Source organism: Phragmites australis, chromosome 2 (assembly GCF_958298935.1).
Source record: "Phragmites australis chromosome 2, lpPhrAust1.1, whole genome shotgun sequence".
NCBI classification, from domain to species: Eukaryota; Viridiplantae; Streptophyta; class Magnoliopsida; order Poales; family Poaceae; genus Phragmites; species Phragmites australis.
Window position 1 is genome coordinate 23,114,450 of NC_084922.1, and position 72,089 is coordinate 23,186,538.

The 72,089-nt window shown below is 45.2% G+C and overlaps 2 protein-coding genes and 1 pseudogene across 3 annotated transcripts; 1 reads left to right on the forward strand and 2 right to left on the reverse strand.

Moving 5' to 3' along the window:
• Positions 1-8,557: 8,557 nt before the first annotated feature.
• On the forward strand, positions 8,558-11,561 carry LOC133903658 (uncharacterized). Its single transcript, XM_062345096.1, has 3 exons — positions 8,558-9,029; positions 9,639-10,934; positions 11,041-11,561. The coding sequence occupies exons 1-3, from the start codon at positions 8,847-8,849 to the stop codon at positions 11,266-11,268; spliced, it is 1,707 nt and encodes a 568-aa protein (XP_062201080.1). The 5' UTR covers positions 8,558-8,846; the 3' UTR covers positions 11,269-11,561.
• A 1,130-nt stretch (positions 11,562-12,691) lies between these two features.
• Positions 12,692-26,562, reverse strand: LOC133903643 (calcium permeable stress-gated cation channel 1-like). 2 transcript variants are annotated; one of them, XM_062345078.1, is made up of 12 exons: positions 25,787-26,562; positions 23,429-23,774; positions 22,080-22,229; positions 21,285-21,420; positions 18,505-18,606; positions 18,054-18,173; positions 17,850-17,930; positions 16,983-17,323; positions 15,536-15,781; positions 14,780-15,104; positions 14,259-14,492; positions 12,692-13,144 (listed from the first exon to the last, which is right to left on the reverse strand). In XM_062345078.1, exons 2-12 carry the CDS (start codon positions 23,740-23,742, stop codon positions 12,887-12,889), a joined length of 2,307 nt encoding a protein of 768 aa, XP_062201062.1. In that variant the 5' UTR covers positions 23,743-23,774; positions 25,787-26,562; the 3' UTR covers positions 12,692-12,886. The 2 variants fall into 2 exon arrangements, with proteins under 2 accessions (XP_062201062.1, XP_062201071.1); XM_062345087.1 differs by lacking the exon at positions 23,429-23,774.
• Positions 26,563-32,855: 6,293 nt separating this feature from the next.
• On the reverse strand, positions 32,856-43,960 carry LOC133903895 (cysteine-rich receptor-like protein kinase 10; annotated as a pseudogene).
• Positions 43,961-72,089: the final 28,129 nt, after the last annotated feature.

A 72,089-nucleotide genomic window follows, 5' to 3' on the forward strand; every position in this document is an offset into this window, starting at 1 on the left:
ATGTCAGTCCTAGCTGCTCGGTCAATAATCTTTTTCTTTTTAATTGTTTTATTCTCTATGCTGAAGTCATAGATACTATATATTGCACAATAATTCAGTTTTCAGATAAAATAATTCTAAAAATAGGATAAAATTTAGAAATAGTATTAATAATGCTTAATATTGTTTATTAATTATATTTAATGTTTTTATATAGTTTAATAATCTAAATAAATTCCAAGAAAATTCTCCAAAAAATTCTAGAAAAATTGCTAATCACATAGTTTCAACTGTAGTTAATCTCTTTATCCAGCTTTAATCTTCCGGAAACGGTAACTTGTCAACCGTAGCTCCAATTTGATCTGTTCCTTTACCAAAATTTTTAAAAAATATTTTTTTTGTGTGATGATGTTTGTTGTGTGTTGTTTGATTTTTTTTGGATCTTGATGTTTATTTGCTGTATTTTTGCTTATGTTAGCAAGTAGACGCCAACGTTCCGAATGAGCTAGAAGATTTCAGGACCAAGACTTCGAAGACTCAGCTCAGTATTATGAAGGTAAGTTATGTCCTTGACCATATTAATCCTAGTTTTTCAAATATTTTGTTTTACAAATACGCATGCCGATCGGTGATCTAGATTTAAATAAATATAGATCCAGCCAGCATGAACGAGTCAACGCGCCATGTCATCCAGTTTGCACATGTGTCAGTGCCACCTCAGCATCTTTCGGTTGCATGGCAGTCTAGTCACCAGACCAGTCAGCGTGCCATGTGTCCACTAGATCAGCAACCACATCAACCATAGTATTGATGCGTCGGCCATGTGTCAAGCCCAATCAACTTTTCTTTTTCTTTTTGATTTGTTTTCTATTGACGTCATAAATAGGGTAATTGAGTAATAAATATATTTTCTACTATACAAATAATTCCAATAATTAGGATTAATTTGATACTAGTTCTAATAATGCTTATTAACTCTATTTAATGTTTTCTATTGTTAAATAATTCAAATGAATTCTAGAAAAATCCTAGAAACTCAAAGATTGTTCCAGATAATTTTAGAAAATTTCCTAATCACATAGTTTCACCTGTAGTTAATCGTTTTAAGCTTACAGAAGCCATAACTTGTTAACTGTAGCTCTAATTTAATGCTTTCGCCAAAATTTCTAGAAAATTTTTATCTATTGAGTCATGTCATTTGTTGCATGCTATTTGGTTTTTCTTGGATCTTGGTGTTTATTTGTTGTCTTTCTGCTTATGTTCGCGAGTAGATGGCAACGTTCTAGAAGAGCAAGAAGGACTTTAGGACCAGACTTTGAACATCCAACTGAGTTTAGTGAAGGTAAGTTGTGTCCTTGACCGTATTGATCCCAGTTTTTCAAATGTTTTGTATTACAAACATGCATGTGTCAGAGTTTTGACTAAGGGGCATCCTGGCTAACGGGTCCCACGAGGGATATGATGACTAGCGGTGGATATTTTTTGAACCTTGGTCCATCGCGCGACCGGATCTTGGCTCGCACGACCAGCGTGAGGCTTATGCGACCAGCCTCCTTGCCATATAATGTGATCCCACGACCAGTCCTTGCTGGTCGTGAGACGCCCATACCTAACATGTCTAATCGCATTTATTGATGTCTACTCAAGTGTTTTCCTTCCTGAAACAACTCCTCCAGCGAACAAAGTCGTGGCCAGCATAGATGGGCAGTGCCCCATCCCGTAGCATTCATTGCTACAGAGTGGGGTGTTGCGGACCGACTTAGTGCCACGCAACAGATGGGACATGGTCGAGCTAACTCTCAGGTCGCAGTCAGAGAATGCTACACCTAGTGGTCGCCTAGTGAAGGTTCACGTCACTGCCTGCCAGGACGAGCGACTCAAGGCGGTATGCCTTGACAACTCTAACCCGACTAGGACGGTCTAGATAGGAGTTAGTCTGGACTCCATATAGGAACTCGCGCTCATCACTTTCCTCCGGGCAAATATGGATGTCTTTTCATGGAGTTCATCTGATATGCCCAAAGTCCCCAGGGACGTGATCGAGCACAAGTTATCAATGCGACCGGATGCACGACCAGTCAAACAAAAAGCGTGTCGGTTCGTAGCCAACTGAAAAGAAGCACTTCGTAAGGAGATCGATAAGCTCCTAGAAGCAGACTTCATCCGAGAAATACAGTACCCAGAGTGGCTGGCTAACCCAGTCATAGTCCGAAAATACAATGGTAAGTGGAGGATGTGCATCAACTTCACCGACCTCAACAAGGCATGCCTGAAAGATCTATTCTCTCTACCCCGGATCGACCAGCTTGTTGACTCAACCGCTGTCAGCTATCTTCTAAGCTTCTTACCTGCCCCTTCGGGGTACCACCAGATTAGTATATATATATAGGGAAGATGAGGAAAGACTGCTTTTGTGACACCCTTTGGGGTCTTTTGCTATGTAAAAAATGTCTTTTAGTTTAAAAAGTGTCGGTGCCATTTACTAGCGTTGTATTCAGCTCAATCTTCGATCACAGCTCGGTAGAAACATCGAGGCGTATGTTGATGATGTGGTCGTAAAGAGTAGAACCAAGGACGACCTGGTCACGGACCTCTAGGAAACGTTCGACAACCTTCGGAAGTACCACATGAAGCTGAACTCTGAGAAGTGCACATTTAGAGTCCCATCAGGGAAGTTGCTCGGGTTCCTCGTTTCTAGTCAAGGAATAGAAGCAAACTATGACATGATCAGAGCCATCAACAGGATGAAATCCCCGACCAGACTAAAAGAAGTCCAGAAACTAATAGGATGTGTATCAGCTTTGAGCAGGTTCTTCTTAAGGTTGGGAAAGAAGGGGATGCCGCTCTTCAAGCTCTTGAAGAAGAGCGACCACTTCTGGTGGACCCCAAAAGCGGAAACGGCCCTCCAAGATCTAAAAATGTACCTCTCCTCCTCTCCTGTATTGATCGCACCTCGACCAGATGAGGAGCTCTTGCTCTAGGTTGCAGCCACCCCACGGGTCACGAGCGCGGTACTAGTCATCGAGCAAGAAAGTCTTCAGAGACCAGTGTATTACGCCAGTGAGGTCCTACATGACGTGAAAGCTCGGTACCCACAGGCTCAGAAGCTGATATACACCATTCTAATGGCCTCTCGTAAGCTCATACACTACTTCCAGACTCACAAAATAAAGGTAATCTTCTCACTCTCGATTAGAGAAATTCTCCACAATAGGGATGCAGTAGGAAGAACAGCAAAGTGGGCAGTAAAGCTCCGGAAGTTTGATCTCCAGTTCGTCCCCCAAACGACTATCAAGTCCCAGGCGTTGGTCAATTTTGTGGCCAAATGGTTGTCCTGTAAACTCGAGCAGGTACAGTGACCAGAGGCAGACGAGCACTACAACATACACTTCGATGGATCGTTCACGCTGAAGGGAGCGGAGGCTGGAATGGTCCTGACCTCACCAACCGGTGACCTCCTCAAGCACGTAGTTCAATTATATTTTTCAACCACTAACAATATTGTGGAATACGATGGCCTCTTGTCTGAAATGTGAGCAGCCTCTGCACTTGGAATTAAACGCCTGTTAGTGATAGGGGACTCACTATTGGTTGTTAACCAAGTGTGAAAGGAGTTTCAGTGCTCTGATCCGATAATGGCGGCATACCTCGCCGAAGTGAGAAGACAGGAGCGATGTTTTTTCGGTTTCGAAGTCAAGCACGTCCCTCGCAAGGACAACCTCCTAGCCGATGAGCTGGCATGTCTAACTTTTTCTCGTGAACCTAACCTGGTCGGAGTCTTTAAAGAAAGACTCACACGACCATCCACCACGGTCTCAGGCCAAGGTGAAGGGGATGCTCCGCTTGGAAATGGAGCACCAGAGGCAACACCTTTGGAGGCAACACCTCCTTCGGTACCGTCGACCTCGGGTGGTCATCATGTGATCACCCTGCTCGATTCGGGTACGACTTGGATAGATCAGATCTCAGACTATCTTCAGAATCGAGCAACCCTTGATGATGGTGCATCAGCAGAAAAGGTCTCACAGCAAGCCCACAGATACTCTCTGGTAGAGGGACGCCTTTACCGTCGGGAGACTAACAACCTATTACTAAAATGCATCACTCGGGAAGAGGGGAGCACAATGCTCTCTGATATCCACGGAGGCATATGTGGTAGCCACGCTTCGTACCACGCTTTGATCAACAAAGCGTTCTGGTAAGGATTTTATTGGCCCACTGCCCTCCAGGATGCTTATGAGCTGGTAAAATGGTGCGAGTCATGTCAGTATCATGGCCGACATACCAACCTACTAGCCCAAGCACCGCAAACTATACCATTCTCTTTGTCTTTTGCTGTTTGAGAGCTCGATATCGTGGGACTATTTCCTAAAGCCCCAGGCGGTTTTGAATTCTTGTTCGTGGCAATCGACAAATTCACCAAGTGGATAGAGGTCGAGCCCGTCATGAAGATCACCGCCGCAGCAGCAATTAAGTTCATACGGGGGCTAATAGTGTAGTTTGGCAGTCCAAATCACATAATTACAGACAACAGAACTCAGTTCGTAGTAATGTTTTCCAGGATTATTGCGAAGAGATTGGGACCAAAGTTTGCTATGCGTCGGTGGCACACTCACATAGCAACAGACAAGTTGAAAGGGCAAATGGGATGATACTACAAGGGATCAAAATCTGGGTCTTTGATCGGCTTAAAAGCTATTCAAGACGCTGGGTGGATGAATTACCCACAGTACTCTGGTCACTGCGAATGACTCCCAGTAGGGCTACGGTCAAAACTCCTTTCTTCCTTTTTTTTTTGGTGCAGAGGCAATGCTTCCCTTCGAGATCGTTTTTCAATCGCCCCAAGTGGCCAACTACTTGAACGACGACCACATAGCGTAATGAGAGGATGATGTAAACTTGATCGAAGAGTTCCACGAGCATGCACTAATTCGAGCTGCTCGATATGAGTAAAGCCTCATACGCTATCACAACCGCAAGATGCGGGAGTGGAGACTGGTCGTAGGCGACCTCGTCTTTAGGCAAATTCAGAATAAGACTGGTCGGAATAAACTCTCCCTCAAGTGGGAAGGGCCCTATAGAGTGGTCGATGTCACCCGACCCAGCGCGGTCAAGCTAGCCATAGAGGACGATCGTGAATTACATAACTCCTGGAACATCGCCCTGCTACACAAGTTCTATGTTTAGGGTTGCTTGGAGACGGACATGTTTCTCTATTTTGCAGAACCTTCTAGACGAGCATGGAATATAACTTGTAAGTTTTTAAAGTTTAAAAGACCAGACTCTCTGTTTTGTAGGATTTCACGACCAACAACGGACCCCCGCCAGATTGTCTCTCCGACCACAGCATGCGATAGCACTCGACACCACTACGGGACCTGGAGACTAGGAAGTTAAAACGACTAGATGGCCAAGGGCTCTTGAATAGTGTGGGATCGCTGCTGGCGAAATGTCAAAGATACGAACGACTTGAGATAACGACCACAAGACCACAAGTCCCTACTCGAGTCGAGTGCTAGTCGTCGCTAAGGAACTTGTCGCACTAAGGACTGTCCCGCACTTTGAAGGCCTAACTAATGAGCAGGGTGGAACAGTCAAAGCCTACTCGCTGCGACAGCACAAGGAAAACTCTCTAAACACTCCAAATAGTGGTTTGGACCAGACAGTCTGAAACCTGCAGGGCTCCTGTATTGTTTTCCAGCCATCGACGAGGCCATCAGAAAGGGCTGAAATATTTTCATTCATGGAAAAGATAGGTTACACGCATATCGATTACATTCAACTCGGCTAACTATCCTATTACATGTTTGTTCTTTCCCTCCCGACTCGAGTGGCTAGAGCCAGGTTGATAGAAAGGTTCCGACTAACTCTTGCAAATCATAAAGATCCACCACGCCCAAGAATTCAGAAGTATATGGATCCCTACTTGCTCTTGAACGAGTCGAGGAACCTCTTATACTCTTCCTTGGGGCGGCAGCTGGTTGCCCCGGGAATCGGATGACAGCCTGTGTAGGGGCTAGGGAGGGTGGACATCACGAAGACCCTGCTGGAGCTACTGATCGGCGCCGGTGAACCCGGTTGACCCTCCTTCTGCTCATCTTCCACCTTCTCCTCTTCGTCGGTATCCTCCTCCAGAAGGTCCCAGTGGATCTCCTCCTCATCGTCGAAGATGTTGATAACCTCGATCGGGGCAACCACTCGGGCCGGTGGTCAAGCAGGAGCGGCAGGGGGAGACCCTCTCTACAGCGAGGGAAGCACGATGGCGGCTGGCCCCAACCTTGTGAGCAGGACCTTAAGATTGTCTGCCCTTGGGGGCACCACGGTAAGTGAAGCCAGTGTCAGAGGCGACTCGGCTCTTGCCAAATCCTCCAAAATCATCGACCTTCTCGATAAAGAATGGGAGGATGATGTCATGATCCACAAGAAGAATTGGGTTCTTGCCTTGCAAAAAGCATCGATGGGTGGTCGGCTAGGTAAACTCTTGCTTTTATAGCCTGGCTGGCCATTGATTCATGTCTAGGCAACTGTGAAAAATGTCCTTGATCCCATCATTTACTACCCAGGGGGCTCATGACCACTTCCTGGTCAAAATCGTGCATGTGTGACTGCGTCTGGACACCAACACTTTAGTTTTTTATACACATCTCATCTTGACACCTCACTCTTGGAAGTACTGAGGAACCTCAACCGGCATGGCATCCGAACTGCTCGAAATCTAAGGGGGTGCGCATGGGGAACCAAAAGTTCCTTGGGCCCGGCGGCAATCAATGTTTCTCTCTCTCTCTCTCTCTTTCTCTTTTCAGGACGCTTAACCTCCCCACGTGACGTGAAGTACAGAGTAAAACTCTGAAAGCTAACAGCGTCGACGACTACTCTCTAGGTGGATTATGTTCCCTCGGGGCCTAAGTAGTGCAACCAGACCTGATCATGACCACGAGGAAACTTAGGGGCTACTGTCAAAGTATTAAGTAAGGGGGTATCCTAGCTAACGGGTCCCACGAGGGATATGGCGACCGGCAGGGGATATTTCCTGAACCCTGGCCCATCGCGTGACCAGTCCTTGGCTCGCACGACCAACACGAGGCTTGCGCAACCAGCCTTCTTGCGATATAATGTGATCCTGCGACCAGCCCTTGCTGGTCGCGGGACACCCATACCTAACGTACCTAATTGCATTTATTGATGCATACTCAAGTATTTTCCTTCCCGAAGCACCTTCTCTAGTGAACAAAGTCATGGTCGGCGTAGATAGGCAGTGCCCCGTCCTATAGCATTCATTACTATAGAGTAGGGTGTTGTAGACCGACTTAGCGCCACATAACAGATAATACAGGGCCTGCAGAACGATCAGGTAAGTGGACGAGTTTGCAGGTAGACTCACGGAAGGCTGGGATGAAACGACTTGGCGGATGAGCTTGCGACGCACGACGAGGGGACAGACAGGGCTAACGAGGTAAGGTAAGAATGGAGGCATCCAAGAGAATGAGACGGACTCCGCAGTACCACAACGGAAGGTGCGGCTCGCATGCTCCATGCGATAATGGCCTAAGAAAAGTATATCTAGCTAGGTATGAGTCAACGAAAAAGGAGTTCACATGTAAGTTCTCATTCTCTTGTATATAAAAAGGAGAACGGGTTTAGCATTGGGGGACTCATCTGTAACCAGTTTACAAACACTGATAATAAAATAGACATGATGTAGGGCTATTATCCTTTGAGAGGCCTAAACCTTGATAACCCCATTTTGTTCTTGAGTTCATCATAAACACACGCACACTGCTAGTGTTGTTCACGCGTCCATCGACCGGTACACCCCGGAATCATTGTCAGAGACTAACTCTCGATAGTTGGCGCACCAGGTAGAGGATACGTTTCTGCGTTTCGGTAAGTGTTGGAGATTAGATTGGGTTACCCAAGGCCGAATCTATGACAACCGCTGAGTCCCGTTCCGATGACCCCGATCACCACGACGTGTTCGTCATATGGTATGACCCAGATGAGCCAGGTATGCTCCAGATATAGAACACTGAACCGAAGTTTGAATGCTCCGAGACTCAACAGAAAATTTGTATAACAGTTCATACAACGAGAGGCACAATTTCCAAGTTTGGTTTCTAGCGACTCTCCAACTTTTATTCCATTATTCACCTGAGTTGCACCCCAATCAGATAGCATCAAATTTGGCCAAAGTTAATGGTCACCGACCACTACTAAGTCTGATCATAACCAGTGAGTAAGCAGCCATAGGGGACAAAACCCCTGTAGATTTGGATTGTATCATGTCTGTCAAACCAAACCGGAGCCGGACCCGGACCGGCCACCAAACGCCGGAGAACCGAAACACGATCGGAATCGGAGACCTTATTCACGCCCGCCCATAAATAAAGCCAAACGTGGCAGAGCCCCGTCGCGCCGCGTCGCATCATCCAGCATCTACTGTCCTAGGAGGCAACGTACGGGCACCAAATCAGGTGGCGTTCCAAATCAGATGGCGTTTTAAAATGATACTAAATTACGTGACGTCTTATAATGATACTACGGCACTAAAAATTCGTGCTAATGGTCGGACAACGTTTTTTAAGAATCCAATTGTGAAATCAGTTTTCAAAGAGGAAAAAAAATTACAAAGCTCACCTCTGCCGTGACCTTGCGTCCGCAGTTACGTACGCACGCGGCCCCCCTCTACCGAAGCTTCCTCCGGTTCCCGCCGACGACCCGGCCCCGACGCGGCGCCTCCCTCCTCCCGCCGTCGCTGCTCGCCGTGAGGAGGAGAGGAGACGAGGAGTAAGAAGCGGAGCAGCGCGCGTTCAGATCGGATCGGAGAGGAGGCTGGGAGAAGGGAGATTGACGGAGGGAGCCAGCCGGCGATGGATTTCGAGCTGCGGCAGGCGCGGGAGAAGCTGGAGCGTGAGCAGCGGGAGCGGGTGCAGCGCGCCAAGGCCAAAGCCGACCGCGAGCGCCGGGCCAAGGCCGAGGCCGCGCGCCGCCGCGACGCGCTCGAGGCGTCCCACCGCGAGCGGCGGCTCGACGCCGCGCGCGCGCAGGAAGAGGTAACCATCTCCACGCCCTAGTACCCGAGCGGAGGGCTTTACGCGCTCCTTTGCGCACATACATGTGTTAGAAATCTAGGGGTAGAGCATAATCCGGTGAGGGTTGTGGAGGGGGTAGTGGGGGGGGGAATCGGTCCACCTTTTGCGCCGCGAACCCTTGATTCAGTTTGCATGCTTTCATTTTTCTCTCCTGTTTAATCGTCAAATCAATTGATAGGTTGCTCCCCGATTCGATCCCAAAAACCTCGCAATTTAAAAGAAAAAAGATCATCTTGATCCCCAAACCTGACTGGGGCTCAGGGCAAACACATCGAAATCATGCATATTCACAAAGTCGCATCTGTCCCGTTTGTAGGATTAACTTCAGTTTCTAGCCACTAAAAGAGGAATAGACCACCAAACCCTTATACTAGTTTTTTAGGATTCTCGTTTATGCTCTGACTGTTGCAATTAGGCTACCTGCATTGTCCAATTTCACTACTTGCTGCAGATGATTGAGTTCCTGAATACTGATATTTTTGTACTTCTCTTCTTTAGTGTCTATAGTATCTTTCGGTTTCTGTTTCGCTACTGGGTGCTGATAATAATCCTCTTTTGTACTCCTGATAGGCTGACCAGAAAATGGAAGAGGTGATGCAGCTGGGGAAGGGAGTTTCATTCTCACGCATGTTGGAGGCACTGCAATATGATGGTCCTGGGGATAAGATCAAGCTACCGCCGTCTTCATTCAAGGAGTTGTCTGATGAAGGAGCTCTGGATAAAGGTCCCATGTACTTCAAGTTGTCAAAGGTTACGGACAATGTTCCAGGTACCTCTCAGGAACAAGGTGCCCAGGAGGCAACATGTTGCGGTGTTCTTGAGTTCACTGCACGAGAAGGCTCTGCAGAACTCCCGCCACATGTTTGGAACAATCTGTTCAAGAGTGACAGCCCAGATGTCCCTCTGATTGAGATGAGGTATATCAGTTTGCCCAAAGGAACCTATGCAAAACTGAAACCGGAAGGTGTTGGGTTTTCAGATCTCCCGAATCATAGAGCTGTCCTTGAAACAGCTCTCCGCAATCATGCAACACTATCTGAAAACGATGTTGTGGTGGTGAACTATGGGCAACTGCAGTACAAGTTAAGAGTTCTTGAACTGAAGCCTGCATCAAGTGTTTCTGTCCTAGAGACAGATGTTGAAGTTGACATTGAGGGATCAGATTCAGTTTTGGACAACGAAGAGAATCAACATGTGCTTGTGCCGCTTGCGATTGGAAAGGTCGAATCCAGTATTGTGGAAGAAGGAAAGTTCAGGTACTACAAATTTTCAGTTGACGATAGTGTCAGTGAGAAAGTATCTTCTGGGCGTGCCAATATCGAGGTTAAGATTGATACTGATGCGAGTGCTGGTGACACTGATATATATGTGTCAAGACATCCTTTAGTATTCCCAACTCAGCACCAACATGAGTGGTCTTCTCATGAAATGGGATCGAAGGTTCTTATACTCAAGCCACGGGATGCTAATTTGATCAGTGGTGCTTACAGTATTGGAGTTTATGGTTTCGAAGGGACTTCTCAGTACCAACTCTCTGTAGCTATTAAGGATGTTAATAGCCAAAGGATTGGTGAGCATGCTAGTGCCTCGTCAAGTATGGACGTTGATTCAGTGCTGTGTAAGAACTGTAAGCACCATATATCTAGCCGAAGTGCTCCACTTCATGAGGCATACTGCATGAGACACAATGTTGCCTGCATGCATGACGGGTGTGGAGTTGTTCTTCGAAAGGAAGAAGCAGCAAATCATATGCACTGCAACAGGTGTGGGCGAGCCTTCCAGCAGAGAGAAATGGACAAGCATATGAAAGTTTTCCATGAACCACTGCAGTGCCCCTGTGGAGTGGTCCTAGAAAAGGAAGATATGGTATGTCTAGCCTTCTCTCATTCTTAATTTTAGCTGCACGCTAACAACGTTCTTTTGAGAGCATATTTTTGAGTCATGACTAAATTGCCTTGTCGTTTGATTTCAGATCCAACACCAATCCTCGACCTGCCCTCTGCGCCTGATTGTGTGCCGGTTTTGCGGTGACACAGTTCACGCTGGTGGAGAACCAGTTGATGTTCGAGATCGGCTTCGAAATATGTGTGAGCATGAGAGCATGTGCGGATCCAGGACTGCGCCGTGTGACTCTTGTGGACGGTCTGTCATGCTGAAGGAGATGGACATTCACGTAATTGCTGTGCATCAGAAGAGCTGATTGTCCAATGCCACTGGTCAATCTGAGCCGAGTCTGCTGGGCCTTGACCACCAAAGGTACGAAGTTTGAGTCAAATTTCAGCGCTATTGGACTCTGGACATCACCACTTGGAACTGCAAATGTGTTCTGTTATTGTTTAGTTTGTCATTTGTGGTAATTCATTGAAAAGAAAAACGCTGGTGTTGTTGATGATATGTTTGTATCTTCTTTCTGTATACGCTTATTTATAGTCTACATTGACTTCAACATATCAGTACTATCCTTAGAGCAATAGAAAGATTCTTTCTAGTAAATCGTGCAACATGATGTGTTCTGTCATTGAAGATTCTATGGCAAGTAGGGCCCTCCTTGTAGCAAATGTTCATTCAGTTCAGAGGGGTTCTTCAACTAACAGTCGCGCGCTTGTTGCTCATCACTCCAGACTCCAGAGTGCCGTTTCTCTTCTTTAACTCTCTCCTTACCACAAGCGTATAACGCTGGTGCTCTTTAGCAGCCTCCTTTTCTCAACGGTTTTTACTGAAGCCAATGTTGTGCCGCCTCCGCTGCCTCGCCTGGCCGGTCTGCTCCACGAAACCTCTGCCATCGCCAAGCTCAAGTCCGCTGCGGAGGACGAAGCCAAGGCAAGAGTTGGAGCTGACGTTGCCGCCACTTGTTTCGGAGCTTTTGACACGGCACTCTTGAGTCTGGACTCTGGACTCGTCCCAGAGCCTGCAATCCTTTTGCATCCGTACACAACTCCTGCTCCCGTTGCTACCCACCAATCATTCATCTCCAATCCTTCCAAGTGGGGCTATCAGGGCGGCGTTAGAGACCAACAAATATGACCAATAGTACAAATATATGTCTGCTATTCATCAAACAAGTAAATTGGAGTATTGAAAAATGTAGTCCTCGACTACATATTTTTAATCCCTCTAATCTCAAATATAAGTCTATTTAGATTTATCTAAGTCAAACCTTTTTAAGTTTGACCCAAAAAATTGTATAGATTTATAACATAAAATTAATGTTACTAGATTCATCGTGACAAATACATTCATAATATATAACTCTATTTAAAATAATATATTTTTATAGATATTATTAATCAAAGTATCATACTAGGACCGCGTCAATATTCTAATAGACTTATATTTGGAATTATAGGGAGTAAAAAAAACACTTTTCCATGAGTATTTGCGAACGCCACCATAGGTGAACTCTACTGGTCGGCTGCTGGCTGCCAGCCCTAGCTCCACAAATTTTCAAATCCTATCCTAGAACGTGACTGCTATCAATACTTGTTTCTAAGCTTAAATAAATAAATACTTTGAAAACAAAGTAAAATCCATGGCCATGGAAGATGGGACTCAATTCATTGTCAGGAGCGAGCTTGCTAAACCGTTGTTAACTTCCCAGAAACCAGAGTGAACCGAGTGCTCGGTTAGATCAGGCAATCCCAACCACAACTTCATAACAGAAGCAATAATTCAAGAGAACAGGGTAAAAAAAGGCAAAAGAAGTGTGTATGCATACTATATTGGCCATTACTCCTTATTGTAAACTAGGAGGTATTCAAAATCACTATGGTGCCCTTTACTTAATGTACATTGGGAAAGTGCATACTTGCGACACCAGCCTACAGCCGTTGATCATTTACAATTTCAGGCAGGGAAGGTGACTCTGAACCATTGTATTTACTGGGGACTGGGGTATTCCGCCTGGATTGCCGTTTGGTTGCGACGAGAACTTGCTCAGCCTCTGGTTCATCAGCCACGGAGAATTTCTCATGGTCATCATCTTTGAACACTGGGTGGATGTAGGCATTCATCAGATATCCTTTGAGATCAAATCCAGGATCTCTTGCACGTTCTAGGGTATCCTTCCTCATTGCCTCCTGTAAAAAGAAAGAAAATGACAATTTGTTTGTAGTTATTTCGATGGTGTGGCTGGTACACATGTTTTTATGTAAAGCAATAGCATACATTTTTATTTACAATCCACTACTTATCCTATAAGCAAGAGCTGAGAGGTGGAAAAATGTAACGAACAAATTGATGCCTGACATTTCTTATCTAGACTTGTAACTTCATCTGACATGTCAGACATTTGTTATACACTATACAGGTTGAATAAACAGCCTGTAGGGGTCATGGAATCAACAGAGTGAGAACAGCCGATTATTACAACATCAACTGCAGTGGCCTTCCAGAACACTAATGGTAATTTGAAAGCAATTTAGTGGGATAGCAGTTGTGTTATTATATTAATAAAAACATAAAAGAAAAGTAATTTGGCAGGTTCTTTACATACAGATCCAATCACACACGTGCACACCAAAAAGGTATCCTGAATGACAATCTTTTCACAAATAAGCTGCAGAATTGTGTTCAAGCTAAAGCATACAAATTTCTCATGCAAGAACAAGACATAATCTGAATAGTTGCTTCGATTTCATTTTTCTTGGCGGTCAGTACCATAGTATTAGTTCCACTACTTATGGCTGTAACCAGTAATGTACCTCTGAAACTATCGCTAAAGCAGTAATAAGTCAGTTTGGCCTAAAATTGGCAGACAGCTAGTCCAAAATAAACCACTTTATACCAATTATGGTATTTATAAATGAAATCTACAATATTTGGTCATTTGCGTAAATTTAACTTAAAAGAACATCATGGGAAAATTTGGTCAGAACAAGGTAGTTCAAGTCATAGTCAGCATTTGATCTTCATCTCCTGAGCAATATTACGAGTAACTAGATATCAGACTACCATGCGAGAAATTGGGGCCCTTGGTTACAGTTTTTCAGTGCACACTGAATGGTGAACTTCCAAATTATGAGAAAAACCCGAGCAACAAACATAATAATGTACAAACTCAACATTATTCATATTTATATTCAAGAATCCACCAAGGACTTCTTAATGTTCACGACATCACGTCAAAAGAAGCATGATCAGCGTATAAGATATACAGTGATTTGAACACCAAAATTCGAAGAAAAACATTACCTGTAATGGATATTTCACAAAAGCAGGTTCATAACGACTCTTGCAGTATTTGTGGAAATAAAAGGTTACAACAGGAAGAACAAGGAGCACTGGTGTTGACTGGCCAGCGCCTTTTGTGCTTAGTAATCCAAGGAGAAGCAGCTGTGATATGATCAATGCTGTGATTATACGTCCATGAACACTTGGCCAAAATGCAGCCCCACTCTCATATTCTTGATTGTACACATTTATTACCTGAAACAGTGTAAAAATTGTATAACAGTGTTATACACCAAAGTTGAAAGTCGGAACATATCATAACTCAATCGAAGGTTTGAACTTATTTGCAGAAAACACATGACGGAGCAGAAATACTACAGATCGACAAAAGCTATAAACTCAAAAACAAATAGAAAGATAAGTTCTTGATAATGTAGTACAGCCTCCAAACACAAGGAGGACACTTGGACAGGTGCAATGGTAAGTGAAAACATACATTAAAAGTGCCAACTCACAAATATGATTGTTCCAGAGAATATTACCTGGTGGCGGTATACCATATATGCAAACCCAAAGAATATCAATATGAATGGGAGCAAGAATGGTGTCACCACAGCATAAACAAGACCAAGTAAAAAGTAGAGCTGTATTTGAGGTTCATTCGAGTCAAAACCGATACTTCCAGGGTTCATTGCCTCTTCTCTGTCTTTCTCAGTCTTGACCAAGAAAAAGTTTTTCAGGTGGAAGATTATCAATGGCTTCAATCTTAATATTTCACCAGCTACCCCAGCCCAACCATCAACCATTATATATGTTATAAAAAAGGTTGCCTTCATTGGAATTGCTACACCAATTGTAATTGGTATTCTGCAAAATAGGTAAATCGGATACAGCAAATAAATACAGAGTTTAAAAGGAGAATCAAAGGAGCTATTATTCTAACCTTTCAAATATGACGGTCAATATCAAGACCTTCAAGTTAATGTCAGATACTCAGATAGCAAACACAAAAAAACACCAAAAATAACGGCCAAATAAATAATTTTCAAGTAAATGATATAATGCATGTGTGCCTGCACATTTTCACATGTTATCTTCACCTTCTTAGTTGGCCACTATTTCACACATTCTCTATGATCACATTAGCTATAGCTTAAGTGCAATATTTTCATTGAGCCAAATGAGAGATATTGGATGATTTGTCAACTTGTAAGTATATAGCGAAATGTTTTAGCACATGATAAGAACGACAATGGATTGATGTGCAGCATAAAGGATAGCCAAAAAGTAGTACATACTGATTTGCTGACTGATGAAGATATCTTTTTAGCTGCTCTAAAGCAGATCCTGCGATAATGCTTCCCAAAAACACATTAAAGAATAAGAAGATAAAGTACTTAGATGCAGATCTTCTCTCCAGTGAAGACACTGATATCAATCCTTCAACCTTAGACATAAACATTAATATGCTTGGTAGCAATATAAGGAAGATCTTCAGAGCAATTCCAGGAAGAAACCCTTGGATGAAAGATTTAATAAAACGCCTGAGCAACAACATTTGAACTAAAAACTTTCAGTAATCAGGAATATGCCAACAGAGTACAAGAATAAAATATGGGGATGACAATTCCATGCCCAAAGTTAACTTTCTGGCATAATTTATTTCGTGCCTGTTGAATCAAATATTCAGTTAAGTGACAAAATGGCAGTGATATAAATGGCAAAAGCAAGTTTAGTGAATCCTTCATGATCTGTCATGTCATTTTCAGTTTTCAGTTAACTGACGGGTGGAGCCAAATGGCATAATTAGGCAAGTTCAGAACCTATCAAGCTTAAACTAAATTCTCAATACCAAACAGGCATATAACAAGCTTGAGTACCTATCAAGCTGTACTGTTACTAAAAAACTCAGTGAACCATACTAGAACTAACTCTGCTAACCTAAAAAGGAAATGTTAACTTGCTCTGCTGAGAAGTTTGAAAATGCCTGACAACTGACAAATTAATAAAAACATGCTTAGGTGAAAAGCAAAATAAGTTCAATATATTAGATATCTCAGCATCAGTTTTTATACAGTAAGTCTTGTATTAGGGACGGTAAAAGAATATCGGCTATCATGAATTTGCTTTGTGTTAGCACTGAACACAGCATGGTATGGCCCATCAATGATAAACATACACATGCAAAGGAAATAACAAATGACTAATGCAATAACGAATGACTAATACAAACAAAGTCACACCAGAACTGTGCCCCTCAATAAATCAATAACATCCAAACTATGCTTCGAAATGATCCGAGCATGTAGTTAAACTCTTCGTAACTCGAAGTTTAGTTGGATCTATCTGTCTATTTCTCGCCATGTATAGTTTGTCAGATGCTGTAAATTCAAAGTTTTGGTTTAATTTATAGGACACTGAACCCTGATAAACTCAAATAGGTTTGACCGTCAAGGGTTAACACTCCTATTTTGTAAATTTTACAATAAGTCTTATTCTCAAACACCAACACAGCCATATTCTATACGAGCTATTTTGAACTTCTCTAGACCAATTCAATATCATAGCACTGCATTTGTCTTCTTGACAAAAAGTTGGCTCTATGTTGGATAGTGAACATAGAGCTATAGGACATATTGACATATAAGTCTAACATAAGGGAAGTTAAATATCAAGAGCAAAATACAGTAGAACTGAAAATATACCATTTTCAGTATAAGAAATAGCAAGTTCAAGTAGGCATACATGTCAATCAGAGGCTTCAGAAATGGAGCTGCCTTCTCAATCCCTTCAATATTGGCAAGAGATTGAACGAATGTTATTGGGACCACATAAAAGAAGTTCAGGAAGAAGAATGACACTGCCACTATCAATCTCCTAACAGTAAGAGAAACAAATGGAATCGACAGATTATCCCAGTACACATCACGAGGTTCTGGAGCCCATTCAGTCAACCAAACAGTTGGGTTACTGGTTTGTTGTGTCTGAGCACAAACTGCTGCACCCCACCGTGATCGGAAGGAAACAAACGCTGCTGGCACAACTGATTTGGGATCCTTCACAATCTTTTCACGCTCTTCTGCTTCCTAAATATCATTTCAACCAGTAGCAAATCTGAGAGTTAGCGGGATTGGAGATATCCTTCTTAAAAAGGAGAAAAGTAACATTGTGAAAGGCAACACTTTATTTATTTAGTCCTATCTAAAGTTGACACTTAAATTATCATTATAGTGCCCGCAAAATACTTAAGTATGAAATGTCCAATGCTTTGGTAGCATATTTTGCTTCAGTAAAATAACCAAGAATCGCTTTAAAAAAGACAACCTACAGGGCCAACTATATTAATTCAAGAACTAGTGAAACTGCCCACGTAATTTCATGGCTAGAAATTACAAATAAATATATGTTTATAATCCAGCAGTACCAAACAAATGATGTAGATACTTTATTTTCTCCTTCATTAAGGTGAGAATTTCTAGGAATCTGGGATTAATATGAAAATTTCTAGCCCTCAAAGAGAAGGAGGCGCCTTTGATTCCACATATTATGGATTCTTGTATATACATAACTGAACCCACAAAGGATGCACAGTGAACAGACGCTGCGACTTACTTCCTTTTCTATCTCTTCAATTTCCGATGTGTAGTATTCAATGGCATCCACAGTGGAACCAAAACATCCAAGGAAACCAGTCTGCAGCAGAAGAAAATAACACAAAGAATTAGAATGAAAACATAAAAAATCCTATTTTCGTCAAAAGGTAAAGAACAATATAGCAGAGAAGTAGATGCATATGGTTTATTTTTGAAGAATAACCTTAGTAGTAGGCCTTTTAGATGTATTTCTTTCATACTTCAGCTGATAGTAGTCAAGCCAATTCTTCATCTTCTTCTTCTCTTTGACCAATTTAGCAAGCTCATTTGCATTGTAAACCACCTACAGAAGTTCATGCAACGAAGTAACAATAACACAGCTGGTACTGTTGTACAGCATAAGGCGGAAATCAAAATATCAGTTAAATCACATTTCACAAGGAATCAAATAGAAATCCATCCAAGTTGCCAAAAATGTATTTACGTTAAGAAATAACTTTACACGTAAGAGAATGGGACATGGTTTCACCTATTATATATATCATGCATTTGTATGTACTTGGAACTACCAAACCATAATAACCGGAGAAACGATATACTAACAAAAATGATACAGATAAGAATTCAATAGCAAAACAAAGATCATAATATGGATTAATGAAATATATAACTACCTGATGAGTTAGATAGTGATCAGGATGATTCACAAGGAAGAAATGTTCCGCAAGTTCACTCATTGATTCATCTGAGTCAGGTGGTATATTCCTCACAAGGACCTAGAAAATTATCATTGGTTAATTACATTTAAGAAGTCAAAATCAGAACAGAAAAATCCTCTTGAACAGAAGCATTTTAATTTTACAATACGGGTTCTCACGTCAACATCCAGGTAAAAAATAACTCACGATAAGAATATCATATTCAACACAGTAAAGTATCTCGACACCACCGTGTATTTGAGGCATGATTCAATCAATTGAGATAACATGTTGTTCGTGAAGCATATTAGAAATGACTCACGTGTCACATGTGGGTGAATGTTGTTAGAGATATATTGTGTGTCGGTTTTCTATATATTGCTCACATGTACATGTATATATATTGGCATATGGCCTCCAAAAAATACAAGTTGTTATTCCTAACATAGTATCAAAAGCTAGGTGTTCCTTTTGAGGACGCCACAACTTGCCCTAAACCCTAGATTTTTTCACCCCGTCGACTTCTCTTCCTGCCAATTCCTCCCTGGCTCCGGCTCTTCTCTGTCAGCCGCCTCCACCGGTCGTTGTGCTCAGGTCAGCACTGGTGCTCGGCTCAGGAAGGCATCTGACAATGTGCCTGTGGTGCAGACCGCGTCCTCCATCCGTTGCTCGTCCGCCTATCATGCCTGCTCATCGTGGGCGCTTTGCTCAATGAGATGGCAACAGGTTGTCCATCGCATCTCTGTCCGTGTCGTCGCGGTTTGGTTCAGTGTTGTCGGCCTCCATCAGATCGTCAAGCGTCGGCAACTCAACGCCAACCTCCTTCTACGGCCTCTCAAGTGGTGGTAGTTGGCAGGAGATGAAGAAGCCAGAGCAGGATATGGCGAATCTAGCACCCTTCTCAGTTAGTCGCAGCACTCGACGAATCTGTGGTGGCGGTGGGACCTCAGAGACCAAATCCGGTGACGGCAGAAAGTCTACATGCACCCACCGTCAGGGTATTCTATTCTTGAGGGTATGGTTTGTTGTCTTCGTCACTCTCTATGGCCGTAAGCAAGGCCCTAGTGCCTGGGTTGAGCATTTTTCTTTTGTGATCATTGCTGCTAGTTTTTCTGCTAGTGCTCATGATCCTGCACTCCTTGTTCACACTTCGTCTCGTGGTCGGACTCTTCTCCTCTTGTATGTTGATGACATGATCATTGCAGGAGATGATTTTGAGTATATTGCCTTTGTAAAGGCTCGTCTCAATGGGTAGTTTCTTATATTCAATCTGGGCCCTCTTCGTTACTGGGATTACTTCTACATCTGAGGGCTTCCTTTTGTCCCAAAAGAAGTATATTCAAGATCTTCTTGATTGTACTTCTCTCACTAATGAGCACACTGTTGAAACTGCCATGGAGTTTAACCTTCATCTTCGGTCCACTAGTGGTGAGCCTCTGGCGGATCCCACCTGCTATGACCATCTTGTTGGGAGTCTTGTTTACCTTGGTATCACTTGTCTTACAATTCTCATGCAGTGCACATCTTTAGTCAGTTCATTTCTGCTCACACTCAGCTCCACTATAGTCATCTTCTACGTGATTTATGATATCTTCGTAGGACTATCTCTCGTCGTCTATTCTTTCCACGTTCCAGCTCTTTATAGCTCCACGCTTATTCTAACACGACTTGGGCTAGTGATCATTTTGATCGCCGATCTCTTTCTGTTTTCTTTGTTTTCCTCGTACTCTCATTGCTTGGAAGACTAAAAAGCATACAACAGTTTCTCGTTTCAATGCAGAGGCTGAGTTGCGAGCCATGACGTTGTCGATAGTAGAGCTCAGTTGGTTACAGTGGTTACTTGAGGATTTTGGTGTTTCGTCTCCTGCATCTACTCCTCTTAACTCTGATAGTACAGGTGCTATAAGTATTGCTCGATATCTGGTGAAGCATGTTAAGCATATTGGTGTTGATGCTTCTTACACACGAATACAGGTACATGATGAGGTTACTCTTCAGTATGTTTCTTCAGAGCTTCAGTTGGCTGATTTCTTCACGAAGATATAGTACAACTTAGCACATGTTTTATCTCTCCAAACTCAGTGTGGTTGATCTCCTGTGAGTTTGAGGGGGGTGTTAAGAGATATATCGTGTGCTTCTGTAATATCCCCATCTTATAAGGGGGTTTTCTACATATTGCTCACCTATACATGTACATATACTAGCTTATTGCCTCCAGGGAATATAAGTTACTATTCCTAACAAATGTAAACATCTCATTTTCTCTGTAAACCTGCTTGATTTGAGCAGGTAATAATTTATACATAACCCAGCAGTACAGTTGTAAAAATAGTTTATACTCCTTCCAAGTTCAATTGGTTGAGGGTGTGGATGTACGCCTAGACCACCTATGTTTGAGTCATCTTCAACTCTAATTTAGGTGTCTATTTCTTCTTATTCACAATACCACCTAGTTCCTCCAAGATTGGTCGAGTTTTTTTACACCTTCCAGTCACAAAAGAGTGTTGTTTTGGCATATGTGAAGGCATTCGGTCTAACTTTTTGAACTTTATCTATTGATATATCTATGCATATTGAACATGTGAAGACAATATGTAAATTTGTCTTGGAAGTACTTCCACAATATTGTAATATTGATAGTTTTAACTAGTGATAAAAGTTGCATAAAAGACCATGGGATTTTTTTTACTAACTGGAAATTATTTATTTGATTCAAGTAAATAGAGTGGGAATATGCTGGCTTCAAACAGTCATACCGTGAACTGGTCCGGTCGGCGTTTCTCTGAGGCAAGAAAACGCAGTCTCATTTTTGACACTATCTCATACTCCCGTAACAGTACATAGCAGGTCCAAAATGTGACAACATAAGCCATAGCCAAGTGAGCTGCGAACCTACATAAAAAAAGTTAAGATTTCTGAGCATTAACACTGAAAAATTGAAACAAGAATTCTAAAGTTGAAGGACAGGGCAAACAGGGTCGTATACTGTTATGCCAATATTATCTTACTAACACCTCAAAAATAATATTATCTTACTAAAATCCCTTCTCACCAGAAAATATCCAGATCAGATTTTTGCAAATAGTTACTGATTGTCATATCTAATTGGCAGGAATCATCCTCGAAGTTTAGGATGCTGGACGTGTTAGTGTCAATAAACTAATGATCCTAAAAATGATGCACAATAGCATACAAACATATCTTATGGAGAAAATGCATAGACAACCACTAAGCATCTTAACCATAATCCATACTTTTGAAATTTGAATTTGAATAAACATATAATCTACCACCTCTTCTTCTCCCAAATCAGTTTTTGTCACAGAGGTGGCTTTGAGGATATGCATAAACCAGCCTATGGTAATTATTTATATATTGTACAGTCCCAACATCACCCCTTTCCCTTCGCACCTTCTAATCTCAGCCAACTCAGCCAACCACATACACATCATCTGGAAATTTCTTGTTCCAGTGACTAGGTTGTTTTAAATATTGTCCGACTCAGAAGCATGCATACATAAACTAGCCTACGGAAATCATCTAGTGCTAACCTTTTCGATCCAGAAGGTATGTTGGATATTGAAAGTTTATCAATATTGCTGTGCTCTACATCCTTCATGAGTTGTAGGGTATCATTGGTCCAATTAACGGGGACAAGAACAATAAATGCTAGCAACGCAATTGGAGCAAATATTTTAAGCCTGCAATAATCAAGAAAACGCAATTCAGTGTAAAAGCATTGCTAAAGTAAATCATGGAGATGGAAATTAATCAGCGGATAAAACAAATGCAACACGAGGGAAATAGCAAAAATTAGAATCAATAGAAATAGAAAAAGACGTATGTAATATGATCAACAAACACCAAAAAATAGCCATCAAGAACAGGTGCTGGACTGCGGATCGCCTTGCTCGTTGGGGTTTACCTCATCCACCTCGGTGCCCTTTTTGCGATCAGGAAGAGGAGACAATTCAACATTTGCTCACTTCATGTGTGTTCTCTCGGCAAGTTTGGTTCCATGTCTTGGCCAAAATTGGTTTGCAACAGCTCACTCCTCAACCGTCTGATCTTTGCTTCAGCATCTAGTGGCGAACAGCGACATCTCAAGCTCCAATAGAACGTCGCCGTGGGCTAAACTCATTGATCATCCTCTCAGCTTGGTGTATTTGGAAACATAGAAACGAATGCGTTTTTTATGGTCAACGGCTGGAGGGTGCGATTTGGGATGAGGCTATGCTTTGGACCGTGGCTGGCGCGAGGGGTTTGTCTGTGCTGCTAGCTTGATGTGTCTGCTTTTTTTTTAGGGGGTTTGGGTTTTGTTTTTTCCTTTTTTTTGTCTGTCCCCTTCTCCTCTTCTTTTCGTTGTGTTTTGGGGTTGTGGCATTTTTGGGTTTGTTTTTGGAGCTCTTGAGCTCCGGTTGTGGTCCGTTCTTTTCTCCTTAATATAATGACAAGCAGTTCTCTTGCCGGTTCGAAAAAAAAATCAATGCAAGTGAAGTTCTCAAGAAAGATTTCTGAACGATAGATATTCTATTTGTTACAAAGAAGTAGAACAGCTCTAAGAAATATATTTGAACAGAACTAAAAAAACTAGTATCGTATTAATGCAACAAAGCTACCAACAAAGTTAGCAGCACCAATTCATTTCTCTGACCTAGAATAGCATTTGTTAAGTAGTGTAGAGTAATCATTTAACTAACCTACACACTCAGATGTTAACTGAATATTTATAAACCAATAACAGGCCTATTTACAAATAAGCCTAGGCTAACTGAAACCAAGCTCTTGGCTGATGGAAACTAAAGATTAATGTTTAAGGTACAGCTGGGGAGGGAGAAACTGATACGACAGACAAAAGAGTTAAAAAATGGCCAGAGTACATGAAATACAATTCACATACCCAATTAAGTAAATCCGCAGATAGACAGCTGAATCTAGTCCTGCATGGCTTATCAACTCATCCTCTGGCATTTTGAGAGCAGCAGGCATCCAACTTAAGAACTTTAAGTACGATCGCATGTCCAAATTGACAAATTTCCGAACAAATGCACCCCCATGACTTGGGCTCTCTCTTGCACCTTTGAGGTACCATTTTGGGAAGTAGACCCTGTCATTGATAGGCTGCAGCCGTAGGAAAGCAAATGCTAGCAGGAACACAATGGCACTCAGTATGTTGATAGCTGCAGAGACAACTATGTCTTGAATAGTAGCCATAGTTGTTCTTTAAACAACTTGGGAGATGTTATCTGTAAGATGTAAGGAAGAACACAATTATTTCATGCCATGCTAGTATGATGACACGCAAACACACTTCTAAACAGAAACAAACATAAAATTTCCTGTGGCAAAGTGACAATTTTTGGATACCTAGTGGCAGCTTCACAACCAATCCTAAAAATAACGAGCAGCATGGTAGCAGAAAACATAACATATCAAGAGACAAACACTTTATTGGGGTGACTTAATTTAAATTTATAGACTGTAAAGAGAAAACACATAGTCACTATCGAAATAATATTGGAAGTTCTTTACATCCTAATCCAACTTCTTACTTGGTACCAGAGAACCATTATACATAACCACGAGTTGAATGAAGCTTTCTCCTCAAAAAAACAAGAAAAAAACCAAAACTTTGTTCACAAAAGGTCTTGAACTCTATGAGTGCCAAGAATGCTTGCATAAACCACAAGAGAGCCGGTGATTCCCAACATATGCTTCCTTAGAATTCCATTTAATTTTTCAGCAGCGTATATGTAATGATTTATTTGCAGATTTATGTAATGAGTACTGAACCAATACTGATTTCTCAGCACAAAGATCGGTCAAGAAGAAAAGAGATCAGAATTAACAGATGGTCAGATAGGCATGGCCAGTTAAGATTACTGATTCATAATTTAATATTGCGAAGAGGAACAAGAACAACTGTGAAGCAGCATTATAAGTTTTCACACCATATATGAATATATGATGTGTAACTCTGGGATAGGGGCTGCAATCCTATCTGACATCGACAAAAAACAAAAGTTCCATCATTCGTACTAAATAGCCATGCAAATGAAGCGATGACTGTGATACTAGTATAGGCAAACCCAGTTTCCTGTTCCTTTCCTAACAGCTATGAGATACTAAATGGATAGTTACAAACTATGGGCTGCCAAGTGTCGACATCAACCCAGAAAATACTAGCTGAGAAGCAACCGCAGTGGAACACTAAATAGTACATACTGATGATAGTATACAAGATTTCTTTTCTGTGTACAACTAGCAATTGGTCAGTTTTGGGAGCAGACATCTGGCTCCAACAATGCAAACCAAGTTCATGCTGACCTTCCTTGGATTGGACTCCTATTTGGATCATCGGCCCATGAGTAAGCAACAAAATTAATTAAAAAAAACTCCCTGATTTTAAGTGCGGAATTTAAGGCGTGAACCCGTAACAGCTCAAAAGCCCATAACCTTTGCATAAATTCGTTCCACTGGGAAACGTCCGTGTGAAGCGTAAACCCATCCTGGAAATCTTGAAACGGAACCAAGAAAAGTTATACCGGCAGAGCTTTAAAGGTGGCATTAGGCAGGCCAAGTTGTCAACTTTAATTATTTTCTTTTTTCAAATAACTTTGATTATTTTGTTAATTCAATAGAGGGAAAAGGCATAATAAAGAAAAGCAATGGAAGCCAAATCCATTTGTTCTACTACTTTTCTCAAAAGTTGATATGTGAGCGCACACAACAGAAAAACAAGGCGTGAGATATTGAACCAGTTGTACTTGGGACAGGAGTGTAGCAAATTTTCCAGTGCTCACTTCCAGTAGTATGGTAGAGAACTCACTAGAACACAATCCGCCGAGTTGCGAAATTGCGTCGGTGTCTATTGACGAAACAGGTTGTTTGAAGAGGACGGTCGCACACTTCCAGTAGTATGGAAGAACAGGTTGTTTGCAAAACCGTAGGCTACCAATCTTTCCATACTAAAACGAGTGTCTTTGTATGGCTCCTCCATTCTAGTCGGAAATAAGCAGAGCTCAAACACAACGGAGGCCAAATTATCTGCCCCCAATCGCCAGCAGAGATGAAGGAAAGCACCAAATCGACCAAATGTTGAAAACAAGCAGCGCAAAAGCAGGCAAAAATGAAGCGGGTGAAGCGTCTCGCGAGCCAGATCTGACCCAACTCGAAGCAGGAAAACAAAAACAAAAAAGGCCGGAGCAGTCCACGAGACACAGGGCGAGGAAACCGCGACGGAACAGACGGCGCATACCTCCACGAACAATCCGGTCGGGAGAAGCAAAGCGAAGCAGAGAAGAGAAGGAACGGCCGCCACCCCCAAGCACAGGGCCGCTCTCCGTAATCAGCGCTTCCCGTCCGCCTAACCGCCGCCGCGGCACCCCGTCATGCTCCAAATGCCGCCGACCTCCCTCTTTCTTCCCCTTCCCCTGCTTCTCTGACGAGGAGCGGCGAACAACAAGCGGACGCGCCGAATCGACAATCCCTGCCCTGCTACTCGCTCGCTGCTGGCACCCCTGCTTCTTCTCCGGCTGGCACTGGCACTGGCACTGGGGAGGAGAGAAGATGAGATGGACACGGGGCGGATTTTATCTCCCCACCGCTGTCCCTTTCCTTGCGCTCGCTCGGCCGGTTGCCCTGCTGCCAATGGATGGATGCAGTTATACGCTGTGGCGCGGCACGCGCACCAGAACGGGAACCCGACTGTGGCTTGGGGATGTGGATGCGCGCCTGCCTGCCTGCCTGCCTGCCTGTTGCCGGCCGGAGTAACGGACAGCTCTGCTGCAGTTGTTTCTGCACAGGAGAAGAGGGGAAGGGGGAACTGCGTCCAGGAGTGGGAGGGCCGGTCCTTTTGCAAGAGTAATCCACCTTAATTTGGGAGTATTTTATTCGTGAGCTACGTGTTCTGTACCAAGATAATGACGCCTCTCACGCTCGGGTGGCCTTGTCTCGTCGAACGCTCCCAACCAATGAACACCCTGCTGGAGCTTGACGATTAAAATTTTACAGCTAAAGAAGTCATCAAAGCTTAGCACGAATGGCGCAGCTACTTCAGCGGGATTTTATTACGATTTGTCGAGAGCTTGGCTGGAAGTTAGAACCCGATTGAAAATCCCGGCGCCACCCTCCGATATGTCGGCCGCGCTGCCTTCTCTCTCAGTCACCGTCGCGGCCGCCGCGGCTGCATCTCCAAAGGTCAACCCGGCTTACATATGGCCGGCCTCATGGGCCCCGTGCCGCAAAGATATTGCGGCGATAGGGGGTTCAATGAGCTCGAGCGAGTCGCCAACGCCGCGCATCGCCACAGCCACTCCAGCCGGCCGGCCGGTTCAATAAGTCTCGACATGGTCAGAATGGACTGTTCCACGGCTATGTCGCGTGTACATTGTACTCGGCGGTTGGCTCCATTGCGGTTAGGGAGGCAATATGGCTCGTACGTGTTCGATAGATATAGGTTAGATCCATAACTTACGAGAGTGACGCGCGTCGGCAGCGTGCCTAAGTCGGAATACTGAATTACTGTTTTTATTTTTATCCCTAATTGTTACGGTCTCATCCGTGAAAGATGAAACCAACCCCTAGATCTACAAGAATAATCCTGTACGAAGAAGCCAGCTTGGCGGCAACTAACAGTTGGAATCTGCATAGCTAGCGAACCAATAATGGGTCTGTCCTTCCTGTCTAGCTAAAAAGCGGCTTCTGATCCTTCCAAATTTTGTTCCGGAGCGGCCACGTGACGAGCTGGGACCTTTGCTTATCATAGTGGAGTAGTGCCAATGGTAGGTTGCCGTTAAAATCTCTGCAATGATACCGGCGAAAATTAAACGAAGTGTGCAATGCCTGATTGCTCGTACTGCATGTGCACACGGCGAACCCTCCCTGCTTCCCGGGGCACAGTACCACACCACGCGTCGGCTCATATTTGTTAGCATAAGATATTATCTTGTTTCAGCAAGTATAACGAGAGTTTTTTTTTTTTTAAGAAGACTAAATTTAGAGATGAAGTTTGAGTAGAAGAAACATCATAAATATATTGATAGTAGGAAAATAGATCAATCTGAGAAAAGTATCACAGCGTGACTTTATGTTGATGCAACTCTGTATCCTGTGTGTTACTATTTTCCTCTCCTAAGGATCATGATCTCTTATTTATAGGGTTATACGTAGCTTAACGTACAAGTTATCGCTATATGCAAAATATTCAAAACCCGATCGAGTTACATGGTTTGATCCTGAATAACTATTTTTTATCTTGTATAGAAGATAAATATTTATTATAGTAACTATTGTGATGCCTGCACCCTGAGGGGTGAGCCGGTCGTCAATTGCGGCCTGACGTCATGCTGCCACGGGTGTCAAGATAACCTCCATCGTACTGGGGTGTTAGGACGGTGTCCATTGGCCTAGTTACTTAATACCGATCACTTCCTTACAGGCAAAGGTTGACCGGTGTTCCTCTTCTAGCAGATATTTCTTAAGGCTTGACAACTTATCTCGTAGCTTTTGGGAAGTCTGCCTGAGCCCCGGAGACGGGGGCTTCAGAGAAGCATAGCTCCGGAAGGTGGAGGCTTCAGGAGGTATGGTTTTAGGAGATGGAGACTTCGAAATACATGACTCTAAAAGATGATTACTTCAAAATCTGAAAGTTTGAAAACGACATTCGGAAGACGTGAGTCCTGAACATGAGCTAATTGAGCCAAGAAGTTGTAAGGTCCTTAACAACGACCTCAACAACATTCACTCACACGGTCAATTACACTTGTATCAGTTGTATGTACTCCATGTGGTTTATGTTTCGTGAATTTCATGTTTCACTCGTGATGGTCTCGACAACTTGGTTACAGATCGGAAATATTTGTACTCAGATTGGATGGCTGCACGGGGAGGAAGTCTCTCTCGATTGGTGTGGAAATATCAGCGCAGCCGTGCCTTCACTTTGCAATGCAGCCTCTCTACCTTCACCCAACACTTATTTCTTTACACTTGATTAACCAGCTCATGCTGCCGATCGAGCGACAGCGAAGGGGCGCTGCTCTTGATCGTTCGTTGCGTCGTCGTGGCAAGAGAACGACAGGTTTGTAGCCCAGATGGGAACCAATCGAGTGATTTTGTCAGTTGACGAAAGGTGCCAAGGTGGAGAGTTCAAATGAGGAACGAGCGAGGAACCAAATCATCGATCGGACATATCAGCATTAAAAATCGTTTCCGCTCACTTGCTACTGCACATTGGTTTCTTGATGAACAGAATCAAGAAATGCCACGGCTAGATGCGTGCATTTCTTTCTTGATTCGGCTTGCCGACTTGGGACGTGTTCGGATGGGTGGCTCAGCTCGTGCATGCACCCGTCGATGCAGTTTGCTCACGCAGAAGTTTGTTTGGATGCCTGGGCCAGCGCTTGAGGTCTGCACCCGCTCATGCAGTTGTATGCACCCAGCCAGTCTCGGGGAAACGCTGGAATCGGCCGTTTCCGTCGGGCCTAGCCGGAAAGATGCAAATACACTGTGTATATGAATTTATTTATTTAACTTTCGATTTTATTTAGAGGTCCAAAAATTCTAAATATTTTCGTGAATAAATTAGAGGTCACTAACAACCCATTTTAATTAGTTTGATCTAAAAAGCTCAAGTCAATATTTAATTAAAATTCTCAAAAAATCGTAAAAATTCACTAATATTTGTATCCGGTGATATACTAATTTATAAAAATATTTTCAATCTAGGTTATTTGGTAAAAAAGTGAGTTCCTTTGTATTACAACATATACTCGTACAGACAACCAAACACAATCTCTCCTCAACCAGACTGAACACATGCAGCCAACTAAACAGACCCTACTGCATCTTCCCAGCCTGTCTCAACTCAGCCTGTATGACTCATACAGTTAGACTGAGAGCACGTGAACAACCAAACATGCCCTTGGTGGGTGACGACGCTACTCCCGCGTGCTATTCGTCAATCCCATCCGCACGTGCCGTAGGAGCGCCGATCGCCGATCGGACCCGGCACCATCAGTAATCTGTTGCGCTTTCCAGCAGGTTCCCAAGCATTTGGGCAATTGGGGACTCCCGGCTGTACCACTTTCCTTGCCGGCGCGGCAGGGGCTGCCAAGGTCACACAGCTTCCTGCGATCCAGGCTGGAGCAACCAGTGGCGAATCGACTATTAAGGTTGTGTTTGGTTAGGTTGATATTTTAAGTTTTTAGATTAAAAAGTTATTTTCTAGCTTCTGGCTGATGATTTTTTTATTAATTTTATAATAAATTTTTAATTTTTTAACACATTAAAAGATAGAAAAAGTTGCTTAGCTTTTAGTTCATTTTATAGGAGATAGTTTTTTAGCGTTTTAAAAACCACAACAACATGTTTGGATATGTTTATGATTTTTGAGAAACAAAAGTTAGAAAAAATCTAACCAAATGAAGCCTAAGTAAGGACTTCCTCTTCTTTCTCACCATCTATTTCTTTTCTTCCTCTTTTATAAACAAATTGAAGGTGCCTCAGATGCGCCCAGCGGTAGATCCGACCCTGGGGCAGCTTAAACTACACCAGTCAGAAACAGATGAACCTTTTAAATGAAGTACTGCACCCATCACCAGGCACTACGTACGAGCGCTCCACTCAGCTACGACTACGATTTAGTATCTGTTCTTACACTCGTATATGTATAGCTCCATCTTTTTGTCTACTTGACAAGTGGGCCAGGCCCTGCATCGCATCTTTGTCGGCACACAGTTGAGGATCGCTGCACCTCTGTCGATTAAGCGGATCGCGACGTTGCTGATGGCTGACGAGCATCCATCGACAGCGACGGGCACTGCTCTTGATGTACAAATATAGTAGTCGTCTTGGATGGTTGGGGAGAGAAAACGAAAGATTTGGTGCTTAATGAATGGAGAGCTGCGTTTTGTCAAACGCAGAAAGATTGCGGCATTAAAGAACGCGATAAACCCATCCCCAGGATCTTACAAGTTGCTACTAAAAATCCTGTGTGGGAACCGGTGATTACTACGTGCTAGTTTATGGAACAAGTTGGTAAACGGGAATAAGATACATCCTATGTGACATGTGCTTTTCTTTGTTCGCATTTGCCATTGTGCCCGAATCCTCGAAAAAAAAGCGATGCATTATCATGGTGACGTCTATTGTATTAGCACGTTTCTAGGTACTCTCTCGGGTTCAAAATAAAAACCATTTTAGATATCGATGTGATTTTTAAAATACAATTTTAATTACTATTTTATTATAATATATTAATAAAATATAATAAAAATATACTATTATAAAAATATTTTTTTTATCTTTTTTAAGTATCCAAACTCAACAGATAAAACAATAATTTATAACTAAAATTTTAAACAGTTAACTATACTTAACCTAACACGACACTTATTTTAAAACAGGAAAAAGTATATAATAAGCCCAACAGCTACCTCCATCCCTATGCAATTCGTAATTATTAAACAGCTCTGGAATCCTCTGCCTATCCTGTGTCGATCGGGTAGGGGTGGTCGATCGTGTCGCGCATCTCTCTCGGCAGGAGGCGAAGCGCGATCACCAGGTCGGTCGGACGCCGGTGGTTGCGAATGACAAACAGAGCAGCGTGCGGCGACCGTGTTGTGTTCTTCAACGTGCGCCGCAGAGAGAACGCTCACCGCCTCACCGGACGGCGTGGTCGCGCGATTACAGACAGCATCCGGCAGGCAAAATCAGCAGGAGAAAAGAAAGAAAAAAGGCTCGAGTGCCGAGCTGGTGGCGCGACGGCCGAGCACAACTTGCGTACTGGACTCGCGGCCCAACAAGGCTGAATTGTACTTTTGACCCATCCCGGAAATTAGTTAATTTCTCCTCTCAACACAAGTGGGCCTGATCACATCTATCCAACGAAGCCCAAAGTTTTAATGAAATGCATCGTTCCTTCTGCGATCTTGATCTGCCTCCAACTGATTCAACCGACTCCCGTACGACCAGAGTATGTGCCTGCAGTGTGCTCGTGGGACCAGGGCCGTGCTCTACATGTGGTCGTAACGAATCGAAGTCGGGCAACCCCGTCGTACGCATAGAAGCGTTCCAAAAACTAATAATCACCTAGCTCTCTACCTGGGTTACTAGAGGCTTGAGCCGTGCATCTCTGCCTCGTACGTTGACAACCTCCACCTTGATCACGAGTGGGGTAGAATAATCCCTCTCTACTTCACATCTTTTGGAAAAATAACTAAGTCGATCGATCTTGCTCTGTTTTCAAAATAAAGTTGTTGCGCACAACACAAAGATTACGACAGCGATTAGATGCTTATGATCTTGGCAAAATCAGCCGCTGGACGCAGCAACACCTTCTGATTCTGACGAATAAAAGGGCAGCAGTGAAGAAGGCACCAACGTGCAGCAGCTAGGCGAGCTAGTCATGGTACAACACGACAACGATTTGCCCTAGCTTGGTCTTGAAACCCAGCTGAACAGAAAGCAGAGAGATCAAAGAAGAGAGGGGACTACAGGAGAAAGCTAGATAGAAAAGATAGGAAAAATAGTAGATGCATTTGATATTGATCGATTGTTCATTGATCCCAATTAGCTATAACCCTCTTCTATTTTAAGGATGATATATCTTAGTCGTAAGAGATCATGACTCCTAACTCAAATCTAACAAAACTTACAATACGATTCGTCTATGACATCTGATCTTCAAACTTTCTATAACTAAAATATATTTCTTATTCAATCACGTAAGTTCCCACATATTAACTGATAGTCTCTATCACGTAATTCGGTATGTGTACTCAAATATAACTATGTGCTCGAAGACGACCGTCTGTTCGGATTTCAACCAGCTCCTCGAATTCAACCATTTGCTCGGATTGACCAACTACTTAGTTCAACCATCTAGTCGGAGACCACCTGCTCGCAGCTTGGTTTGACCATCTGGTAGGAAACCATTGTTTGTAAAGCACCTGGGTCGGAAACCACTGATCAGAGATCATTTCCTTGTATTTGATCAGGTCCAACAAGATCCCTGAATATTTTCGATCAGCTCCGAGCTTTATTATTGCACCTTGTCATCTTTAGCAGTTATCTCATGATCTCATACAATCTTTCCTAATCAGAGCCATCTGTCTTCCGATTCAAAACCTAATATTAGCTAAATCAGCATCAGCTTTAAGTTCCTATCGTTAGACCAATCAACACTACAATAACTATTATAAATACTAATTCTTACCATCAACAAAAGTAGAGTAAGAAGAAAGAAGCATTAATTCACAACATCCCACCGAACTCCTTGCACCACTAGGCCACCAATCCCCAAGATTCAAAATTGGAGCCAAGCAAATTTAATTAGTGACAACAAATTCAATCAAGAAGTGTCGAATGCATTCCTACTCATTACATAAAACGCAGGAATTTCCATTTCCTTTTCAACATTTTTTTTGCTAGCCACTTGACTTCTTGTGGATTGTAAATCCTGGTGTCTGCTACTACATTTTAGCATCAATCGCACACTCACAATCACCCTTCAATATAATACCGACAATCAATTTCTTTCACTTCTCAAAAGATACCGCGACAATCAAATGAAAGAGATGACTAGTGGGCATCTATCTGATCATGCTGTGATGGTTGCGCTTCGTTGATGCTATATCGCTCAAGATCAATCTCTAATGCCTCTCCATTCGCCATCCTCGCTTTGTAGTATGCTGGATTCTTCGGCTGAGGCAGGGTCGCACCCTCAGTAGTAAGCATGGCAGTAACATCCCACATGGTGGGTCGATCAGCTGCATTCTCTTGCACACACAATAGTGCAATATTAATGCATTTGGACAATTCTGATGTGCAATGATCAATGACCAACGTTGGGTCTACTAATTCATGCCATTTTCCCTCTTTCCACAGCTGCCAGGCCTGCAACAGTAGGATTTAGACCGCTATACACATGAACTGGATAGTGGGTACAACTTACAGATAAGGATATATTAATTTCATATATTTTCGTCACTAATAGTTTTATATGAATACGTATGCACTCACATATCCTAGGAGGTTGACGAAACCACCATTTTGATGAACAACAGAGTTCCTTTTTCCACACACAATCTCGAGAAGTAGAACACCAAAGCTGAACACGTCAGATTTGCTTGAGAAGAGACCCTCATAAGCATACTCGGGAGCCATGTAACCGCTGCAGCGATAAATGGATCATTGACAACTCAAAGCACTAGAATTTCTAAACTCGCAAAATTTAAGTAACTGTAATTAATAAAGTATACTTACTATGTTCCCACAACTGTGTTTGTGTTATCTTCGTTGTCTTTTTGAGATGAATATTTTTGCTATACCAAAATCTGAAATTTTGGGGTTCATGTTTTGATCCAATAGAATGTTACTTGCTTTCAGATCTCTATGTATGATACGCAACCGGGAGTGCTTATGCAGATACAAGAGTCCATGTGCTATTCCCTCTATGATCGTTAGGCGTCTTTTCCAATCTAGTAGAGTCCTTTTCTCAGGTTTATCTGCACAGTAGTTCCAAGGTAAATATAGTATAAAGAATGAATAATAGTTTCCGTTAAAATGCCTTATGTACTTATATATATATATATATATATATATATATATTCAAATCACTAACTATTTAGGAATTGTCAGTGATACATTATTACTATCAGTTTTATATGAAACAACAGTAATGTACCATCAAGGATTAGCATTTTTTTAGTAGTGAGGGAATAAGTGTGAAAGAATAAGAAATTAATATGGAAAGATGCTACACATGCCTTAACCAACATCATAACTATACATATATATCAATTATATAGTGGCCTGTTTGTAGTTGTACCTATGCTAGGACGGAAAAAAAAACCCCTCGCGTCATCTACTTAGAGGCGACTCGAGGGTGACTCGCTAGCACCCTGAACCACCTCCTCCACCAGCCTTGGCTAGGCTGCTGCCGCCACCGCTAGCCTGCGAGTGCAGCGACGGCGAGGGTGGCGCCAAGCAGTGGCCATCATGTTCTCCCTTACCCCCTCCCTTGTTTTCCTCCACCTCCCTCCTTCTCCTTCCTTGAGCATCATCTAGAGCTGGTGTATCCACCGTGTTTCTCGCCGGATATCCTTTTCTGAGGGGTGGATCTGGTCGTTGGCGGTTGGATTCCACACGGATTCGTTGCCAGCGTGGCCCACTTTGCTGTGGTCAGGCCATGGCGACGACGGGCCTTGGATCGGTTTGCTGGGACATAGGCACCGCTGGGTGGTCGTCTGGGGAGTTTGCTCCTTCGGGCGGGAGTGGTGGCGTGGTTCCCCCACCCCCTCCCCTTCGCGGAATTGTTTTTCTCCCGTTTGGTGGGGTTGCAAGTGTGCTGGCGACCACGTGGGCCTTAGGCCACCATCTGCGGCCAGCACATGGTGGGTGCCTCGTCGCGCTGGCCTCTTTGCTGCCAACAGCGACGCGGGCACCAGTGGTCAAGGCGCACGCTACCGCGTCATGCTTGGGCGATCACCGGTAGTGGCTGATGCGCAGCTGACGTGCTGTGTGTTGTGCGCTTCTTGGTGCTGCTGGCTTGGCTTCATCCAGCCTCGCCTTATGTTGCCCTCTGCCTCTCAGTGCCATATCGGCTCCTCCTCTTACTGAATTGCCTCTTCTTTTCGGTTTGACCCGCGGGGAGCCTAGTGACGTGTGGGGGGGGGGGAGGCTTGAGGGTGGCACATGCTCGTGGGGTCTAGGATGTTGGTTGGGGTGTGGATTCCCCAGGCGAAAGTCTTGCTCGACATTTGGCCTGGGCCGAAGACAGCAATGCTGGCATGTGCTGCTTTTCTCCATGGAGGCATTGTTGGAAGTGCCCCACCCCTCTTCCTCTTGTTGTGGGATCTCGTGGGTGAAAACCTTCTCCCTAGAGGTGTCGCATTCGAGGATCCCACATCGCATCTTGGTGACCGCTAGCATTGTTGTGGAGGGGATCTCCTTTAGCGTCGGTTGCGACCACACTAGGCCTTTACAGGGGCAAGTTGTTAATAAGGTCTCTGTTTCTGTTGGTGCTACGCCTATTCCTCACAGTTGTTATCTGACATGCTTTGTATCACGAGGGTTGCGGTGGAGTCAGAGCTACTGCGTCACGATGTCCAACAAGCTCGGCAATGATGACATGTTGCAGCTCTCTCCCTTGATGCTGTTCTGTAGTGATCGTGAGTGGGGATGAGGGGGCAATTAACTTTTTGCCATCGTTACCAATGGTGTGTTTTCAAAAGCCATCGTTTCCAGGAACTTTGACAAATTGCCACTGGGGCCCACTGTACACTTCATAATTTGCCACTCACATGACTGGGAGCAGACACGTGTCCCATGGGTCCCACTGCCGACGTGGCATCGCATGTGAAATGACCATTTTCCCTTCGCGTGAAGCTAAGGCTGGCTCCCCGGCTGGCTCGATTGGACCGGTCGCGCACACCCCCAACCCAGTCACCACCCCCTCCCCTCTCTTCCTCTCCGCCGGTGTTCGTCCTCTCTCCGCCGTGGATGAGCTAGGTCATGGCTTCGTCGAGTGAGCCGCCACCACCATGGTAAGTTGCAATCCTGCAGCCAAATTTTGTTGCTTTTCGCCTTGCTCCGTAGTTTAGTGGGTGCATTTGGAGTTGGTTTCAAACCCTAATTCCAAATTTCCCCTTTTTTGCTTGTACGTGGTATTAGGATGGATCCTGATACAACATTTAGTATAAACGTTAGAGTGGGACACTATGTTGTGATTCTTGATGATGGATCCGAAGTGGAAATATCAAATGGGCAGCATGAGTGGTGGGTCAATGGCGTAGCTTGTATGTAGAGTCTGATTGAGGATTTGAAGTCCAGAATCATCTGGGGAAGCTACCAGAGGCCTGTGTTTTATGGACATGACAGAAAATTGGATACCATGGTGGAGATTAGAGACAACATGGCTCTTATGCTGCATTTCTGTGATAGATTTGATACAAAGAAGCTCATGCTCAATGTGAAGGTAGTGCTGAAGGAAGTATATAATGCAGTCATTGAAGCTAGTCTAAGGAAAGGTAATGCTGGAACTGATGGGAAGGCACTTGATGGGAAGGCAATTGATGGGAATCCAAGTGATGTTAATTCAGTAGTTGAAGTTCCCACAGATGAAAATCCCACTGATGCTGGTGCAACAGAGGTTAATCCAACAACTGAACCAAGTGATTTTGTGGTTGACTGGACTAAACTAAAGCTGTAGCCTTTACCAGTTGAGGGTGGAAATTCTCGTGTCAACTTTGATGAGGATAACATATATGAGGTTCTTGGACTGAGAGCTGATGATGCTAGAGCAGAAGCAGCAAGAGAAGCAGAAACATGCACTCAACACTCTATTCCATCTATTCCTCGAGAAGTTGAGAGAGAAATGCAAGAAGCAGCAGTCGAGGTGAATGATCATGTGCCTGATGAACCAGTTAGGAATTGTGATAGGGATAACCTTGAAATGAGTGTTAGTATAGTGTACCCAAACATGCCAGAATTCAGAATGGCGATCAGAATGCATGCAATCAGAAGAGAGTTTGAGCTTAGCACAGAAAAGTCTGACCTTGATATATTTAGAGGCTACTATGATGCAAAAGGGTGTCCTTGGAGAATTGTAGCCAAGACACTACATGATAAGACTGTCAGGGTATAATCCCTGACTATTGTATGCTTCTAGTTCATTTTGTGTGCTTCTAGTTCATCTTGTATGTATAAATTGTTGCTTACTTGATTTTATGTATGCATTGGAGGTCCAAATAAACACTGATGATCACACATGTGCTTCTACTAGTAGAGTTGTGGGCAGAATGGCTTCTCAAGCTTGGGTGGCAAACAAGGTGGCTACAACACTTAGGCAGAAACCTAATTGTGGGGCAAAGGAGCTGCATACATGGCTACAAGACACATATAAGGTACAAATCCTTATGCCACTGTGTGGAAGGGTAGAGAAAGGGCAGTACAACATATATTTGGATCATGGAATGATAGTTTGGACTGGTTGTATAGGTTTAAGGTTGAGATAGAGCTTAGGTGCCTTGGTAGTATAGTGGTGACTGGAACTAGGGAAGAGGGTGGACAAGTGTACTTTGGGTAATTATTTTGTTGCTTTGAGCTCTGCATTAGTAGATTTCTAACTGGATGTAGGAAATTTATTAGCATTGATTCAACTGACCTTAATGGCAAATGGAATGGTCACATGGCAACTGCAAATGCATTGGATAGCCATAACTGGATGTATCCTTTGGCATTTGGATTCTTTGATTCAGAGACTAAAGAGAATTGGACTTGGTTCATGGAGTAGTTGGCTAAAGCCATAGGAACAGGTCTAAGCATTGCTATATGTACAGAAGCTTGTAAAGGTCTTGAAGTTACAGTGAAGAAGATATTGCCTAACTGTGAGCAAAGGGGTTGCTTTAGGTATTTGATGGACAACCTTGCCAAAAGGAAGACATGACCTATATATGGCAATTTGTGGCCTACAGCTAGAGCCTACAAGCTAGAGATATTTGAGCATCACTTGAATAAAGTCCTTGCAGGTGATCCTGAAGTTGGGCAGTGGCTGAACAAGCATCACAATCTTCTTTGGGCAAGGAGCAAGTTCTCACCTGAGATAAAAATGTGACTTCATCACCAATAACTTGGCTAAATCATAGAATGGATGGATAAAGGACTTCAAGGACCTCCCAGTTGATATCCTAGCAGATGAAATCAGGGAGAAGACAGCCATGATGTGGGCTAAGAGAAGGAAGATAGCCAACAGACTGAAAGGGAAGATACTGCCAGCTATTGTTCATCAACTAAATGCTGGCACTCATGGTTTAGGTAACATGAGGGTCATGATGGGTGCAAATGATACAGTTGAAGTCACTGAGCTCCTACTTGGGTTAGATGTGCTGAGACATGTTGTGAACCTAGGAGAGCACAAGTGCACTTGTAGGGAATGGCAAATTACAGGGAAGCCATGTCCTCCTGGACTAGCTACTATATCCAAACAAAGGAACCCAGTCATGGATGATTTTGTGCATCCAATTTTCTCTATGGATTGCTTCAGGGCTACCTATGCAGGTGTGATTCCCTGCATTACAGATAAGTCACAGTGGCCAGAGGTGAACAAGGGATTCAAGCTTCAACCACCAACATGCAATACAAGGGCAGTAGGGAGGCAGAGGAAGAATATAATTCCATCTGCTCTAGAGAAGGGCAAGAATAAGAGCAAGCTGAAAAGGCAGGTCAACTGTAACCTATGTGGTGGGACTGGCCATAGGTTAGGGAGTTCAAAGTGTCCCCTTACTGGTCCTAAAAAGAGGTAATCGCAACTAGTTAACTCTTGTTCTATGTTATCCTAATTGGTTCTCATATATCCCTTTTTGTTTATTTGTGCAGGAAGAGGAACCCAAAGAACAAGACCAAGCCTGGTAGGAAGAAGAGCAAGAAGGATGTGGTTGACCAGATTGTCACTCCACCCAGAACAAGGGCTGTCCTCAACACTCTTCTTGCAGACAGCCCTGGTCCTGTGACCAAGAGGTATGTTCCTTGAACTGATGGCATGAAACTTGAAATTTCCTGGGCATTACATTGATGGTATGTTCTTGCAGGAAACTTGCACTGATGGCTGATGAAGAAGCCTGTTCACAGGCCAGTTCACAAGCTCCTCAACCCAGTCCTTCAACCCAACCAACCCCAGCTCCTCAACCTAGGAAGAAGATTACTCCGAGGAAAAAGTAGTGATGGGTAGTAGTAGTTTTTTACCAGGCCTAGATACATTTATGTTGTTTTTTGTGAGATGTCATGTAACAATTGTGTTCTGGGACCTATGATGTTCTGATGGAACATGTGATGTAAGCTAGGTAGTAGTAACTTTTTATGTTCTAGCTGTGATGGAACCTATGATGCAAGCTGTGATGGAAATTGTTAAATATGCAAGGTGTGATGTCAAAGATTTGATATTTCTAGATGTAAATGTTATTGTGAGCTTTGATTAATCTCCAGGAAGAAGTGTATTGTACACCTTCTTCCTAAAAATTGAAACTCTTTCAATCCTTGTCAGAACATATTAAAACTTGGAAATCTGGATGAAACATAAGCATTCTTGTGATGATGAATGGACTACAATGCAATGTTAAATTCTGGGGATAATTTACAAACATTTTTTTGAACTTTTTGTCAACGCTTACATTACCATCCCAGTTCTGATTACATTGGCATTAGCAGCAACAAAAGGATTGCCTAAGTGACACAAAATAACAGACATCGACATCCAATTACCCCATCATCGCATAAGCTTGGCCAGATACACAACAATGGCCATCAACACAAAGAACATGTTTACACCTAGCAGCACTGCCATTGCCTTCACCTAACCAAGCAGCAACTCCACCTTTCCTGCTACCACCTTCTCGGTCTTCAATTCAGCAAATTGAGCCTTGAGTGCTTCAAGCTCCTACTCCATTTTGCCCGGAACCATTATTATCTGCGGAATGTATCAACAGGAGCCATTTCACCTTCTTCAGCATCGAGCAAACCCTAGCACTCCAAGTGCTTCTCGTAGTCATCACGCCACTTGTAAAAGGAGCATGAGTTCGCTTTTTGCATCCAACACGTTGCGCAAATCAGACGAACCCTAAATCCCCATTTTGGCAAACCCTAAATCCCCAAATCAGACGAATCCAACCACATAAAAATAGACAAAGGCACTTACTCCATGCTTGTTCCTAGGGCATTTGAAGAACCTCTTGCCGTAGTTCTTGGTGGTCCTGGCCACAAGCTCGATGATGTCTTCTTGGCCGCAGTCGGGGCACTGAATCAGCGGCAGCCTTGTTAGCGGCCCCTCCTTCGGGAGATGGGATGGATGCGACGATCCATTCAACCAGGCACTTTTGCTTAGGGGCTGAGACATGCCGCCAGAGTGGGGGAACGAAGGCAGCGTCGCCACGATAGCTGGAGGGAGAGGAGAGGGGTGGGTGACTGGGTCAGGGGGTGTGCGCGATTGGTTCGATCGAGCCAGGCGGGGAGCCAACCTTAGCTTCACGCGTAGGGCAAACAATCATTTCGCATGCGATGCCACATCGGCAATGGGACCCATGTGACACATGTTCACTCCCGGTCGCGCGAGTGGCAAATTATGAAGTGTACAGTGGGCCCCAGTGGCAATTTGTCAAAGTTCCTGGTAACGATGGCTTTTGAGAACACGCCACTGGTAATGATGGCAAAAAGTTAATTGCCCCAGGGATGAGAGGACATCGTGATAGAGATTAAGATATGTGTTGGGAAGTCAGAGCTGTATAACCTCATATGTGCGACGAGCTTGACAACGATGACCCAGTTGCGGACATCATTTGGTTGTTCCGATGTGTAGTAGTATTCGGCTTTTGTTGTCCGAGCGCTCACATCATTGGGTATAAACCGTGCAGTTGTTAAGGTTTTCAGGTCTGATTTTCCTCATAAATTAGGTTAATTTTTTTTAAATAATTTTGTTATCATTGGTGCCGTTCTTTTGGAAAAAAAATCAATTATATAGTGGTGAGCAGGTATAATTAGTTAATGAATGTAGAATAGGTCAATATTAACCAACTTGACAACTACCTTCAGTCATTACATACATATCTATGTTTTACATATTTTAACTATACATGTACACGGTATTTAAGTTGCCGTTAGAAACTACTTGACATCAAAGAATTATTAAGTCTTCAATGGGAGAATAGGTATATATATGATTAGTATGCCTCCATGAAAAAGTTTTGCATACGTACCGAAGATGAAGAAGTCCAAGCTTTTGTTCGGCAAATACTCGTAGACTAGCATTTTTTCTTCCCCTTGAATGCAACATCCCAACAATCTAACCAAATTTGTATGCTGTAGTTTGGCTATAAGTTGGACTTCATTTTTGAACTCTACAAAACCTTGTCCTGAATTCGAGCAAAGCCTCTTAACTGCAATCTCGAGCCCGTCAGGCAATGTTCCCTGAAAATTTGAATGTCAAAATGAGATAATTTTGTCACAATCAACACAGCGCATGTCCTCTAAAGTTACTTATTCACAAACTCTTAATATTAGCTTTAAAGTTTTAACTTTTCACAACCACATGGGATGGTTAATATTTTTCTGACAGTTATGTTTGTTTAACATTATCTAGGAAGAAATTACTATATATTATACACATGCTAATGTAATATGACGAAATATCGAAAACACCATTTTAACTTAAAGATGAAAAAAGTTTATTACAAAAATCCCACCGACAATTTACCTTGTAAACAGGGCCAAACCCACCTTGCCCAAGTTTGTTTCCTTCGCAAAAGTTGCTCGTTGCCTCCTGTATCCGTGCAAAGTCAAACAACAAGAACTCCGAACTGACATTTCCTTCAATCGCCCAGTCCAATCCTCCATCCTGATGCAAATCCACTGCTGGTTCGTCTTGCAAGTGCAGTTTTCCAAACTTGAGAGCTGCCGTAATTAGCATTTTAGTTGTGGCACGCAGTCTTGGGCATTGATCAGATTAGAAACAAATGAACAAAACAACTAGCCTTTTCGACGCGATCTGATCCATCCAAAGCCAATGAAGCAACAAACGAGAAGCACCAGCAACGGAACAACCGCTCCAATCATCGTTGTTGCGACCTTACTCCTGCTTTTGCCTGCTCGTCGTCCTGCATAGGTGTGGTAACACGGAAGCTCCTTGCACTTATCAAAAGGATTCATTATGCACCATGCAACTTGCGCAAACGTTTAGTAGTCATAGTTGACATACTACCTCAAATTGGGTTATTTGGTCAAACAAGATGGAGGGCTAAATTAAAATAAGTGCATCCTAGTAAATAATTCATATTAAGACATGCTAGCCACGGCTTATTTTTTGGGTTAAGAATGAAACATGTTTCTTTTTTCTTTTTAATTAATAACAGGAACACTACTTCGAATCATGTGGCTGCTTTGAGATTATGGCAGTCATTATAACGTAAGTACCCAATGGTTGTGGCAACACGAATGACGGGGTAAGTTTGAAGAGGGAGAAAAATCGATTGAAAAATTTCAAATGCTTAAGGACTAGAAATCAGATGAAGAGCTAATTAATAACATTATGGCATGGCATTTATAGATGACAAAGCTTCCGCTACATACCGTGCGGAAGTGTTGGCCCGAAGATCTGCATGGGCTTGCTGCCGTCGATGAAGTATCTCCCATACCTGAATGAACACCGAACTCCGAGAAACCGTCCGCCTTGCCGCTCCTGGAGGATCAAAGCCATCTTTTGAATGATAATTTCCTCAAGGCATGCAAAGCAGACATGGGTTGACAGATCCGGAGTACACTGCGCCGTCGAGAGGAGCGCCGGGAAGGCGCCGCCGAAGTCCAGGGCAGCGGTGCCGAAGCTCCGCGACGTGTTGTACGCTGCAAACTTGGCAGTTTCACGCAGAAACGCCGACACGATACCAGCGACGACGAAAGCGACGCTTTTCATTATCATGAGGATCCCACTCCAACCCAAGGAAAATAGGCTCGGTGATGTCGTCCACGTTCCATGCTTCGCTCGTCGGCCGGTTCGCGCCGAGGTCGAGGAAGTCCAGGTCGGAGACCCGGACATGGCACTGGTCCTGGTAGATGGTCACGTCCTTGCTGTAACCGCAGAGGTCCTGCGAGTTTCGGAACGCCGCCTTGAGGCACACCGTGCAGTTGGCGCCAGCGGTGTCCCCTCGGCAGAGCGCGAGGGCGTAGACCGTGTCCGGAGCGGCACCTAAGGACCCCTTGAGGAAGCCGCCGGACGCCGAGGCGTTCTCAGGGAAGGCAGCGGAGAGTTTCGCAAGGTTGGCCTCGAACGTGCTGTTCGGCAGGTAGGTCCGTGCCGCGTCCGTCGAGCTGCAGAAGTAAGACAAGGGGCGCCGCACCACAGGCACCGGACCGTCTCCAGCCACCGGTGCTTGTTGGACTTAATTTTTGTGGTAGGTCTTGGGGACTGTTTCGTGACAGTACGGAAGCAAGGAGTTCGTATATGGTTCGTATATGGATATAGCGTCGTTCGTATGTGTATAGAGTTCGAGTTGGAGTTAGAGTCCAGAGTCGGATCATGAGATAGCACGACTCGTGTTAGAATTCGAAGTTAGCACGTCGCTATAAATATGAGTTGTAATCTCTAAGTTTTGTAAGCAAGACACAGAGTCGTATATGTCACAAGTTAATAGAGTCGAAAATTCCTCCAAAGAGCTTCACGTGTTTTTGTTCCTGTTGATTTTCATTCTCATCGAGTAGTACGTGACTCAGGAGTTGCTGGGCGTTGTTGGTCGATCGGTGTGATCGAGAGCAGCACGTACACGACGGATAGCCAGACTAGTCGTGGTCGAGCACATATGACTGATCGCTCGGGTGGTCGAGGAACCTAGTCGCTTGCGTTGTCACGAATCTGGAGTGGTCGCGCTCGTGATCCAGCGGTCGGATCCAACATCTGGTATCAGAGCTTGTAGTGCGTAGCACTAACTCGTGAAGAAGTCGATCGTACCTCAGGGCGAGGTGACGCAGGAGAGCAGCAGTGGGCCGTTCATGTACCTGTAGTTGACGGCAACAAACTACATGAGCTGAGTGATTCGTGTGCAGACGATGATTGAAGATCAAGACGTCTGGGAGGTAGTCGAGCCAGCGATCGGTGAGGCTGTCGACGAGAAGAAGGACAAGAAGGCGAGGTCACATCTCTTCCAAGTGCTCCCGGAGGATCTCCTGATGCAAGTGGCAAGGAAGAAAACAACAAAGGAGGTCTGGGATTATCTCAAGACAAGGTTCGTCGGCGCGGATCGCGTCAAGAACGCGCGGCTTCTAACGTTGAAGAGCGACTTCAACGCCATACGCATGCAGGAGTGAGAGAGCCTGGACCAATATGCCGGAAGGCTCAATAGCATGTCCGTCAGGTATGCAAACCTAGGGGAGACGCTCAACGATGCTGCATTAGTCAAAAAGCTGTTCGACACCGTGCCAGATCGATTCTTGAGTGTGATTACTGAAATGGAGCAGTTCTACGACCTTGAAAAGATGCCATTTGAGGAAGTCGTGGGACGGCTTAAGGCGTTTGAAGAATGTACTCGCCCACATGCATCCAGTGGCAATAGCATTGGCGACAGCTAGCTGCTGCTCACTCAGGCCGAGTGGTAGGCGTGGCAGAAGAAGAATGGTGGCAACTCCTCATCAAGCAACAAGGGAAAATCCCACCTTACTGCAGACAGCAGCAACCGCGGCCGGGGTGGTCGTGGACACGGCAGAGGCCATGACAGAGGTGGTCGCAACGGGATGTTGCGCAATGACGAGGAGAGCGGCTAGGGCGACGGTCGCCGCAACAAGAGCCACATCAAGTGCTTCAACGGCCACAAGATGGGGCACTACACGAATGAGTGCAAGGCACCAAAGAAGAAGGAGGAAGAGAAAGGCGAGACACATCTCACTTGTGCTGACGACACCGAGCTGGCCCTGCTACTCGTGGTGTCAGAAGAGCCAGCACAAGAACAGCAGCACCAACAGGGAGCCGTGCTGTTGAAAGAGGAGAAGTTGAAGCCAGAACTACGTGACACAACAGAGGGAGGCTCTAGCTCTGAGGTCTGGTACCTGCAAAATAGGGCCAGTAATCACATGACCGGTGACAAAGAGAAGTTCAGAGAGCTGGACGAATGTGTCACTGGCAAGGAGGACTACCACATTCTAAGACTGTGCAACAATATCATCAGCCTTCGACAACTTACCGAAGTTGGACACAAGGTGATCATGGATGCTGAACATCTACGTGTGTATGATAATAGTCCTACACGGTTACTGATGAAAGTGAGGCGAACTCCAAATTGCCTCTACAAGATCGGGCTGCATCAAGCGACGCCGGTGTGTCTCTTAACCTGCCTTCAAGACCCAGTGTAGCTTTAGCATGCGAGACTCGGACATGTCAACTTCATTTCTATGAAGCTGCTCGCCGACAAGGGGATGGTGGCAGGAGTGCCCGATCACACGCCCGAATGAGTTATGTCACGGGTGTTTTCTAGCAAAGCAGACGAGGCTGCCGTTCCCGACAGTGGCAAATTTCAGGGCGGAGAAGCCACTGGAACTACTACATGCTGACCTTTGCGAGCCAATCACACCTTCGACTCTCATCGGTAACAGTTACTTCATGTTAATTGTTATGATTACTCACAGTGGATGTGGGTGTTCGTGATCAAGTTGAAGGACCAAGATTCCTCCATGTTCAGAAAGTTCAAGTTGCAGGCCGAGAACACGAGCGGGCAATGCATCAAGACGTTGAGGACTGATCGTGGTGGGAAATTCCTCTTTGCTGAGTTCACCTAGTTATGCGAGGAGGCCGGGATCAAACGGCACCTCACCGCGCCATACACGCCACAACAAAAATGGCGTGGTGGAGCGGAGGAATAGGACCGTAATGGCGATGGCGAGGTCCCTCCTCAAAAGCATGAACGTGCTTGGAAGGTTTTGGTGGGAAGCGGTGCACCACGCGGTGTATCTGCTGAACCGCTTGCCGACGAAGGCGCTGGACGAACGCACATCGTTCGAGGCTTGGAACGGAAGGAAGCCGCATTTGGTGCACCTTCGTGTGTTCGACTGCACTGCACACGTGAAGGTGACAACGCCACTTTTGAAGAAGCTCGACGATCGAAGCCAGCCAATGGTGTATCTTGGCGTCGAGGACGGCTACATGGCGCATTGTCTCTTTGATCCATGGCGCGGGAAAATTCATGTAAGCCGTGATGTTAAATTCAATGAAAGCATGGAGTGGAGCAGGTGTACAAGTACAGGTGGTGGAGAGCCATCTAATTTTGATGTCGAGGAGGCGATTAGCACTGAGCCGACGGAGGGCGGCTCTATGGCACTCGCAGGTGGTCCGGCAGGTGTTCCAAAGCCCGTGACACATGATGATCTTGCTCCTTCATCGACTCTGCTGGCCAGCAAGGTGACGCCAGAAGGGCCAGCAACCAGGCGCGTTGCAGCACGCACGACGACCGCCTCTCCAAAAAACCCCACCAATCTAGTGGTGTTGTCGGCACCTGAATTGCCGGTGGATGATCGGGCCACACCGCTATCGAGCGGGAGCAGCAGCACTGCTGAGGGCCCTGTGCGCTACAGGTACATCAACGACATAAGAGATGCTCTAAAAGTGAATCTCAATGGGTACGTGGAAGAAGAGGTCATGCTCATGGAGACGGAGGAGCTGTCTTGCTACCTTGAGGCTGTAGGACAGCAGGTTTGGGAGGACGCCATGGCCAAGGAGATCGAGTCCATAGAGAAGAATAACACATGGACTCTCACAGTGCTGCCGACTAGTCACAAACCAATTGGACTCAAATGGGTTTACAAACTGAAGAAGAACACAGAAGGAGATGTGATCAATCACAAGATAAGGTTGGTCGTGAAGGGCTATGTGCAGCATCAAGGAATCGATTTCGAAGAAGTGTTTGCGCCGGTGGCTAGGCTGGACACTGTACACGTCATCCTTGTTGTTGCAGCCAATCGAGGTTGGCAGGTTCATCATCTTGATATCAAGTCAGTATTCTTAAATGGTGAACTCAAAGAGGAAGTATACGTGACCCAGCCGGAGGGATTTGTAGTGAAGAACAAAGAGCATCTTGTGCTCAAACTCAGCAAGGCGCTGTATGGACTTCAGCAAGCGCCACGAGCCTGGAATATCCGGCTTGATAGAAGCTTAAAGCAACTTGGATTTGTGAAGTGTGCTCAAGTCACGCTGTATACACAAGAGGATCAGATCTTGCAGGTGTGAGAGTCGGAGTATACGTTGATGATCTCATTGTGACAGAAGAAAGTCCAGAAGAGATCATGGGTTTCAAGCAGTAGATGATGAGTGAGTTCGAGATGACCAATCTCGGATTGCTCAATTACTATCTGGGGATTGAGGTAGCGTAAAAAGATGGGTGAATTACAATCAAGCAAACAGCGTATGCGAAGAAGATTCTTGGTCAATTCGGTATGCTGGATTGCAATCCCACAAAATTCCCCATGGAACAAAGGGCGCAGCTGCATAAGAATCCAGATAGACAACTGATTGATGCAACTGAGTATCGTCGCATCATCGGTTGCCTTAGGTATTTACTCCATACAAGACCTGATCTTTCATTTGCTGTCGGGGTGGCAAACAGATTCATGGAAATACCTACGGTGATGCATTACAAGGCAGTAAAGCAGATTCTTTGGTATTTAAAGGGCACCATGCATTATGATATTGTGTATACCAGAGGAGGAGAAACAGAAGTAATCACCGACTACACATATAATGATCTGGCTGGTGACATGAATGACAGAAAGAGTACTGGAGGTATGGCTTTCTATATTAATGATAGCCTGGTGTCCTGGAACTCACATAAGCAGAAAACGGTGGCTTTATCTTCCTGCGAAGCTGAGTTTATGGTGGCAACGGCGGCGGCATGCCAAGCACTGTGGCTTAGAAGTCTGTTGGGGGAGCTAACAGGAGAAAAGTCCAAAGCAGTCAAATTATTTGTTGATAACAAATCAGCGATTGTTTTTATGAAGAATCTAGTGTTTCATGGCCGCAATAAACATATTGACACCAAGTTTCATTTCATCCGTGAGTGCGTTGAAGAAGGCCAGATTGAGGTAGATTTCATCTGCACGGAGGAGCAGCGAGCTGTCGCTCTAACAAAGGCATTGCCAGCGATGAAGCTGGCGGTTATGCGACATCTTTTGAGAGTTCATGATCTAGACCCACGACAAGATTAAGGGGGAGTATGTTGGACTTAATCTTATCGTGGGCCTTAGAGACTCGTTTCATTACAGTGCGGAAGCAAGGAGTTCGTATACGGCTATAACGTCGTTCGTATGTGTACAGAGTTCGAGTCAAAGTTAGAGTCTAGAGTCGGATCGTGGGATGGCACGATTTTTGTTAGGATTTGGAGTTAGCAGGTCGCTATAAATATGAGTTTTAATCTCTAATTTTTGTAAGCAAGACACATAGTCGTGCAAGTCACAAGTTAATAGAGTTGAAAATTTCTCTAGAGAGCTTCACGTGTTTTTGTTCCTGTTGATTTTCGTTCTCGCCGACTAGTACGCGACTCAGGAGTTTCTGGGCGTTGCTGGTCGATCGGCGTGATCGAGAGCAGCACGTATACGGCGGATAGCCAGACTAGTCGTGGTCGAGCACGTACGATTAGTCACTCTTCTAATCACTCGGGTGATCGAGGAGCCTGATCGCTTGCGTTGTCGCGAATCCGAAGTTGTCACGCTCGTGATCCAATGACAGAACCCAACGGTGCCGTCGATGATGCCACGATGAGACAAAGGACAAGGAGCATGGTGGCCTGTTCAGTGCGTAGTTGGTAAGGACAAGTCGATTTCCAAGATAAGAGTTCTCGTGATAGGTTGGTATACTCTTTGTTTGGTACTACGAATGGTAAAGTTACACTATAATCGCTCAATTATTTCTAATAGTTCAATCAAGCCACTAATGTCAAACATTGTCTATAAGCCCTTAAGTTTTCACCTTTGTGAAATAAAGGTTTGGATGTACAAATATAGTAGTATCTCAGTAGACTTGGATGGTTGGGCTTAATGAATGAAGAGCGGCATTTTGTCAAACGGAGAAAGATTGCGGCATTAAAGAACGCGATAAACCGATCCCCAGGATCTTATATACTAAAAATCCTGTGTGGGAACCGGTGATTACGTGTTGGATCATGGAACAAGTTGCTAAACAGGAACAAGATTCCCCATATGTGACATGTGCTGTTCTTTGTTCTCATTTGCCATGGTGCCTGGGCCCTCGAAAAAGCAAGCATCATTACCATGGTGACGTTATTAGCCCGCTGCTAGCTAAGTATATATTAAGCCCAACAGCTATCTTCAGCTTTATGCAATTCCTAATTGTTAAACAGCTCTGGAAGTCTCTGCCGATACCGTGTCGATCGGGTATCCTAAGCGACATCTATTTGAGAACAACAAGATGCTAATTGCTACGGCATCAGAGGTTGTCACCCCCATGAGATCTTTCCCCACTTTGCGTGAAGCATTTTCCCTCATCCTCCGGTTCACCGTACCGTACCGTTGCAGTTGCTAATTAAGCATGCTCCAGACAGGTCGGGCCAGATTATAGCAAATTAGCAATGCACCTTCCCAGCTCCAGCCGTGATCGATTTCCAAGATTGCAGCGTACGCACTGGTTAGGAAAATACGTGTACGACACGATCGAGCAGGGGAGATGGAAGGAAAACATGGGTGAGGATAGTGTAGCACCTGAATCAGGGTTTGTTTAGTAGAGTTTTCAGTGAAATTAAGGAGAGTTCTGTTGAACAGTAATTTTTAGTTTTTAATCTTTTAGTGAAATATGTGAGAATGATTTTTTAAATAAACTGGATCCTAAAAACTGGAAAAAAAAAACTGAGAAACTAGCTTCCTGTTGCCTACGGCTGTGTCCGCACTACTAGAGAAACGATAATTAACACGGTTTATGTGGTCATTAAAGGTTGAAACGTTAACGAGGTCGTCGATGGTCGTTAAAGGCTCCACCATTAAAAGAATTAACGACCACATACAACTTCCACTTTTCTACTATTAACAACCACTTTTCGGTGGTTAGGAATATTATGATGGCCTTTCAGGCAGCATTAGCGACTAGTACATTGTAGTATTAACGACCACGGTTAATGGACGTGGAAGTAACCCTTTTAAAATGTTAACGGCCGCAATTTTAGCTTTACTGTCATTTTACCTTGAAAAACGTAGCACGTAGCATGTATATATTCATAAGCTGAAACAATCATAATTTAATATTAATGTCCGTCCATTTGTTCCGCACATATGTCAACAAGCTCATGTCTGAACAAATCGGACCAGCTGCTTGATAAAAAAAGTTATCTCAGAAAACAATCAGAATGTCAATTGTCTTCATGAAAGACATTGCTACTGTACTAGTCTACTACTGAGACTCCCGAAGTGGCTGCACAAGCTATGCTCAACTATTCTTGCCTTCTGACTCATCCACTCTCATGAATCCTGCAATAACATATAACTAGTTGGTACACGTCATCAACAAGGGGAAAAAATGTTATACTACTTAAAAAAATATATTCTCTCATTTGAAAAATGTAAGGCACATTTTATTTAAAAAAACAAACTTTATAAGTTTGGATCAATAAATAGTCAAATTATATGTATGCTTAGTATACAAACTTTATTTCAATAAATTTGTATTTTAAAGTATTTTTAATATGATGCTGGTTTTATAGTAATGAATAATATATTATAAAAAAATTAATTGTCAAACTTACTTTTGATGATTTTTTAAAAACAAAATATGTCTTACATTTTTTAACGGAGGTAGCAGTATATTCCAAGCCATTAGGAAGCTCCAGATGCAAAAATTTTATGTGTGTACTTCACCTACAGCTGGTCCTAATTAGGATTTCAAGAGTTTTACTGAATTTCAGTAAGTATCAACATAACACGAGGGGTTTATCCAATATTGGAACACCAACTCTTTAACCAGAAACAATGAAAACACAGTTTTGCACTGCTCGTGGTGGCGACTGCAGCAGGAAGATTTCTATGAATAAGTGTTGGCTTCTCGTCCATCGTCATGTTTCATGGTAAGCCCCATGGAAAGAACAATAACGAGACTAAGGTTGTGCCTCTGATCTTTGATAGAGGTGTGGAGACCAGATCATATTGAGAACCAGGTCCCGTTAGGAAAAAGGACGAAATCAACTACGCCAACAAATAATGCTGAAAAACTAAATTCAGAAAACAAGTATATTGAAGGCCTTTATCTTATTCGGTTAAGTACTCACAATAATAATCATTATGCAGCACAGCAACTGTATGCCCCGCTGCTATTATGAAATTACTGGAAGCACACACCGCAGACATCTTTGGTAAGAGAAAACAGAGTTGAACTTACATTTGGTGATGAGTTGAAACTTGTCTTCTAGTACCGTTCTGTTTTTATCATCTTCTAATCTAGACATGAAACAAGATAATGCAACTGTTAAGGTTAGAAACAAATTGTATATGCACTGAATTTCAGTTCATAAAGGCCTTTGTATTTCTGCTCTCAAAAGTCAAAAGTGATATCAGGCAAGCAACTGTTGGATCATTATTTTCTGATACATAAAGAATTATTACATCTAAGAAATATCCACAGGAGATGCAAGTGCAGATATAACATAAACGAAAATATGCGATTTTTGTTAAATTTTTAGTTTCGAATCATTCTCAAAATAATTAGTGCCCATAGTGTGGCTACTTGATGGCGTTCCAGTACACCTGCCGCCGGGCGCCTTGGCCGGAGGGGTGCCGAAAGGGTTCGTGCAAGTAATGGGTGACCTCGCGCTGATGGACCTTATCGCGCTCCATAGGGGTGGCAAAGGGTTGGGTTGGGGTCCGGTGGAGTAAGAACGCACCCAACCCGAATTTTTAAACCCGATCTAGCCCCGAAATCAACACCGGACACAAAACCACCCCGGCCCTGGCCCCGTTGGGGACTCAAAACCTGACGGGGCAACCCAAAACCCAAGAGCTCCGCCTTGCACACCGCCTACGCGACGCTCTCTGACGCGCAGATCCTGAGACGACGGCGAGGGTGGTGTTGGTGACACACGGGACCGCAGGCAAAGGGAGATGGAGGGGTAGCGGGCCACTGGCGTCGGGTACTGGAAGGTCATGAGCAAAGAGAAGCTCGTTGCCGTGGTGCTCCCGGCCTCGCCCTGTGCCACCGCGCGCAAAATGACCACGCCGCCACCGCGATGTCATGCCCAACAAATGGCTGGGTCCCAACACAAGGGCGACGCCATCGGAGGAGTGGCTGCTGCCACCGTTGTAGGTGGTTGTTGTCACACCAAGGTGGAGTGGCCGTCGCTCCCAGAGCCACCACCTCCGCTTACTTTGGGTTTGTTGGTTTGCTATGTGACCGTGTGGGGTGGGTGGATGGCTGTAAGGCTGTGTAGGGAATCCGAGAATAGGCCAAGTGTTAATGGGCCTTAGAATTTCGGGACTTGTGGGCCACCCATGGGTGCAAAAACCATCCTAGCCCCAAACCCGACTCAAATCTAGGCCTCAACTCAATGGCCCCACGAGGCGGTTTCTAGACCCAAACCCACCCCTGCCAGGTCTGAAACCCGCGTGGCCCCAGTCTGACCTAGCCCACTGCCACCCTTAGCGCTCCAGGCCACCTTACATGCAACTCGGGCACAAGGAGGTGAGGTCATGGATCGTTTATATACACATCATGATTGACTCCTCTACGTACGTTACAATTTGATTTTTTTCATATCCGTGGTACCCGTGACAATTGCTTATGCACGTACTACTTGTAGGGTGATTGTTTATTATGTGGACTTTTGCGACCGATGCTTCATGAATTTAGATCCTTCGACTTCACCCTGTGAAGTTAGAGGGGAACAATAATTTGTGAGAAGAGGCATAGTAATTTGTGAGAGGAGGCATAGTAATTTATTAGCATTGTCAGTGTAATAGGTAAGGGGTGCCTCACGTGGCAGGTCCTGTGTCTCCAAGTGTCAGCCAGTAGCAGGTATTGTCAAGGCCACGGCCGCATCGCGTGACCAGGGTGGGGCTCGTGCGACTAGCCCCCTGGTCGCAAAGCAAGATCCTACGACCAACCCTTGCTAGTCACAGAGCATGTCCTCACTTAACCAGTTATGTCTCATTTAATACTGCCAACTTGAGTGTTTTTATTTCCCCAGGCACTTGCTTTCAGCGAGGCATGGTCGTGGGGCTGTGTGGAGTTGCAATGACCCGTCCCGTAGCATTTAATGCCGTGGGATGGTTTGACGGGTGAGCATGACGACATTCGGTGATGGTACAGGGCATGCAGGATGACCAGAGCGGAACAAACATGCCTATCCAACATCATGATGGGCTAGGGGTAGCTGGCTTCGTCAGGGGTAGGTCTGCCATAGAGTTTGGCATGATCTGTTTGTTTGTACATCTTTGACCTTGGTATATAAAAGGGTGAAGACTTTTCTTCTAAAGAAGAGGCTATTTTGTAACAAGTCCACCCAATTCATAAGACAATACACATGACGTAGGATTATTATCCCACGGGAGGTCTGAACTTTGATAAATCCTAGTGTTCTTGAGTCTAGTTTGATATACACATACATGAAATATAGATCAACGTGCCCATCGTCCTATATACCCGAGATTATTATCATGTATTATCCCTCAACAGTTGGCGCACCAAGTAGGGGCGCGTTTTTTCGCATTTATGCAAGTATTGATACTATGGTTGGGCTACCCATGTCCGGATCCCTGACTACTATGGAGTCCTATTTCGAGGACCTCGACCATGCAAGGTCTTCATCATGGGATACGATCCAAACGAGCCTGGTGTGCTTTAAGCATCGGACACCGAACCGGAGTTTGAGGATTCTGAGCCCGAGCAGGAGGTATACATGGTGGCCCATGCAGTAGGGGAAACAATGACACTCGTGCCGCGAGAACCGGAGGCGAGCCTTAGGCCGTAGGCCAATAGGGAAACCCGCTCGGTGCCAGGCATGTGGGAGGTCCTACTTTGCCTCAACAACAACAATGCCGCCCGAAGGGCGCCCTCATGAAGAGGAGATCGTGACGGTGTCCTCTTCAAGGCCATTGCGCCGCACGACAAACGTGAGCACCAGGGGCTCCCCCTCTCGTAATGTCTCGCCGCTCCGTGGTCAGCGGCTTGGCTACGAGGCCATAACCCTTGCGCCTAATATGCAGATTGCACGGGTACTTCTTAGCCACCCACCAGTGGTTGTATTGGAGGATTCACTGGTAGCATCATAGCTACGGATCTCACCCTCTTGGTAGACATCGCCCATCACCAGACTATGGCAGCTGCCACACTGGCCACCATAAGGAATGATTAGGATGGTGGTTTGCTAGGTTCACGATGGACTCCATGGCAGGAGGAAATCCATGCTCCCTCAGCAGCAGGGAGTATGAGGAGACCCCCACCATGCTAGGGCAGTCCACCTGCTGTCCTACACGACTCTCTATGCCATTGTGACCTCCAACATGTAATCCGAGGGTAGAGGGCCCCTCGAAAATAGGAAGAGTGCACCCGGCTAGAGGAGGAAAAGGGCAAGTAGCCTTGCCACTCACCTTCCCCTCGTCGGGAGGTATCAGACTCCTCCATCCCCTCACTAGGGCCATGAGACTGTTGGCTCTCTCCCCAATCGTGCGCTGCCTAGCGGTTAGTGACTCCCTGTTACAAGATAGGGTGCAACACTTTCTGGGCCTAACTGGGAGAGGTGCGCTAGCCAGAGAAGTTTTGACCAGTTCTAGCCGAAAAATATGACGACTCAACCAACATGAAGGAGTTCCTGTAGATCTATACCACTATGGTGCAGGCTGGGGGAGGCGACGAAAAGATCATGGCAAACTATTTCCTGACCGCCCTGGCCAGTTCAGCATGGTCCTGGCTAATGAATCTCCCCCGCTTGTTGGTTTGGTCCGAGGAAGACTTGTGCGACCAGTTCATCGTCAACTTCCAGGGGATCTATGCCCGACTAGGGGTTGAGGATGATCTGTATCAGGTCAGGCGGCTGCATGGCAAGCCACTACGAGACTACATCCATCGTTTTACCAAATGTCGGAATACCATTCCAAAGATCACAGGCAAGTCCGTGGTCATAGAGTTTCGGAGGGGGTCAGAGACCAGAAGATGGTCAAAAAGCTGGCCACTAAGGAGGTCTAGAGCACCCACCAAGCTCGTCAACCACGTAGACTAATGCACGCAAGCCACGGAGGCTCAAGAGTGCCAGATCAGTGTGAAGCCACAACCAACCCGCTTCTTCTAATGGAGTTGGCTGGAAGGAGAAAAAGAAAAACAAGTGCAAGACTGGATCACCTGACGTCATGGCTGTCGAGCAAACCAGCCAACCGCACTGATGCTTCAAGAAGAAGGATGGAAAGAAGGGTAGAGGCTACTACCCGATCCACTGTACCGACACCCACAACTTGACAGAATGCAAGGTCCTGCGAGACATCATCGATTAGGAGCTTGGGGAGAGAAAGCCCAGGCGCAACAGGGATGGAGAGGACAGGGCCAACCCTGACCAGTTGGCTTTGGGATTCTAGCAAACCAAACACATGGTTCACCATATCTTTAAGTGAGCTGTAACGTACTCCTCTACTAGGGAGTACAAGTCCGTGGTCCGTCCGTGACTGAAGTGGTTGAAGGCCCCCCTCACCTTCAGCCAGGCTGACCACCCTGCATGCGTCAAACGCCCCGGACGATACCCCATCGTAGCAGAGCCCACAGTGCACAATGTGCATATGGGGCGTGTACTGGTCGATGGTGGGAGTTTCATCAACCTCCTCTTCGTTGATGCACTAGATGCCCTACAGATCCCAAGGAGTGCATTAAAGCCATCTCCTCCCTTCTTGAGGATCACCCCAGGCTCTTTGGCCAAGCCGTTGGGGTGGATCGAACTACCCGTCACCTTCGGTTCACCAAACAACTCTAGGACCGAGATGATCCTATTCAATGTGGCAGACTTTGGGACTGCGTACAACGCGATCATAGGACAACCGAAAATGACCCATTTCATAGCTGTTGCCCACTATGCGTACCAGGCGATCAAGATCCTTGGTCCCAAGGAAACCATTACCATAGTGGGCAATTGAAAGATGAACCTGCACTGCGACAAGTGGAGCCTCGACATGGTCGAGCTGGCTCCTGGGTCGCAACCTGAGAACACTGGGACGAGCGGTCACCCAGAAAAGTTCCATATCACCACTAGTTCCACCGATCGGCTCAAGGCAGTATGCCTAAGCGACGTTAACCAAACCAGGAAAGTCTAGATAGGGGCTGACCTAGACCCCACATAAGAACTCATGCTTGTCACTTTCCTCTGGATCAACGTGGATGTCTTTTCTTGGAGTCCATCTGATATGCTCAGAGTCCCTATAGACGTGATCAAGCAAAAGTTGTCAGTGCAACCTGAGGCGTGACTAGTAAAGTAGAAAGCACGCCGGTTCGCACCCAACTGAAAAGAAAAGCTTTGCGAGGAGATCGATAGGCTCATGGAGGCAGGCTTCATCTAAGAGGTACAATACCAGGAGTGGCTGGCCAACCCAGTGATGGTACGAAAAACCAATGGTAAGTGGAGGATGTGTGTCGACTTCACTGGCCTTAACAAGGCATGCCCGAAAGATCTATTCCCCTTTCCCTGGATCGACAAACTCATTGACTAGACTGTCGGTAGCAATCTACTAAGGTTTTTAGATGCTCGTTCGGGATACCATCAGATTAGCATGTGTAGGGAAGATGAGGAGAAAACCATTTTTGTAACACCCTTTGGGGCCTTTTGCTATGTAAAGATGCCTTTTGGCTTGAAAAGTGCATGTGCCACTTACCAACAGTGTATTCAGGTCATCCTTCAGCCACAACTTGGTAGGAATGTTGAGGCGTACATCGATGATGTGGTTGCAAAAAGCAGGACCAAAGATGACCTGAAATATTCAACCACCTTCAAAAGTATCGCATGAGGCTGAACTCAAAAAAGGGCATGTTTGGAGTTCTATCAGGGAAGTTGCTCGGACTCCTCGTGTCTAGTCGAGGCATAGAAGCAAACCTTGACAAAATCGGAGCCATCGATCAGATGGGATCTCTGACCAAGTTAAAGGAAGTTCAAAAACTAACTAGGTGTGTGGCAGCGTTGAGCAGGTTTATCTCCAGGATGGGAGAGAAGGGGTTGCCACTCTTCAAGCTTCTGAAGAAGAACGAACACCTTGTGTGGATGCCAAAAGCGGAGGCAATCTTCCAAGATCTCAAAAGGTACCTCTCTTCCCCTTCCGGTACTGACCGCTCCTCGACCAGATGAGGAGGTCCTGCTCTATGTCGCAGCTACCCTACAGGTTGTGAGCGCGGTCCTAGTCATTGAACGAGAAGGTCTTCAGCGACCAGTATACTACATCAGTGAAGTCCTACATGACATGAAGGTTCGGTATCCACAAAGACAGAAGCTTCCATACACTATGCTGATGGCTCTCGTGAGCTCAAACACTACTTCGAGGCCCACAAAATCAAGGTAATCTTCTTACTCCCAATTAGGGAAATTCTTCATACCAGAGATGCAGCAAGAAGAAAAGTAAATTGGGCAGTAGAGTTCAGGGAGTTCGATATTTAGTTCGTCCCCCGAATGGCTATCAAGTCCCAGACACTGGTCGATTTCGTGGTTGCGTGGTCATCCGTTGAGCCCGAGCATGAACAACAACTAGAGACGGTTGAGCACTGGACCATGCACTTCAATGAGTCATTCATGTTGAAGAGAGTAGGGGCTGGAGTGGTCTTGACATTACCAGCTGGCGACACCCTCAGATACGTAGTTCAATTTTGTTTTTAGGCCACTAACAATGTTGCAGAATATGAGAGCCTCTTGTCAAGAATGAGAGCAGCCTCCGCACTTGGTATAAAATACCTGCTAGCGAAAGGGGATTCGCTATTGGTCATAAACCAAGTGCCTAAGGAGTTTTAGTACTCTAACCTGACAATGGTGGCATACCTCGCTGAAGTGAGAAAGCTGGAGTGACGCTTCATCGGTTTTGAGGTTAAGCATGTCCTCCGTAGGGAACACTTCCTCGCCAATGAGCTGGTATGTCTAGTTTCTTCTTGGGAACTTGTAGTAGTCGGAGTCTCTGTAGTCTTGGGCCAATTTGAAGAGGATACTCCGCTTGGAAACGGAGCACCCAAGGTAACAGCGTCGGAGGCAATGACTCCCTTGGTGTAGTCCTCAGGCGACCATCATGTGGTCACCCAACTTAATTTGGGTATGACTTGGATGTACCAGATCATGGCATACCTTCATAATCGATCGATCCATGACGATGATGCGTTAGTAGGAAGGGTCATGCGGCAAGCCCGCAGATACTGCCTGGTATAGGGATGCCTCACTGAAATGCATCACTCAGGAAGAGGGGAGCACAATGCTCTCTAATATCCATGAAGGCATATGTGGTAGCCACGCTTCATACTGCATTATGATCGAAAAGTGTTCTGGCAAGAATTCTATTGGCCCACGGCTCTCCAAGATGCTTACGAGCTGGTGAAATGATGCAAGCTGTGTCAGTACCATGGCCGACAAACCAACCTACAAGCCCAAGTAATACAATCCATACCACTCCCTTGGCCTTTCGCTGTGTGGAGGCTCGATATCATGAGATCGTTCCCTAAGGCTCCAAGTGGTTTTGAATTCCTGTTTGTGGCAGTCGGCATGTTCACTAAGTGGATTGAAGTTGAGCCTGTCAGGAAAATCATCACCGCAACGGTATTAAGTTCATACTAGGGTTGGTAGTACGGTTTGGCAGTCCAAACCGCATAATTACGGACAATGAGACTCAGTTTGCGAGTAGCGCTTTCAGAGATTACTGCGAAGAGAACGAGACCATAATTTGCTACGCGTCGGTTGCGTACAACCAAAGCAACGGACATGTCAAAATGGCGAATGGGATGATACTACAAGGGGTCAATACTTGGGTCTTTGATCGGTATAAGAGCTATTCGAGCCGCTGGGTAGACAAACTCCTCACAGTACTATGATCACTGCGAACAACCCCTAGCAGGGCTATGACTGAAATTCCCTTCTTCCTAGTTTTCATCGTTGAGGCAATGCTCCCCTCTGAGATCGTCTTCTAATTCCCTCGAGTGACCAACTACTCGGACAATGATTAGGTGGGGTGATAGGAGGATGGCATAAACATGATCGAAGCGTTTGGCGATCATGCTCTAATTTGAGTATCCCAATACCAACAGAGCCTCAGGTGCTACCAGAACTGCAAGGTGCAGGAGCGAACACTAGTTGTAGATGTGAGGAACCATCCAACTAGTATTATAACTGATCATTAAGTCGATCATTTTCATAATCACGACTGTAATGATTAACCAGAATACCATTCCGGTAGTCCTGGTATGTGTTTTGTGCCCAAGATCGGAACACCCGCCTTTCCAACATAAGCCATCACAACAAAAGCTTAACAAAGAGCGAGCAATTAAAAATATATTACAAGTCTTTAAATATTTACCATTTCTAAAAATTTATACAAAAGAGAGAGATAGGGGGGCAATACAATAGATCACCACCTAGCCGAAAGAGATACTACGCAAGAGAAGAAAACATCTATCAACAACAAAAGATAGATGGAGCCATATGCCCTTAGGCTCCACTCCAAAATAATGCCATTTAAGTAGTTTGCACTACTCATCCCCGCCACCTACATCGACAGATGCGAAGTAGCTGAACACTACCTCCTCCATATCAGTAGCACTTGAAAGAGTAGCATGAGTACGAAGGTACTCGCAAGACTTAATCCATATTATGTACATATAAATAACTCAACTCCAAGGATTATGTATTTGGATGATTAGCAAGGAATTCCCACAAGGTTAAGTAGATTCACATGCAAAAGCAGTTTTGACACAAATATATGAGCATTTATTCTTAGCCACATGCACCTTTTTATCCTATAATCCTTAACATACCATACCACATTATCCAGTATCCGTGACTCTATGACTGCTGCAAATGGACAAAAGTATGCTCATGACCGAGAGTGTGGCAATTCGAATTGTTCTTACACCCTACAAGGGGTACAATTTTACCCACAAGACTCGAGGATCATTCATCTTGCGTGACCACACAGGCCCACACAAGGGGGTACTTGTGTCAACCTTTCTCATACTTGAAACTACCTTTATTGTTGATAAAACAAAATCCCTATTGACTCCTTTGGGTATGCTTTTTCCCCATAAGGACTTGCATATGCCCCTATGGCACCGGGGTTGCCGCGAGTGTGTCTCGGACACCTCCGGCTCCCCACCACCTTACTTCTTTTTTTTCTTTTTTCTTACGCGTCATAGGGCCGCAAGTCAAGCATCAACACAGCGTATGATAATCGGCTTGTCTTACCATTAGATCAACATATGGTTAGCACGGAAAGTGTTAGAGCCAACTACAACAACGATCGATGCTTAAACGATACAAGTGGTCTATGGCATTCGGTTCCTCTCTCGACCTACCCCTAGCACCGCCCACATCTTCCCTCATCCATCCGAAAGTCATTATCATTATGAACCATAAGTAAGCCCTAAGCTCACGAGCAATAGTTGAACCACCACTCGACCTCTATCAAGGACCTATGCGTTGCTAAGCATTTTGGTTAACCTTTGAAGTTAGACATCAATATTATCGTAACCATGTTACAAGGATAAGGATCAACAATAGTATCAAGGTTAAGGTAATGCATCAACATTGGTTCTACCCATATCACTTGACTCTGGAACGCCAATCATGCAAACATACATAAAGCATAATTTATCATATTAGACACAATCGATCCAAAGTAGTGGATTGAGTATGCTTAGATGCTTGCCTTGCTGCTCCGACGCTTACCTGATGCTACAAGCGCAGCACTCACAGAACTCCGGAAGTTCAGCGTCGCCTTCGCTCACTCGAACCGTCGGCGCGACACTCTCTAAATCAACCAAGAATACATCACATAAAAACATAAATGGCGGAAAAGTGTGCACATGATGCATGCTCATATAACAATAGAGCGCCATATTTCAAAACATTTGCAAAAGATCACCAAACGATTATGGTTTCAAAGGTTCGAACCTCGGATAAGCTAACCTAAGTTTATAAAGTTTTCAACAGCTAGTGGTCAGACCGACGTTATAGTGGCAGTCAAATCATCGGCGTGCAGAGAGTTTGGGGCCTTAGCGGCCAGACCGTAGGCATGGTGGTGATCGGACCAGTGGCTGGCGGTCAGACCAGCCTGAGCGGCGGTCAGACCGCTAGAACCCTGCTGGCGGCACCTTTGTGAGGTCCCCGATGAAGGCTCCAGCAAGGCTTTCTACCATGAAGGGTACCAAAATACTCTTGGCGACTAGTGGAGTGCTTCTAGGGTGATTTGAGCGATATTCACCAAGCCAAACTTGAGAAGCTCCATGGACAAGCTCTAGGCTAGGGTTGAGGTTGTGCCTAATCGGGAATGTGACCAACTAGAGTTTGGAAATGATGGGTCAAGGGTAGTGGGTGTTTCACCTCGACGTAGGGAAACTTTCTAGCAGAGGGGTCCACTCCAGGGAGGCTCCGACTTGGAGATTAGGCTCCGGGGTGGCGTATGAGCTCGAGGTGGAAGAACGTGTGTAGAAACTCCTTCGTCGAAGAAGATGAAGGGGATGGACTTGGGAAGTCCTCGATGAGGTTGGGGAAGTCTCCTCCATCAATTTTTGGTCGTCAGGGTCATCCTCTTCCTTCTCTCCCTTGGTTTGTGTGAAGAGAGTGAGTGATAAGAAGTGAGAGAGAGAGAGAATGTCAATTTCCTTAAGTGGACGCTCTATGCTGTGGCGGTTAGACCGCGGGAGCTACTGGTCAAACCGTGGAAAGCCCACATGGCTGCTTCTAGCGTCAGACCGCGGATAATCCCGGTCAGACCACGAGAACTGTTTTTCCCTTTTCTATTCTTCTTCTTCCCCAAAGTATTTAGGCTTTCCTAAAGAGATCTAGACCATCTTCTAAGTACTTTTGAAACACGTTTGAAACTTAATTTATTAAATAAACATGCAGAAACAATTACCATGGTGATTATGCATGCTTAATTATGGGATTAATGTTTCAGGACATGACAGTAGGCGACCTCGTCCTTAGACAGATTTAGAATAAGGCAAGCCATAACAAACTCTCCCCTAAGTGGGAGGGGCCCTACAAAGTGGTCAATGTTACCCGACCTGATGCGGTCAAGTTCGCCATGGAGGATGACCATGAATTGCATAAATTTTGGAACATAGCCCAGTTACGCAAGTTCTATGTATAGGGCCATTCGAAAATGAGCCATTTTTTTTATTTTGCAGGATCTTCCAGAGGAGCGTAGAGTATGGCTTGTAAGTATTTCTGATTCGAAGAGAAAATTCTCTATTTTGCAGGATCTCTCGAACAAGAACGATCTCCCATTGACTTGTAAGTTTTTTCAATGCAAGGGTCAGACCACCTAGTCGACAGCTTTCCTGCCAACCAGATGGTTAGGGGCTAGAATGGTTTAGGTTTCCTTTTTATGCTGTCACTTTGTTTTGACTGATTGCTCACGTGGTGAGTCCCAAATCAATTAGGGAGGAATGAAAATTGTCGCTCACTTAATATCAAGGGTATAGGCGGCTGATGGATACTGACCATGAGGCCACAAGTTCAAACTCAGGTTGAGCGTTGGTCATCACCGAAGGGCTTGTAGGGCTAAGGGTTGTCCTAGGCACCACGAACCTAGCTAGTGAGCGGCACAGAAATCCAGGATCCCCTATGGAAGTAACGACCAGCCTAGCCTGCCCACCGCACGAGCATGAAAAAATTTATATGAAGACAACTCCTCAGTACAAAAGACCGCCCCGATAGTGCCCAAGGGTTGGTTCTAATGATTTTATTCGGTGTCCCTAGGATCCAAAGATGCATTTTAGTGGGTTGAACAAGACGGTCCAAAGAAGGGAGCGTGCTGCATATAGAAATGAGTATGTGCAGTCGCTGAGCTCCGTCGTGGTCCGTTGAACATCGTCAAAACCTGCAGAGACTGTTGGAGCAAAGTCGAGGTCGGGGAAATGATTGTTGAGGCAGGAAAGGGCAAGGCATGCGTCGGAGTCTTCGACCTCAAAGAGGTGGTCACCGGCGGTCTCACGAAGCCTCTGTCTGAGGTCACCTATCCCCTTGGAGACCGCCAAAAACCAATCACGGTATCCCCAGAAGTTGGGTGGATATGAACGGTGGCAACCTGGAGCAACGAGTCAAAGGGGGTTAACGCCCGACTAAGGAAATTATAGAAGTATGCCCACCGATGGTCGTTCTCCCTTGATGTCTGCTCCAAGTCCATTTGCACCGTGAGCAGTTCCTCCTAACAAATTGGTTAGAAACAAGTTGCAGAGCACCCAGAAGTCAGTTGGTCAGGTATTACTCGGCTAGCCTAAGACTCCAAGCAGCTTAGTATGTGGCAAGTCTGGCGCACCTCGAAGATCGCTCTGAAGGATCTCTTGCTCAACCACAAACCCAAGCTCACACTCTGCCACCGCCTCCTGACTACGCCAGTCGTTGATGTCATCTATGGTGGTGGTCGGGGGATCAGAGCGAGCAGGTGATTCGATTATTTTAGGGACTTTACGACCACAGCCGCGACACAAGCCAATGAAAGAAATGCAGAAGGTCGGTCAGGTATCAAACAAACTTAAAATACAGACTGATATTTACTCTTCCTCGATCTCCACCCGGAAGAGAGACCCTATGAACTCCAGTGGCCCTTGGCACTCCACCTACAACTTCACCTCGGCTTCAGGGCCAGTAATCATGACCCCCTCCTAGACGATTTCGAGGTTGAAGTCGGGGTCACAACAATGGTAGCACAAGAGAACATACCCTACAGCAGTCTTAGCCACCTTTGCCACATCCTCTGCTGTCCTCGCCACTAGGATGCCCGGGAGCTAGGTGAACTTCTCCGCCAAGACGTTGATGGAGTAGGCCCAGCCCTGCGTAGACTCTTCCTTTGGCTCGTTGGCTTCTAGCCTGACACTCCTCAGGGGCCCCAGCATTGCCATAAAGGCAGTCAGAAGAAAGCCATGAGTCATACGCTCATCCCCCATCAGCTTGGAATGTTGAGCAACGAGCGCAACACTCTCCTCTTGAAATGCGTTTTTCCTCTATTGAAGTGTGGCATTCTCCCACTGAAGTGCGCACCTCACCTACTTTTCCTCTACCACTAGCCTCTCCAACTCGGCACATATGTGGACTACTGCCTCCTTCTCAGTGATCAGTTGGCTGATGGAGTCGGGGAGGCTGCACTATGTAAGAAACTAGCAAAGAAGACACCACATTAGTGACAACGTCACTAATGTCCTATTAGTGACAGGTCCAATAAAGAAGTGTTACTAATGTCCTTTCTGATCGAGATCAGATATAGACCCGTCAGTAATGAGTAGTCATTAGTGACGGGTCGTAACATGACCCGTCACTGATGATAATAATGACGGGTCAAGTCGTGACCCGTCACTAATGACTAGGTCATCAGTTACGGGTCGTCCTAGGCCAGTCATTAGTGACAGGTCACAACTTGACCTGTCATTAGTGACTGATTAGGTTGTGACCCATCACTGATGACCAGTGACAGGTCATTTTAGGCCAGTCATTAGTGACGAGCCAAGTTGTGACCTGTTACTAATGATATGGTCATCAATGACGGGTCATACTAGGTCAGTCATTAATGACGGATCATAACTTGAATCGTCACTAATGATCTACTCATTAGTGACGGGTTGTCCTATATCAGTTATTAGTGACGGATCAACTTATAATCCATCACTAGTGACCAACTCCAATCACTAATGACGGTATTCGCAAATATTTTTTATTTTTATTATATTTTTTCTTATTTTTTCTCACCTCAGCAACACTAGAATAGGAACCATTATACATTCCTGTTCAAGTTTGATGTAAGGTGTGGTGGCTATGGACACAAACACGCGTTCCAAAAATGGTGCAGAAACTTATGGAGGCGAGAACTCAATCTTTCAAGCCATTTTTAGCCTCAAAAAATTCTCTAAACCTGACAAAGTGGGGGAGAAATGGATGTAACTTTTTTTAAATATCCGTAGAGTCAAAAAACGTTGAAATCGGAGTCCATATGCAAGAGTTATGTCTATTTTACTGAATACACTCTAGATCACTTATCAAATTATAACCCTCAACGGAATTTGGCAAAATTAGTCATAAGTGACAGGTCATGGTTATGATGTGTCACTAATAACCTTCAACAAAGAAGATTAAAAGGATACAATATCCATTTTTTTTTATCACAACTACGTGATAGCAGAGGTGGTAAGGTGGCTACACACGCGAGAAGAGGTCACAGGTTCGATTCCATGGAACGCAAACGTGAGAATAATGTGAAAAAGTGTGGCTTATAAGGCATATGGATGGACCTGTGTTGGGATGGCTCGGGTGAAAAAAAATATTTTTTGACTATTTTTGTGTCCAAAAAATACGAAAAATGTTCATCGTCATTAGTGACGGTCAAGATTACAATCCGTCACTAATGTTTAGTCAATAGTGATAGGTCATAGTTATGACCCGTCACTAATGATCTCATTATTGATGGGTCATCACTCGTTACTAATGACCTATTATTAGTGACACGATAAAAGTGATGGGTACGGAACCCATCACTAATGCCGGTTATCACCCGTCACTAATGACTTTTTTTCATGTAGTGCTGGTGACTAGGGAGAGCAGGTCAGAGATCGGAGTGGGCTCCCTGATAGGCTTTGAAGGCACGGGGGTCACGACGAACACTTTAGGCTGTGTCGGGACCACAGTTGGCTCAGGGGTTGAAATGTTCGGTTGAGGCACCAGAGGAGTTTCTACCAGAGTCATTGATAGGGTGGAGGACCTGAAGCGACAAAAAGTTGCAGAGTGAAGAAAATAACTTGGAATATCTACGTCTAACCGGGGGACTTACCGTGTGGTCGGAAGGGTGAGCACAACTCTCGACCTTGTGAAACCACTGAGTTGACCCGACGGAGAGGCCACATCTGCTGTCATGCCATGGGCAGACGACGTCCCACAGGTGCATTTGGATGCTTATATGAAAGCTGAATCCTCCGTCAGCCTTTTCTCCCCTTGTATGGAGACTCGATGAGTAGACTGGTCAGACCTAGCTGACTCTGGGAGTGACTGATCGCTCCCTTGATGGCTAGCACCGCTCTCCGTATCTCCGCCTGTGGTCGACTTTTGACTAGGAGCAGTTTGATCTTCAGCTAGCTTAGGGAGAGGCTGTCGCTCCTCTACTGACCAGTACTACGCGCAAGATCTCCACCTGTGGTCGAAGTTCGACCTAGGGCTGTCTGGATGCCTCCATGACTAGATGTGTCGGAGGCGTGACCAGATCGATCAGGAGGAGGTGGGGCCGCACTCTGTTGGGCGCCCAGGTGGAGATCATGATGAACTCGACTCCCTGGGGAGGCCTAACCAGAGGCCTCCAGGACCTCATCGATGATCGGATGCAAAACATCGACCTCAGGAAGACCCTACAAATAGAGTCAACTATGAAAATCCAGGTCATAAGAAGGCTCGGGATGGGAATTTTGGAAATTCCGGTGCGTGCCATCAGATTACGATGGAAGATATTGTGAGGGTAAGGACATAGATGGAGATGATGGAGGAGACGAAGAGGTCTGAGCACAAAGAGGCTTGGGGGTGATGGAAGGCAATGAAAGGATTTGCACGGAGCTGTGGGTACCCCAATTTAAAGGGCTTCTGCAGTATCTCAACCATCGCGGGGTCGGATTTGCTTGAAATTCGAAGGGACGCGCCTAGAGAACTGAAATTCCCTGGGGCCTGACAAAAATTAATGTTTCTTTCTCCTACGTCTTTTCTCTCTCTCCCACGTTTTTCTCTCTCTTGGATGTTTAACCTCCCCCTGGATACGATTTACTGAGTCTAGCATTAATATGAGCTACGTTGACGACCACTCCCCGGGCAAACTTATGATCACCTGGTGCCCAAGTTGTGCGACCAGATCCAACCACGACCACGTGACATGCAACGACCACAGACCCTCATGGCGAACCACTCAGTTCACCGTATCCATGAGGGAGCTTGGGGATATTGTCGATGTAATAGGTAAGGGATGCCCCACGTGGTGGGTCCTGTGCCGTCAAGTGTCATCCAACTATAGGTATTATCAAGACCACGATCACATCGTGCGACCAGGGCGAGGCTCGTGCGAACAGCCCCCTAGTCGCAAAGCAAGATCCCGCTACTAGCCTTTGCTGGTCGCAGAGCATGTCCTCACATAACCAGTCAAGTCTCATTTAATGCTGCATATTCGAATGTTTTTGCTTTCCCTAGGCACTTGCTTTCGGCGAGGTATGGTCGTGAGGTGACGTGAAGTTGCAGTGACCCGTCCCGTATCATTTAATGTCGCGGGATGATCTGATGGGTGAGCGTGACAGCATTCGATGATGGTACAGGGCGCATAGGACGACCAGAGCAGAGCAGACATGCCTATCTAACGTCATGATGAGTTAGGGGTAGTTGCCTCTGTCAGGAGTAGATGTGCCATAGAGTTTGACACGATCTGTTTGTTTGTACATCTTTGCCTAGTACTTAGAGTGCACAAGACTTTGCTGGCAAAGAGGAGGACATTCTGTAACAAATTCACTTAATTCATAAGAAAATACATAGGACTTAAGTCTATTATTCCACGGGAGGCTCGAACCTGGATAAATTCTAATGTTCTTGAGTCTAGTTTGATATACACATACATGATACGTAGATCAACATACTCGTCATTCGATATATCAAGATTATTATCAGAAATTATTTCTCAACAAACATCAAATTTTATCAATCTATCTAAGATTTAACGACTTACAGTCGAATGAAATCACCGTTACATCACTTAAAGTGAAGAGATCTAGTTGATGCTTCACTTACAGCACCTAGGATGCACCCTGACCTTGTGCTGGGGCTATGTTTGGTGGCAAGCAGCTTTTGGATGTACGCAGACTTTCAGGGTGCTTTCCGCCAGTAGTTGGCTTTTGCTGAAGTTCGTTGTTATCTTGGGTTTAAATTAATCCGAAACAGGTGAAGTTCTTTGCAGGAAAAAGAGCCTAGGCACACATACAAGCCTCCATTCAAAAACAGGAAGAAAGCTTGCTCAGTAACGGCCAACAAACTTGGAAAAACTGGAGACCACGGAACAGTATATCCTATTTTTTGGAGAAAAAACCCAGTATTTTTAGTACGTCCTGTTTACAAAAATAAGCTGCAGACCTTTGACAGGAATCGGTTCCTTTGACGTTGGCGTTTTTACGCCAGAGGGACGTCGAACCTGGAAGGGACGTCCGACGGAAATCCAATGGATGCGCTCGAGTTCCCTGGCTCCTGCGCTCGCATTCCGTCTCTGCTTGTCCCACGAAGCCCACGAACGGTGGCTTATCCTCTCCCTCCCCTCCTCCTCCAGTCCTCCACCTCCAAACCCCACGCCCGCCTCCGTCATGTCCGGGCCTCTATCTCCCCCTCACCGGAGCTCCTCGGCAAATCCGCGTTCCGCCGCATCTCCGACAAGCTCCGCAGCTTCGGGTACCTCGAGACTGCCCTCGAGACCCCCTCTTCGGCCCCGATCCCAAGCGCGAGCCCGGAATATGCCCCCTCGTCCCCTGACGAGATCTTCGTGCCCACCTCGGCCCAGCTCCCGCGCCACCGTGTTGGCTCCACCCTAGACCCGAGCTAGGCCACGGGCGACGGCGAGGCTGACTCCGCGGCACGGCGGCGGAGGAGGCGTGGGAGGGATGCCGGGTCTGCTTCGGTGCCGCCGTCTGCGACGAAGGTGGAGCCGCTGGAGCCGGGATTCGCGTACCTCATCATGTCTAATGCCAAGGCGGGCTTCGATGGGCCGATGATGCGACGTCCCGAGCAACCGCTATGGCCTCCATGGAGCCACACATCAAATCGGCCGTCCGCTCCTCCTCGTCTTCGTCCCTCCAGGTTCTCTAATCGCGCACACACTCCCTCCAACCGCGCCGCCGCCGAAGTTGAAGGTTGTCATAGGCTACTTAAGATGCTAGTTCTTTGTGAAGAAATGGACGAGAGTCTGAGAGGTTCTTGCGAAATCTGACAACGAGAACAGAGTGGAGCGGAGAGAGCAGCAATGGCGATGGGGAGCAGAGCCTGAGGCTTTTTCATTTCCACTTTTCCAACACTTTGTAAGTCGGGAATGTGAATCGTAGCTGAATGTGATTGTGAATTGAGATTGTAAATTGAGAATGTGGATTGAGATTATGAATTGAGACTACGATGCTGAATATTTTGTGTCAATTTTGAATGCCATGACTGAATGTTTTGTGTTAATTTGAGAATGCGATGATTGCACCATGCATGGTTGCATCTCCAATGTACAGGGAATAAAATGAACCATATATTGCAAGTTTATACTGCACTGCAAAAGCTGTAACTAATTTGCCACTTCACCAAGTTCATACAGGAGGAGAGCAAACAATACACTCACATTGCATTGTGTAATAGTATAACTTTGTTTTATGATATTTTGCAAGAACTTATTTTCCAATAGCACATGTGCATGACTGTTTCTGTCATACTTATCTTGAATTGTGCACAATTCTTGAAGAATTACATCCTTCAACCAATTTTGCTTTCCACCATATGCCTTATCTCCAATGCAACGAGTATCTGAGATACAAGGCAAGCAGCTGACTTGATTTCCATCATTGATCAATCCAGATTTTTCCATACATTCTCTCTACATCATAATAGCAAACAAATAGTTAAAGGGACAGTGAGGAACATATACTAACAAGAAACTTGTCCATGATGAAGTGTGTCGGTGACACAGGAACCAGGGGTCCTCAAGTCCCGAGGCCAGATCAGTAGTTTGCCACGTGACGCCCTTCCGCGGGGATCACCTCCGCGAGGTACGAGAAGACTAAGTCCCGGGAGAGGGTGCTCGGGGCCATGAACAGTGGTCCCCGAGTACCCGAGTTCCCCGGTGACCCGAGAAGGTCAAGTGCCGGGAAGAGAGTGCTCGGGGCCGAGAACAGTGGCCCCCGAGCACTCAAGTCCCCCGACAACCAAAAAAGCCGAGTACCAGGAAGGGTGTGCTCGGGGCTACGAACAGTGGCCCCTGAGCACCCGTTTCCCCGAGGATCCGAACGGTCAATTCCGGGAGAGAGTGCTCAGTGCCGTGAACAGTGACCCCCGAGCACTCGGTTCCCCGAGGACCAAGAGAGGGCATATCCGGGAGAGAGTGCTCGGGGCTGTGAACAGTGACCCCCGAGCACTCGGTTCACCGACAGCCTAAGAAGTCCTTCGCCGGTGGCCCCCACAGAGGTCTAGCGGTAAGGTGTCAACCAGTGAAAGGCCCGATGCTGCATTTAAGAGGGCGCGTGGCCTGTCACTTCCACCTGCTCCTACCACGCTCGGTGTCAGTCCTTGCCGCGGCCTGACAGAGAGGCGTGGGGACATTTAATGCACGGGTCTCATCCCGTGTCATCCGGCGTGGCTTGGGATAATATCGCAAAGCCCAAGGTGCCCCACCTACCGCCCTGCTATGTCAGGTATGCAAGACCGAGCGGGCACGCCGGGCCGTTCAGTGGCTACCCGGTGGGCCCTCCCCGCGGCGCCCGTTGTAGAACGACATCATGACGAACAGACTGGACGGGGGCGCGTTTTCAACCCTCCCCGTCACCTCGCGCAGTAGCCAATGATGGTTGTTTTCCATTTATGGTGCCTTGGAACTCGTGCCCTCTCTTTCTGGGCATGCTACCGCCGGCGAGTATTTAAGGCGGAGTGGGCTCCCCGGAGAGAACAGGTAACAGAAGTTGGGGGATCGAGTAAGAGGAAGAAGACAGAGGACCAGTACAAGCACATAAGCTGAGATCACCGAAGAACAAGGAGCCCGGAGCTCTAAGATAGACAAATATTCTTGTAACCACCAACATCTCTGAGAGATATTCTTAGTGCATTTATAACACACACAGGAGTAGGGTATTACGCTCAGTGCGGTCCGAACCTGTCTAAAAAACCTCCCGAGCATTTACTGCATTTTGCATCCGATCCTTCCATTCCACTTGCCATCGCATTTACGCTCATTTATTTCACCTGCAAACAGATTCAGAATCATTCCCCTGGCCGAATCTCAAAGGGGGTCCCTCCAGATCCCTGCTAGAGGAGTTCACCCTCCGATAAAGTGACTGCTTTTGGAAACATTATCTATAAAATTCTCTATCGATACAAGTATTTGATGGGCAAATTAAGGATTTGACACTCCATTTAGGTGCATGTTCTTCTGTTCTGCAAGTATTTTGCTGGTTTGTGAATATTGACTAGAATGATTTGTTTTGACATAAACAAGAGAAAACAACTAGTCAGTTTATAAAATGGGAATAAAATGAACCATATATACAGCATGGTTATACAAAACATTCAGTCCACATCTATCCAAAAGGGAATTCAGTGTTGCTAGTATCAAACCAAAAGCAACTTCAGTTTTGCTAGTATCAAAGCAGTCCACATCTATACATAGGACTGAGCAAGCTATACAAAAGTTTGTTGCAGCATCTAAACAAAACAAAATGAACCATATATCCAACAAAAGTTTTCCCGGACTGTTTGCACCAAATCTTGAGTTGTTGTCCAGGATACAACCTCCATTGCTAAAATAATTCTCCAGTAAGAAGATCATCATTGACTGGCCCCGTCAAGAGTTGAGTGAAGCTAATAAGGACCGTGTATTCTACAGAATCCTCATTGACCTTAGAAGCACTATTATTTGCCACTTGTGCTGCTGCACCAACATGGAGTGCTTCTTCCCCAGCCTCTTGTTCCTTCCAAGAAAATAATACCAAAGGATGAAGAAAAAAACATATGACTGAATATAACATTGAAATGTAGATTTTTTTTGAAATAATACCATTAAACTTTTTCCTTTTTTACTCTATTCTTTTTTCCTAGTCTTGTGCTTCTTATCAAGCCAAGTTCTTTTTCGCTTTGAAACTCTTATGCGGACCTCATTTTTCT

Excerpts from the sequence above, each read along its gene's own strand:
- LOC133903658 (XM_062345096.1), top strand. The coding sequence starts at position 8,847 with ATGGATTTCGAGCTGCGGCAGGCGCGGGAGAAGCTGGAGCGTGAGCAG. Across the intron at positions 9,030-9,638 it reads CCGCGCGCGCGCAGGAAGAG|GCTGACCAGAAAATGGAAGA; the intron begins GTAACCATCTCC and ends TACTCCTGATAG. Across the intron at positions 10,935-11,040 it reads TCCTAGAAAAGGAAGATATG|ATCCAACACCAATCCTCGAC; the intron begins GTATGTCTAGCC and ends GTTTGATTTCAG.
- LOC133903643 (XM_062345078.1), bottom strand. The coding sequence starts at position 23,742 with ATGGCTACTATTCAAGACATAGTTGTCTCTGCAGCTATCAACATACTG. Across the intron at positions 21,421-22,079 it reads ATACCTTCTGGATCGAAAAG|GTTCGCAGCTCACTTGGCTA; the intron begins GTTAGCACTAGA and ends TTTTTTATGTAG. Across the intron at positions 15,105-15,535 it reads CTTCATCAGTCAGCAAATCA|AATACCAATTACAATTGGTG; the intron begins GTATGTACTACT and ends CCTATTTTGCAG.